We start from the raw sequence: 65,000 nt of genomic DNA, 5'->3' as shown, positions 1-65,000 counted from the left end.
AACTGCGCCTTAATATATCAGCAGTAACAAAGAGATGTCACTATGTCCTGGCCAAAAGAAGGCCTGGTATGCACCACCACCAATTCCCAGGGATCCCTGGACTGAGGAAAAAGATCCAACCAGCAAATCCCAAGGAATGGGGACTGCAAACTGATGCCAAACAAAATGGAGAACTATAGCCGCCACCAACAGTTCCAAGCATGGAAACTGAGGGCTGATTCCAAACAGATGGGCAAGTGCAGACTACACTGCCAGCAGTGCCCAATGTGGAATCCAGGGAACAAAATTAGGGGCTAGGGTTTCCCACTCAAAAATATACTGGCAATAACCAAGAGATGTTACTGTGTCCTGGGAATTTCCATCTGAAAGGCTAGGGGTTTGGCCTCAGGGAGAATCCTCTACCAGACAAACTGACCTGCCCTGTAAAGGAAAGCCAATTAGATTGCGAGCACAAACTCAATCAAAGAGAATGGAGCTCAAACCAAGAGGAGCTTACCAACAACCTTCAGGAATGGCAAGAAAGACAGTGAACTCAAAGGAGTTGTGGGCACTACACCTGTTTCTCCTTGTCCCAAATGTTATCAGAAATTTGCTTCAGATCCCATCACTGCCACCAATATATTTATGTTTTTCTTTTTAAAAAGATAAGCATTTAATCATAAAATCATCCTGTTAGCAAGAGGAATCATAAGAGTGGATTTTAAAAAAGTGCACATACCTATTTTGATACAGAACATTTCTGGAGGGATACATATGAAACTGTTAGCGGCCACCTCTGAATGCCACCAATGTATTAAAAAACAAAATTTAACTGAGTAAATGTGAAGATTTACTTTGAAGTTTGAATAAATTGGCTTTATTAAACGATTCATGAATCAGGCAGCATCTCATCTGATAGAAAGGGAGATACTCCAACGGGTTACACAACATGGAAGGCTTTTTGTTTTTTGGCCACGCCACATGGCATGTGGAAATCTTAGTTCCCCGACCAGGGATCGAACCCATGCCCCGTGCATTGGAAGAGCAGAGTCTTAGCCCCTGGACCACCAGGAAAGTCCCAGAAGGATTTCAAAGTAAAGAGGGTGGGACAAGGAAAGAAAGTCATCATCAAGGGAAAAAATGAAAGTTCACTGGAGGAAAGTGAAACTTCAGGTGACAATGGCTTCTCATTGGCTAAACTGCGGAATTCTCTATTAGCTATTTCTATGTTCTATTTCTTGTTGCTGGCCAGGAAGGAAGTCTTGCCTCCTCCAGCTGGGGTAGTAAAGTGGTCGCACTTCCTGTTTGGGGTCAGTGAATGACCTCTTCCTCTTGGGGTAATTGATGATGAGTGACACGGCATGAGAGCTCCCTCTACGGGCCTTCCAGACTCCAATTCTAGTTGAGGTTTCCTTTTGTTAACATTCACAGCATGTTTTATTGGCAGGAGGATTCCCAATGAGGGAGAAAAGGCCACAAGACTCACCATAAAGAAGGCTCAGAAATTCCTGGGTGGGTCCAAGGGAGGCACAAGGTGGCTGTGGGGTCAGCTGGTGGCCACAATGATCACGTGGTTCCATCTGATGGGTTTGCAGCTCGATGTGGAATAGTGAATAAAAGGGTCAGTTCATCCTATCAGAGAAACATGAAACTGAGATAAGCTTCCCACTGCTAGAAGCATCATGAGCCTTCAGAAAAGAACAGAGAACATGGCTAAAGGGTTTGGGAACAACAGAGCCATATCTCCTCAGAGTGGGACTCCCCAGGCTCTCCAGGTCTCAGTCCCCAACTCTCCCTCAGGGACAAAGCCTCCCCACCCCTGTCCTAGTCAGCTCACTGATCCCTAGAGGTCCTGCCTACCCCTGAGGACTTAGATTTCCATGGAGACAGGTTGGTTGAGACCTAGTGATACAGTTGACCAGCCTGATACGCAACAGTTCCCACCACCCTGGGGCAGTTGGGCTCAGGGACACGTGGCTCTGGACCCCATGTGGAGGGTGTCCTTGCACGTCAGCTGTGCCCCAGAAGAGCCAGTAACGCCTGTAGCTGTCCAACTGATTCTCAGGGTATTTTCCTGGGAGAGCCCTTGGTCATCTGACCTCCTATCCAGGAAGCCCCGTGACTTTCTGACTGCTGCCTGTCACGCCAAGAACACACCTGTGAAGGTTCTGCTCTGCATGGCCATCTGTCCACCAGGCCCCCCCTTCTAGGGACCCAGATGCTAGGACCACCCAAATGCTGAAGGAGTGTCCACCTGCCTAAGGTACAGACACCCCTGTATCCATCTGCATGATTTCTACTGGGAATCTACAACATTTATGGGGATTCTTTGGCCCTAAAGAACAGACCAACCTGATAGGAGCAATGCAATGATTCACAATTACCAGGGTCAATGCACATATACAGGGGCCCATAGCCCCAGGTGCCCCACTCACAATTCACATGGGTGTCCCATACGTATCCACCGATGCCCAAATATTCTTGCTTCATACATACATACATCCAAACACGCACATCAGTGGTCTGCTGGGAAGCGCTAAAAAACTCTCCGAGAAAGGTGGGAAAGACTTCACTTATGCTATCTACATGGTATAAATATTCCCAGCATGACCAATTTCAAGCTACCCACCTGACATCACTGAACACAGAGCTGGGAAGAGGTATGCACCATTGACTATCCCAAGATAGTATGAACCAGTTCCAGCACATCCCATACCTTTTCCTATGAATTTGTGCACACAATCCACTTACACCCCAAGTAGACCCCTCAACTCCCACCACAGATATACAACCAAAAGGATACCACATATACATATGTGTTTGTACATATACATACATATATATATATATCCTGAACACACACGTACATTTCTACCCTCACCCTGAATAGATACACAAACAGACCACCTCTTACTATCTAAATTTTTACAGACGAAACCTTACTCACCCTGAATATTCACATTCCACTCTCACAACTATATATACACGCACAACATGGGCCTGAAAACAAACACGTGCAACCAATATGCCATCCAGATGTACACACTGAGTACCTAAACACACAGGCTCACCAAGTACACAACTGTCTCACGTGCAACCCAAAAAAGACCCACATGCAGTCCCACAGCCCTAAAATACATATACTTCAGGATTCCTGCACACACACATAACCTACACCGTCTACTGGTTTCCAAACACACAAACTAAACTCTCACATCCCCCAGAATACATACCCCAGAAGCCCCAGGAACTCAAAAACACACACAGCCACAAATAACCTATACTTATCAAATACAGCTGACCCTTGAACAACTTGGGGGTTAGGGCGCCAACCCTCCATGCAGTGGTTCTGCATCCATGGATCGTGTAGTAGTCCTGTAGTATTTACTGGGAAAAAAATCCACTATAAGTGGACCCGTGTGGTTCAAACGTGTGTAGTTCAAGGGTCAACGGTACATATAAGTCCACCTCACTAATACTGAGAACACACATACAAGCAACACCACTCAATTCTTCAGGCATTACATTTTGAAATAGATACATAGAGGACTCTAAGCCTCCTGATATACTCACAAATCACAAATACACACACCCACAAACTACTCATGAGTATACACCCCAAATGCTCAGACACACTCAAAACAGAAAAACACCAACAACCTCTGCAGTCTTACTAATATACATACACAATTCTCACACACGTATGGACACACACATGCAAATATTCCCAAGCCCTGAACATACAGATCCCCTCCCAAACACTATACATTATGCTACCTCTCCAGAACACAAGCTCCCCGCCACTACCCCAACATATAAACTGTGTATGTGTGTGTGGGTGTTCATATATATATATTTCTACCCTCACCCTGAATATATAGACAGACCACCTCTTACTCCTACCAAACACATGTATAAACACCCTAGCATTCTCCAAAGATATACACTTTGAATACTCCTAACAACTCCATACCTTATGAACAAACTTTGATAATGCATGAACCTGATGATGGACACACACACAGATTAGAATACACAAGTAAGATACATGGAAGTGTCTCCAGCAAACCATTTATGAAACAACTTCCATATATCAAATTATCCCTAGCTATTAGGAGCCAGCTCACACATATGCAAGTACTCACAAATACCCGTATCACATATTTCTAATACATAGAAATGCAATTGTCCAACTTCCCTGTAGAAACATAGAACCCCACCTCTTTATCAGATACACATATACTCACTTCCCAAAATACATAAGCTTCAGAGGCTCCTACCGAAAATTACAAATGCACAGCCTCAGCAAATATTCCTCCAAGTGGCCATGCCCCTTGAATACACACACAAACTCATTTAACACATAACTCTCCACAAGTTCCAAATAGAACCACAATTACCCAGTACACTACAAATATGCAATAATATCACCCTATATGCCCTTTGTTCCAAATACACATACAGTACCACACTACTGGCATATACATAACCCCACATTCCCAACCTCTCACACAGAACTAACTCTGCCATCTTGCAGAATACAGAATCATACAAACACAACATACCTACATATACAACATCCACCAGTCCCATAAAATAGCCACAGACTTGCCCTCTACACATCCAAATATACATAGACAGCTCCTGAAAATGCACACACACAAACACCCCATAACCATACAACATGCCCTGAATACACAAATGATCATCCTACATTCCCCAAATATACAAAATAAACAGACTGGACACCCAAAGTAATATACACCACAACTTTTCCTGACATTGCCCTTATGCACATGCAGATAATCCTTCCAAATCCACCATTAGACACACATAAATCCCCAAATTCATGGGTGAAAAAAACACATGTAAACATATTCCCCAAACACCTAATTACAAACACCTAACCACCAACTCCTTGAGTATGCCTGCGTCACATCTCAACACCCTCCAAGTACAACACTCACTCTTACACGCTCTCACAAAAACACAGGCACGACCTCCCTTCAGACACAAACATCCACAGACAAAACCAACCCACACATTTGACTACATATCAGATTCCCACCAACCAATTAAATATGTACAGACCCCATCTATGCTTGCAAATCAATCATGATGTGACATCAGACTACAAATACATGTTTATTACCACATTCAGCAAAGTTGCTCCCATCACTGACAAAAGAATGCAGTTTGAACATAAGTGGTGATTGATGTTTTTATGATAAGAAGGAAGACACTATTGAAACCATGAGTGTGTTCCTTCGCTCTTCACTCATTTTCCAATCACCTGAGCTACACCTTTGGAACCAGATGAGGGTTTTCAACTCGCAAGAACGTCCCTATAGGTTTTGTACTCTTCAGAACGCGCAGCCTAGAACGGCACCTGTTTAATAGCTCACACACACTATTTCCCCCCCACTGTAGGCCTCGCAATCACTGAACCCTTCATGCAGCCGGCTCTCCAGTGGGGCCAATAACCCTGGGGTAAACCCCTCAAGGGAATCGAGCTCTATGGGGGCGTGAATCCACATTGTGGGGAGTCTCCTTACACGGACAAGGGCACAGACAACCCACAGGGTGAACAACAGCGCAGAGCGGTGACACCTGAGGGGTCAAAAGTCCCCGTACCCTTTACCTCAGGGTTCCTGGAATTGACTCTCGAGGCCGCCATGACAGGCCCCTCCCCCGCCGGACGGCCCTTGGGGCCCCACCCTCCGCGCTCGCGCATGCGCTCCTGTCTTCCGGAGCCGACTGCCCCAACAGACGCCAGGAGCAGTTGGAGGACGGCGGTCCGCGTGCCCAAGAGCCCCGCCCTAGTGAGCGTGCGCAGGCGTGCAGGCGCGGGGCGCGCGGGGACCTGCTCTGGCAGCTCTCTGCCAGAGAGGAGAGAGGTGGAGTGTCGGGCACGCTGCGGAGCGTCTCTGGCGACGCTCCTCGCCGGGAACTTTCGTGATGGTCTCTTCTTAAAACCAGCTCTTGTGAGATGTGCACTCGTGATTTTTCTATTGCACGTGTGAAACCCATGCACTTAGCTACAAAGTGTTCTGGAGAGCTCTGCTCTAAGCACAGTAGCCTCCAATTGGGGCAAGTGCTTTCATGCCCTTTGGACTGCAGTTCCTTGGTTCTTGTTTATGCCTTTCAAAAAACAGTAGGTCCTTTTTCCTAGCAAGCCTGAAGTTTCCGTTAAAGAACAATTCTAGCAAAGAATTCAGACCTGGGAAACACTCTTAAGCTACTGTCTCCTGACTCCGTTCCTAAAGTTTTTCCAAACGCATTTACTCTACTAGAATATTTTTTCTCAGTGTATTTAATACATGGAGGTTTTTCAATAAATGTTGATTCACAGGTGTTTCCTTTGTACGGTTTTTTTTTTTTTTAAATAACTTTGAGAGAGAGTGGACAATCTGGGCCAATTTCAACACAGCAGGTAGTATGGGAACAATTTTACTTTCCCTCCCTCCTTTTTTTGTAATATCTTGCAGACTTTCAGTTGGCATTAAAAATAACAACAACAACAACAAAAATAGTAGCGGGATCAACTTACTGACCTGACTTTGTAATACTTCCCAAAGAAACTTCAATCATCAGATCCTCTTTCTGGTCAATTGCAAGATTAGAGCATTTCTCACTCAACAGGATGCCTCTGAAGACCCCTCACGTCTAACAGCACTAAGCGCCTCCAAGTGCACAGACTTGAAAACTCCACAAGACACAAACATGGTATCTCTTCGTTTTTTTAATGTTTCGTGATTGAGTGGAAGATGAACTGTCTTCTGAGGCTTGTGATGCATGTCCAGAGTTGTTTTTTCTCAGTAGTCAATGCCTGCCCGCAGCCTCTGTGCAGGAATAGTCAGAGATCATGATCCAAAGGAATTTTAGATACTCCCTTCTGTGACTGCTCTTCCCAAATTACATTTGGGCTAATTTGATTATCTCTGTCCCTGGGGTGTGGGATTTTGAAGTATTACAAAAGTGATTGCAGAATTGGGACTGGCTAATTTTTGCACACTGCAATTTTTGTATCAGTGGCCTTGAGAAGAGTCCTTCAAATACTGTATCAGAATTATGAGTGAGAATCTTGTAAATAATTGGTTGAATGACTGAACAAAGGGAGGAAGCAACAAGGAAGCCTGCCTTTCTCGAGTGCCTGGGTACAATATTTTGCCTCACCATCCCTCTAGTATGAAGTTATTGGGTGAAAATCATATGCGTTTTCCTTCATTGTAAAAGCTCCAGTACTGAGCGATATTCCCAAACTGTTTATTTTTTTCAGCCCCCGACAGGAGTTTCTTTAGATGTAAAGTTCACCATGATGTTGCTTGAAATATTCTCACCTTATCTTCTCATCTTCTTCTGAGTCAGTTTTTCCTGACAAGGGGCAAGGAACTTCTTAAGCACCAACAGGAGTCTTTTTCACACTGTGGAACAGTCCTTCTAAACCTCTGTTTCCTTCCCCAACACCCCACAATCAGTTGGAGTTCTACTGCAGCTACAGCAGTGAGAGAATCTCGTCTCCCAAGAGATTTGGTTGCCATCCTCTGAGGTTTTCAGCCTTCATCTCCCTTGACAAGTTTCCTAACAGTCCTCTCTTCTCACGACACAAAACACGAATACTCTTTCATATCATTTTGATAGTGGTAAACTGACTGACATGGATTCTCAATATGAAAATCATAATCAAACAAGTTTTGTAAAAGGAATGCTACCATGATTCCCATGCAGATGGGGCCATATGCAATGATGAGCCTAGATTGTAAAGAGCAAGTGTATGTAATGCAGACAGGAAATGAACAAACTTGTAAGCAGGGCTTGCAGGCTAGGATTTCGATGGAAGTGGGCTTGTCTGGGGATTGGACACTGGTGGATAAACTCTTGGCACTGTGTCAAGGTGCACATCCATCTCATGGGTAGTGGACTTTTAACACCTAGAAAAACCAGGGCTCTAGGATGTTTAGTCCCTTTAACATAAGGAAAGAGAAGAAGATTTTCTGCCTTCTTGTTCCTTACTTCTGTCCTTACCGCTACTAAGCCAAGATGTTCAGTGCTATATGATGACTCTTCCAAATCCATTTCATCCAAAGAGCCTGCAGATTTTGTGGATGTTTACAGTTGTGTTTTCTGTTGGAACCAAGGGGCACACTTGAGTCTCGTCACTCCAAGTTCTCTTTGTCATAAGGATGAGTAACTGAGAATAGCTTAGTATGTTCTGAATTTTTGGTAGTGTTGCCAGATAAAGTACAGATTTCGAGTTAAATGTAAATTTCAGATAAACAGGGAAAGAATTTGCAGTAAAACTATGTCCAAAATGTTGCATGGGACAAAGTTGTACTAAAAATGAATTCATTGTTTATGTGAAATTCAAAAGTCAAATTCAGTTAGGCATTTGTTACTTTTCTTTACTAGATCGAGCCACCCTATTCTTTCAGGTGCTTTGAATTTTAAGAGACTAGAAATTCTTGTTCTAGGAATCTAGTGCAGAAACAGAGGAGCCACGATACCCGTACAAAGACAATCATTGGAAATATCCTCAGATATATTGGAACATATATGAATTTTCAACTAGAAAAAAAATGAAGGCATTTTAAAAACTGAAAACAGATTGCCTTCGCTTTTAGTTGCATGACGTATCTCTGGGAAGATTTTAGTGAAAGAGATAACACTGGTTTCCTCCGGGAAAGAGGATTGGGTTGACAGGGGAAAGAGGTGGGAGGAGGACTCGCCACTGCATATTCCATTTTGCACAATTTAATTTTGAACCATGAGAAGGTGTGGCTCGCTTAAAATATTATACTAAAATCATTTAAAAGGTACAAAACTAAATCTTTTACAACCATGGAATACTATGAGAAAGACATTTAGTGAATTCTGGTCTTGGACATGGGGGCTGCATGATGGTTTTTTCATGGACGGGGGCTTTCCAGCACAAAGGAACATTAGTAAGGCTGGTCCTGCTGGATGTTGGTTGGAGCACAAGGACCACTCCCTTAGGAGTGATGTACATACAGCAGTCAAAGACACTGGATCTGCTGAGACAATCCTAATTGCAAATACTCAGTTCCATGTGGCCATAAATACCCAAGTGTTTATCAGACTAACAGTTCTGAATTTTGTTCAGGAAGTCTAGTCTCTGTTGAAGTAAGTCAAGAGCCAGGTAGGAAGCAGAGTGTGTTGAGGGACACAAAACTAGGTTGATGGAAAAAGAAGTGAAAGGAAGGGACCGTCAAGTCCAACCTCGGTGCCGTGAATCAAGAAAACAGTCTATAAACTGCGTAAAGAGGCCCACGCCAATTGTGTTGCCACTGTGTGAGGTGGAAGGAACTTCCGGTTCTTGCCTACCTGCCAGAGCCCTCGTGGAATGTCTCCCCACCCCCACCCTACCCAGACCCACGTGCCCTCTGCCCCTCCCCCACTGCAGAACGTTTCAGCCACATTCTACTTTTATGATTCAAACCTGGCCCTCCTTCACTTGGATCCTGAGCGTCTGCTGAAGCAGGTCACTCTCTGGGTCCTGGTCTTGACTTTTCTCATGGAGGCTACCAGGCAGCAGTAGTCCGTGCCCAAGCCTGCAGGATGGCTTCAGAAGGAGGTAAGCCTATAGGCTGGGGGTGTGTTCTCAGAGACCCTGCCATCCCTCCCATCCTTCGGGTTCACACGTGACACTTCACGGTGGGCACACAGTTGGACTGAAGTAGAGGGAGAAGAGAGCCCTGGACACACAAGGACATTTCACCTGGGAGACTGGGGAGCCTGAAGAAACCTGAGACTGCACTGGGGAGGAGGGGTCATTGGAGGTGGATCAAGAGGAATCGCCCTGGCTATGGAGAAAGGATGGCAGCAGGCAGGTTGATTCTTTCTAGAAGGGAGACCAGCCACTTTGAAACGTGTGTGTAAGGATGTGTGTGATGTCCTGGTGGTGACACAGGGAGGGTCATGAGGAAAGCCTAGACCTGTCTTGTGTTCCTGAGGCGCCTGAAGCTTGCCTCACCGTATCTTTCTACGGGATTTGAACAGGAGCATACTGTGTCTCAGGGGGCCGTGGGGAGAGATGGTCTTGGTGAGAAAACTATTCAGTGGGGCTGTGTGTGGCCACGCCTGCAGTGAAGTGTCCTCTCCGAGAGCTAGGCCGGAGGTTACTCGAACTGCCGCAGCCCACACCTCGTCCACTCCTCCCAGCCCAGAGCTCACTTCTCAGTTCAGGCAACTGTTGCTTTGGATTCCACAGGGGATGGGCAACCGTGTAACTTCAGCCAAGAGAGGGCTCAGGTTCCTGAGTTGCTCTGAATTGTTCTTCCTTTTGTGGAATCGCAGTACTTCAGACCTACTTCATCTCGTCCAGTATCTCATGGTGGGCCCTCAGGCTGCCTTGAGAGGAAGAGTTTGTTCATATTTCCTGTCACTCCTTCATGGACAGGGGACAGATGTGGAGTGGGGTTGTTTCGGGTGGAATGTCTGTGAAGGCTGCTTCCTCTTTTAAAGGGGGAAGGAGTGTAGCCCAGGGGCAGGAAGACGATCTTCTGTGTTATTATTAAACGTCCTATGACACCTGTTCCGGTTAATTAGGTGCACCGTGGTGTGTACCTTGTTCTCCTGAACAGGGATGTGATCCAGACAACTTGATCGCCATGGCAACTGGCTTATGCCTGCTTCTCAGATTGCCTTTCCGTTATTGGGAGCTGGAGGGGGAAGGACCACAGGCGGTCTGTACTCCCATGACCAATGTAACATGACAATTCCCTGGCCCTTGTTTAATCCTCTGCAGCCATCACTGGCTGTGAAATGACAGAATCTAAGGGACACGTGCCTACTTCTCACACACCACTCCCCCCACCCCCGCCTCCTAGGAACAGAACTCCTGAGTGATGACAGTGACTCTGGGCACTGGGGAGGGGGTGGCAGGACCTGGCCCATGTTACGTGTCTGCTGTGGGTTGTTCTGAGATGCAGGTGCATTCTGGGCCAGTGTTCTGGGTTTGTATCGGGATTCCATTAGAGAGATATTTTCCAGCATTTTGTTTTGTTTTGTGAGGCTAGGAAAGAAAGAGGGGATTTCTACTGAGCATCAGGAAAAGGAGGACTGAGGAGGAGGTGGGGCCCTAATAGTTTACACAATACCTGTCCACAAAGGGCCTTTGGGTGCCTAGAACTTACTTTGGAGAAGGTCCCTACCTGCTAGTACGCCGGCTGAGGGGCATTTCTCACAGAGCAGATGTCCACACAGTTCCAGGTCTTGGGAGACAGCCTGTGAGGCTTAGGTGCCAGGGGGTGCCTTAGGGAGGCTCTCCAAGTCAGTGCTTGCTGAGGCGATTTCTTCTCGGCAGACAGGGGTCAGGGACCTTGGTGGATGGGCGCGGGGTCAGCAGTGGAATAATTCTCAACTGGAGGTCAGGGCATGAAAATCACTGGAAGACATTTGCACGCTGCACAGTTTCCCTTGTCCAAGTGTCCCTCCCCTGTGGAGATTTACACTCTGATGCCACAGAAAGCCTCAGTGCCACGTGCCCATTCTCCTCCTGCATTCACTCCTTTCCTTTGCCTCCACAGCATCTGCAGTGCTGGGAACGGATATGACCATGAGCCCCGGGGCCTCCTTGTCTACTTTCACGGCAGTGCCCTTCCCTCCACCCATTCCTGGCGCCCAGCACCGGCCACCCTGGCAGCAGCACCTGCCACGTGCCATCACGCCAGCATTCCCTCCTGGCAGCAGCCTGCTGTTGCCAGCTTTCCCCAGGACGCCTTTGGTGGCTAATGGTGGCCGTGGCCCCAGTGCCCCTGGGGCTTGCAACCTCACTGTACAAGTCAGGTCACAAGGGAGGACAGTGGAGGTCCCCCAGACTCAGACCTTTGTCGTTACTCAGGCCCCCCTCAACTGGAGCGCGGCAGGGGCCCTCAGCAGGAGTGCTTCATGTCCTGCACCCGTATTCGTAGCAACCCCTGTGATGGGGACCGTGGTGACTGCTTCAGCTGTTGGAGTTAGTCAGGCTGGCAAGGGAGGCCGGACCCCAGGCTTTCCTCCTCAAGCTCCACCACCAGCTGCCCAGCTGGCCCCTCTCATTCGCCCAGTGAACTCTGGGCCATGGCCACATGGCACTTCCAGGGAGGGCCGCCTGGCCACCAACCAGTCCAACGCCTCGCAGGATGGCTCCTCCAACCCCCAGAGAGAGTACAGTAACTTCCGACGTTGGCAGCACGTCAAGCCCCTGGCCCGGAGACACTTTTGCCTGAGTCCTGATGCAGAAGCTTTTTCCTGCTTTCTCATGTGAGTGAACGCTCAGGGGGTCCTGAGCTTATGGGAGCTTTTAGATAAAGAGGAACTGGGGATGGACTCGCACGTTAGGTTTCTAGGGATACTGGAAGGAAGGTGTGAGGGCGATGTCCATGCTATGAGAAGGCACACTGTCGGTCACATGGGTGGGCCTGCCAGTCCGTGACATCAGGACTGACATGTGCCCTATCTCAACTGGCCCCACCACCCTGTGAGTCTGGCCAGCTTGCTCTTCCATGATGCTCATGGTAATATGGACTGAAGACTTGCAGTCAGAGAGGGTCGTGGTGTAAGGTGAGGAGCCGAGGAGAGGATGCCGCACTCTCCTGTGGTGCCGTGTCCTTCATACAGGACTTGAGCGTACATGGCCAGGGGAGGTCACTTCAGAGGAGGGGGAGGAGCGCGGGGCCCAGGAGAGCGCTTTATGCATGCCTCCACTTCGTTGTGGAGAATTCCACTAGGAACAGGGTGATGGTAGAGCTCTCCTAAGGGCGTGGGCTCTCTCCCACTAGAGTTGTGAGCCTGGCAGGCATTTCCATCCTAAACTTCCGGTCCCTCGTAAAAAGGGGACAATTACACTTCACTCAGAGGACTGTGCAGAAGACGCCTTGGACTAATCTATGAAGTGTGAGCAGATTGCTTGGCACTTGCCATGCCTCATTGATGATAGTGATTTTTATTATGAAAATGCAGCCTTGAGGAGGAAAAGAGCTCCCCAAGGCACAATGTGCCAGCTCTAGCCTGGGAGTGGATGGCCATCCTTGAGTGAGTGTGAGGCGGTGACAGCAGTGGCCGGGAAGGCTTGTCTTTGCCCTCCCAGACGCCCGCCTCTCACCCTCCTGTTGCTCAGTCATTCTGGGTTGAGTGATGTGTGGTCCACATGGGCGGGTGGGGTCAGGCAGGTGGGGGCTGGGCTGGGCCCGGAGACTGACCCCGAGGGCTTACAGCCCAGTGCTTCGATCCGTGGCCCGCCTGAATCCCACCATGCTGCTGGAGGAGGGACTGTGGAGGGCCGTGCAGGAATGGCGGCGCCTGAGCAAGTTTGACCGGAAGATCTACTACGAGACGGCGCAAAAGTGAGTCAGCGTCCTGGGCCCAGGGGCTGCGTGGAGGGTGAGGCGAGTGGGTGAGGGCAGGGTCTGGCCGTGGGGGTGCGCATCAGAGAGGACAGAGGAGAAGGGCTGTCACCCAGCACAGGGTCCCCGCAGCCCAGGGGCCCTACTGTCCCCCAGAAACCCCTCCCTCACCTTGACAGTTTGAGACTTCTGTCCTTCCTCCACCAGGAGCTCTGCCCTCCCCTGATTTTGACCTACCCTTACCTTGACATGAAGGTCTCAGGACGGGGCAGGGTGAAGCTGTGAGTCCAGTAGGGGTCCCACTCCGGCCATATGGGCTGGGCCGGGGAAAGAGCTCCACCCGCCAGCCTGCTGCTTCCTTAGTGGTGGGTGGCTGGCGGCCACTAACATAGATTTGGGACCACCTCTCCTCATGAAGAGTGCCCTGAGTGGGTACCCTGGCATCCCTGAAGAGGCTGGGGAAGCCAGCTGTCGTCAGCCCAAGGGTCTCCGGCCCTTCCAGTGTTTGCTGCATGGTAATCCCCTTGGTTTAAGAAACAAAACCAAACAAACGAGCGCCTCTCAGAGGAAGGGAAGGCCTCTCCTCTAAGCTCAGCATCCACATTGTCCAGCCTCTCCTGGGCCCTGTCTCCAGGTCTATGTTGCAGGACTCTCAGTCCCAGCCCAGGGTCCTGGATTCGGGCAAGGACCCCTGTGGGGAGCACATGCCTGTTCCAGCCTCTGGCTGGCAGCCCTGCATGTGGTCCTGGATGGGGACGGGGGCATGAGGAGGGTGCCCCCTGGGTCAGCCATGTGTCCCGTTGACCTGGTTCAATTCAGCGACCTGGGTCTATGCTGTTGAATGCCCTGCAGTGCTGGTGAGGCAGGAAGGGTCCCAGATCTTGTTATCACTTCCAGGAGCAGCTCTCTCCTGTGGACAGCACCTCACAGGGCCTTGACGGCCCCAAGGCACATCCTCTCCCAGTGCCTCATTCTTGGCTGCCTTTGTTGGGCTCCAGAACCCAGGCGTTTTTCTCAGGGTGGCCTGTGCCTCCGTCACCCCCCAGGTTCATGGAATGTGCAGCCGAGGAGGAGATGCACATTCAGAATTTGCAGTGGATGCAGTGCGCGCAGGACCCACCGAAGCTGGATCCTCGGGGGCCCCCGGCCCCGAAAGTGGGCCTTCAGCCAGGCACCCAGGTTCCCACTGGAGCTGAAGGCACAGGTAACAGGGGCCTAGGGTTGGCCACCGTCCCCATGTGGATCCTTTTCTTTCAAGACAGGGGCATTGGTCTTTCAACCAAAACAGCCACCGAGGCGGGGGGTGGGGGGGGGGTCTCAGCCGCCGTTTTTCACTAGGGGGTATTGACTTGGTCAGTTTTGTAACTCCTCTCACACCTCCCTTTCAAAGGACCCCACACTAAGTCTGCCTAAGAAGTGGGCTTGATGGGGAGACCCCTAGAAAATTGGAGGTTCCCCACTTCCTTACTTGTGACTCTCTTAGATGACCCCCTAACCTCCCCTCTCCAACTGTGCATGAGGCTTCAGATGGTCCTGACCCCTCCCACACCCACATCAACGTCCCCCAAACAATGCCCTCACCAACGTGCGCTCGGTGGTCAGGAGGTGGACCGGGAGTCCCTCACCTTCCTTCCCTTCCTCCTGCTCTGCCTCAGCCTGTGCTCCCAGGATGTCCGGCCCCAGGGCCCAGACCTCGCACCCGAAGCCACACAGATCCCAGCGGAACCCGGAGCCCAAGGCGCCCAAGGAGATTCCCCCTGAGGCTGTGAGGGAGGATGTGGACAGGATGGAGGCGCTGGTGGGGTCCGTCCACTCAGCCCCAGGCAACTCAGATGCAGAATGTGGAAAGGCCGGAAATGAGCTGAAGCAGGAAGAGGACGACACCTACTTGGACCCGTGTCTCTTGAGCTACACTGACGAGCTGCGTTCCCGGGAACACTCTGTCACCAAGGTAGGCTGGGCCTGGAGCCTGGGGTCTACAAGATGCCAGGGCATGGAACTCTCAGCACCCAAGATCTGGGTTCTGCTCAGGCCGATGGGACTTAAGCTCAGCTCCTTGTTCCTGAGCCTGGTGTTAGGGGAGGTTTACGCAGATGTATGTGTGTATATGTTTGTGTCTGTGTGTATGCCTTTGTGTGTCTGTGTATGTGCATCTGTATATGTGCTCTTTTCTGTGTGACTGTGTATGTGCATGTGTGTGTGTGTGTGTGTGCTGACCATCCCCGCCTTGTGGAGGAGAGTGGGGGTGGGTCTCTGCTTTTCACTTTCCCTCCTGGTCTTCTTGTGTCACAGGCCACTCCTGGCCAAGGATGCTCACAGCCTCTTCTTTCTGTCCGAGGTGGAGGCAGTCATTCACCCTCGATTCCCGGCAGAATTGTTTTCCCCAGACCCACAGCTGGATGTCTCGGCCCTTGCTGAGGAGTCGAAGCAGGAGGAAGGACTCACCCCTGAAGAAGTGAGCCAGGGGAGGGAGAGGGACACTTAGGGAGCCAGGGGACCCCAGGGGAGGGGGGACCCCAGGTGATCCAGGGGACAGGGGAAACCAGGTGGCCCAGGGGAGCCAGAGGAGGGAGGGATCGCAGGTAGAACAGGGGAGACAAGGGACACCCAGGAAGACCAGGGCACGGAGGGACCCCAGTGAGCAGGGGAGAGGTAGGGCCCCAGAGCAGGAGGCCCACATGGCTCTGTCCATCCCTTCCCTGCCTCGGAGGCCTGGCATGGGGAAGGGCCCTCTCTGGGGTGGGTGCAGCGCAGGGTGATAGGAAGGGGAGGATGGGGAGCCGGGAGCGCAGGGAAGGACACACAGCTGGGAATAAGGTGCAGGAGGATGGCAGGAATGCCACCGTGTCTGGATTTGGAGTCTAGTCCTGGGGTCACCCGTCCCCTCCTCCCCCCCAGGGCCATTGTCCCACTGCCCAGTGCTCCTCCTCTCACACGTGCGCGTGGAGCCGTCACTGTCCTCCTCCCTCCTACCAGCTGGTGCAGAAACGACTCCTGGCCTTGAAAAAGGACGAGGGTGGGCCGGCAGCCCCGAGCCACAGTGCACCCGGAATGGGCTCAAGTCCATCTGAGTCCCACGCCGGCCAAGGTGCCCAGAGGCACGACCAAGACCGCCATCGAGGGGTCAGTGATGAAGCCTGCCCACCAGAGATTGATGTTGAGGCTCTTCATAGGCCCATCCGAGCAGACACTGGCCCGGTCGTGCTCAGAGTCTTTGTTCCCTCTCGAGGACGTCAGGCTGGCAAGGGAGGCTGGACCCCAGGCTTTCCTCCTCAAGCTCCACCACCAGCTGCCCAGCTGGCCCCTCTCATTCGCCCAGTGAACTCTGGGCCATGGCCACATGGCACTTCCAGGGAGGGCCACCTGGCCACCAACCAGTCCAACACCTCGCAGGATGGCTCCTCTAACCCCCAGAGAGAGTACAGTAACTTCCGACGTTGGCAGCACATCAAGCCCCTGGCCCGGAGACACTTTCACCTGAGTCCTGATGCAGAAGCTTTTTCCTGCTTTCTCATGTGAGTGAACGCTCAGGGGGTCCTGAGCTTATGGGAGCTTTTAGATAAAGAGGAACTGGGGATGGACTCGCACGTTAGGTTTCTAGGGATACTGGAAGGAAGGTGTGAGGGCGATGTCCATGCTATGAGAAGGCACACTGTCGGTCACATGGGTGGGCCTGCCAGTCCGTGACATCATGACTGACATGTGCCCTATCTCAACTGGCCCCACCACCGTGTGAGTCTGGCCAGCTTGCTCTTCCATGATGCTCATGGTAATATGGACTGAAGACTTGCAGTCAGAGAGGGTCGTGGTGTAAGGTGAGGAGCCGAGGAGAGGATGCCGCACTCTCCTGTGGTGCCGTGTCCTTCATACAGGACTTGAGCGTACATGGCCAGGGGAGGTCACTTCAGAGGAGGGGGAGGAGCGCGGGGCCCAGGAGAGCGCTTTATGCGTGCCTCCACTTCGTTGTGGAGAATTCCACTAGGAACAGGGTGATGGTAGAGCTCTCCTAAGGGCGTGGGCTCTCTCCCACTAGAGTTGTGAGCCTGGCAGGCATTTCCATCCTAAACTTCCGGTCCCTCGTAAAAAGGGGACAATTACACTTCACTCAGAGGACTGTGCAGAAGACGCCTTGGACTAATCTATGAAGTGTGAGCAGATTGCTTGGCACTTGCCATGCCTCATTGATGATAGTGATTTTTATTATGAAAATGCAGCCTTGAGGAGGAAAAGAGCTCCCCAAGGCACAATGTGCCAGCTCTAGCCTGGGAGTGGATGGTCATCCTTGAGTGAGTGTGAGGCGGTGACAGCAGTGGCCGGGAAGGCTTGTCTTTGCCCTCCCAGACGCCCGCCTCTCACCCTCCTGTTGCTCAGTCATTCTGGGTTGAGTGATGTGTGGTCCACATGGGCGGGTGGGGTCAGGCAGGTGGGGGCTGGGCTGGGCCCGGAGACTGACCCCGAGGGCTTACAGCCCAGTGCTTCGATCCGTGGCCCGCCTGAATCCCACCATGCTGCTGGAGGAGGGACTGTGGAGGGCCGTGCAGGAATGGCGGCGCTTGAGCAACCTTGACCGGAAGATCTACTACGAGACGGCGCAAAAGTGAGTCAGCGTCCTGGGCCCAGGGGCTGCGTGGAGGGTGAGGCGAGTGGGTGAGGGCAGGGTCTGGCCGTGGGGGTGCGCATCAGAGAGGACAGAGGAGAAGGGCTGTCACCCAGCACAGGGGCCCCGCAGCCCAGGGGCCCTACTGTCCCCCAGAAACCCCTCCCTCACCTTGAGAGATTGAGACTTCTGTCCTTCCTCCACCAGGAGCTCTGCCCTCCCCTGATTTTGACCTACCCTTACCTTGACATGAAGGTCTCAGGACGGGGCAGGGTGAAGCTGTGAGTCCAGTAGGGGTCCCACTCCGGCCATATGGGCTGGGCCGGGGAAAGAGCTCCACCTGCCAGCCTGCTGCTTCCTTAGTGGTGGGTGGCTGGCGGCCACTAACATAGATTTGGGACCACCTCTCCTCATGAAGAGTGCCCTGAGTGGGTACCCTGGCATCCCTGAAGAGGCTGGGGAAGCCAGCTGTCGTCAGCCCAAGGGTCTCCGGCCCTTCCAGTGTTTGCTCCATGGTAATCCCCTTGGTTTAAGAAACAAAACCAAACAAACGAGCGCCTCTCAGAGGAAGGGAAGGCCTCTCCTCTAAGCTCAGCATCCACATCGTCCAGCCTCTCCTGGGCCCTGTCTCCAGGTCTATGTTGCAGGACTCTCAGTCCCAGCCCAGGGTCCTGGATTCGGGCAAGGACCCCTGTGGGGAGCACATGCCTGTTCCAGCCTCTGGCTGGCAGCCCTGCATGTGGTCCTGGATGGGGACGGGGGCATGAGGAGGGTGCCCCCTGGGTCAGCCATGTGTCCCGTTGACCTGGTTCAATTCAGCGACCTGGGTCTATGCTGTTGAATGCCCTGCAGTGCTGGTGAGGCAGGAAGGGTCCCAGATCTTGTTATCACTTCCAGGAGCAGCTCTCTCCTGTGGACAGCACCTCACAGGGCCTTGACGGCCCCAAGGCACATCCTCTCCCAGTGCCTCATTCTTGGCTGCCTTTGTTGGGCTCCAGAACCCAGGCGTTTTTCTCAGGGTGGCCTGTGCCTCCGTCACCCCCCAGGTTCATGGAATTTGCAGCCGAGGAGGATATGCACATTCAGAATTTGCAGTGGATGCAGTGCGCGCAGGACCCACCGAAGCTGGATCCTCGGGGGCCCCCGGCCCCGAAAGTGGGCCTTCAGCCAGGCACCCAGGTTCCCACTGGAGCTGAAGGCACAGGTAACAGGGGCCTAGGGTTGGCCACCGTCCCCATGTGGATCCTTTTCTTTCAAGACAGGGGCATTGGTCTTTCAACCAAAACAGCCACCGAGGCGGGGGGTGGGGGGGGGTCTCAGCTGCCGTTTTTCACTAGGGGGTATTGACTTGGTCAGTTTTGTAACTCCTCTCACACCTCCCTTTCAAAGGACCCCACACTAAGTCTGCCTAAGAAGTGGGCTTGATGGGGAGACCCCTAGAAAATTGGAGGTTCCCCACTTCCTTACTTGTGACTCTCTTAGATGACCCCCTAACCTCCCCTCTCCAACTGTGCATGAGGCTTCAGATGGTCCTGACCCCTCCCACACCCACATCAACGTCCCCCAAACAATGCCCTCACCAACGTGCGCTCGGTGGTCAGGAGGTGGACCGGGAGTCCCTCACCTTCCTTCCCTTCCTCCTGCTCTGCCTCAGCCTGTGCTCCCAGGATGTCCGGCCCCAGGGCCCAGACCTCGCACCCGAAGCCACACAGATCCCAGCGGAACCCGGAGCCCAAGGCGCCCAAGGAGATTCCCCCTGAGGCTGTGAGGGAGGATGTGGACAGGATGGAGGCGCTGGTGGGGCCCGTCCACTCAGCCCCAAGCAAGTCACATGCAGAATGTGGAAAGGCCGGAAATGAGCTGAAGCAGGAAGAGGACGACACCTACTTGGACCCGTGTCTCTTGAGCTACACTGACGAGCTGCGTTCCCGGGAACACTCTGTCACCAAGGTAGGCTGGGCCTGGAGCCTGGGGTCTACAAGATGCCAGGGCATGGAACTCTCAGCACCCAAGATCTGGGTTCTGCTCAGGCCGATGGGACTTAAGCTCAGCTCCTTGTTCCTGAGCCTGGTGTTAGGGGAGGTTTACGCAGATGTATGTGTGTATATGTTTGTGTCTGTGTGTATGCCTTTGTGTGTCTGTGTATGTGCATCTGTATATGTGCTCTTTTCTGTGTGACTGTGTATGTGCATGTGTGTGTGTGTGTGTGTGTGTGCTGACCATCCCCGCCTTGTGGAGGAGAGTGGGGGTGGGTCTCTGCTTTTCACTTTCCCTCCTGGTCTTCTTGTGTCACAGGCCACTCCTGGCCAAGGATGCTCACAGCCTCTTCTTTCTGTCCGAGGTGGAGGCAGTCATTCACCCTCGATTCCCGGCAGAATTGTTTTCCCCAGACCCACAGCTGGATGTCTCGGCCCTTGCTGAGGAGTCGAAGCAGGAGGAAGGACTCACCCCTGAAGAAGTGAGCCAGGGGAGGGAGAGGGACACTTAGGGAGCCAGGGGACTCCAGGGGAGGGGGGACCCCAGGTGATCCAGGGGACAGGGGAAACCAGGTGGCCCAGGGGAGCCCGAGGAGGGAGGGATCGCAGGTAGAACAGGGGAGACAAGGGACACCCAGGAAGACCAGGGCACGGAGGGACCCCAGTGAGCAGGGGAGAGGTAGGGCCCCAGAGCAGGAGGCCCACATGGCTCTGTCCATCCCTTCCCTGCCTCGGAGGCCTGGCATGGGGAAGGGCCCTCTCTGGGGTGGGTGCAGCGCAGGGTGATAGGAAGGAGAGGATGGGGAGCCGGGAGCGCAGGGAAGGACACACAGCTGGGAATAAGGTGCAGGAGGATGGCAGGAATGCCACCGTGTCTGGATTTGGAGTCTAGTCCTGGGGTCACCCGTCCCCTCCTCCCCCCCAGGGCCATTGTCCCACTGCCCAGTGCTCCTCCTCTCACACGTGCGCGTGGAGCCGTCACTGTCCTCCTCCCTCCTACCAGCTGGTGCAGAAACGACTCCTGGCCTTGAAAGAGGACGAGGGTGGGCCGGCAGCCCCGAGCCACAGTGCACCCGGAATGGGCTCAAGTCCATCTGAGTCCCACGCCGGCCAAGGTGCCCAGAGGCACGACCAGGACCGCCGTCGAGGGGTCAGTGATGAAGCCTGCCCACCAGAGATTGATGTTGAGGCTCTTCATAGGCCCATCCGAGCAGACACTGGCCCGTTCGGGCCCAAAGTCTTTGTTCCCTCTCGAGGACGTCAGGAGGTCTCTCCATCCCGGGCTGGGCGGCCCTCCCCTCCCCAGGGTAAAAGGCGCACTGGCCCTCGACTGGGACCCAGGGATGCGTCTGTTCTCAGAGTGGCGCCTCCTGTTCGGGAGGCCCGAAGGCCCAGGGACGCGGCCGGTAAGGACAAGGAGGAGCGCCCCAGCCTGGCCTCCCTCTTGGCCTCTCCGCAGGGCCTGCCGCCTTGCCGGCTGTCCCAGAGTCGTGCCCCTGCCTCAGGCCTGGCCTCCCCTGGAGGTTGGGGGGCCCAGAGTGCTCCCCAGGCCCCCTCCCCTCAGAGAAGGGGCCTCAGTCCAGCTCCACCAGCCGCTCCCAAGTCGAAGAAGCGGGCTCTGTGTGGGCGCCCTGCCGCTGCTGAGAAGCTGCCCATCCCCGGGGCTGCCCACGGGGTCTCTGCGAGGCCAGCCTTGGCTCTGGGGCTGGCTCGCCCCTCACAGCCGAGAAAGAGAAAGCGTGACCCGTTTGTCACAGGGAAGAGGAGGAACAGGAAGAGGAAGCGCTGCAGCTAGTAGGGAACAGCCGGGCCGGCCCTCCAGGGCGAGCCCCCCAGGGCGGCCCCCACGGGAGCCTAGGGGCTCCTCCTCACCCCAGTGCTGATCCTGGAGGATGTGGGGGGAAGGGAGGGAGGGCAGGACCACCAGGGCGGGGAGGGGGAGTGGGATTGTGGGGGGTTAGGGAGGTGGGGGAGGTGGGTGTGGGCAGGACCTTTGGAGTGATGTATGAAAATGGTCAATAAAGATAGTTTTGGTGGGAAATGCTCTCAGGCCACTGTCATCTTGTTCGTGTGGAGCTGCTCCACAGAGAGCGATCCTGAGAGGAAGGAAGGGTGAGGGAGGTCACAGGAGCTATGGATCTACAGGTGACCAAACCTTTCCTCCACATAGACAAGGACTCCTCAGGCTGCCCCTGGGAACGCACAGCTCTCACTTTCCCCAGGGACCCCCTCATCATCCCCTTCTCTAAAGCCTGCTTGGCTAGGGGCCTTCTGGGGCATCTGTAGTATCTTCTGCATCCCTGAACCGTCTGGGGAGGGAGAGCTGCTTTTGTGCCTCTCAGCCCTCTGGACACTAACCAGTTTCTAGGACGGAGCCTGGAGACGGCCCTTGTCTTTATGGAGCTTCTCTCTGCTTCCCTGAAGTGGCCAGGCGATGGCGCTGGGGTGACCCTCCGCTCATCCAGGGTTTCCTGTGTGGGTGGCCTGACCAGACAGGAAAAGTCTTGGCCATGGGGACAGGACTGTCTGCCTCGTCATAGCAGGAGCGTTCTCTAGTCCCACTGGGATTATTGCAATGTGGAGCGTGGTTGAGGCAGCTACCTCTTAATCCCAATGAGGATGCAACAAGGGGAATGGGCGCGGGGAAGTTCATGGGGCACCTGTTACAGGTGTGTATAAGGGTAGTGACAGTGGGGCCCCTTTGTGGGACTTGTGGGATTTCTGTGCAGCAGCATCTCGTTCAGCTGAGGGAGGAGGACCCATCTGGCTGTGGCTGTGGGGACTGGCCTTAGGGGCCTAGGGGTGTGCAACGACACCCCAGAACTACTGTCCCTTCCCTTTCCACCCATGGCTGGACATGTGTGTGTATTGGTATCAAGACTGATTTGTATTCCCATAGAAAACAGTTCCTCCTGACAAACTATGACCGTGTTTCACAAGAACAGCTTGCTCACAGGGGCAGCAGGGGTGGGGAGAGGTGTCTGTGGCCCCAGATCTGGGTGGGAGCTGGGATCCATGCTGAGGAGTGTAGAGGCCTCAGTCACCGTCCTGTGGTTGCCGGCAGAGACTGAATCATCAGAGCAGGGGAAATGACCCGCTCATAAGGGTGAGACGAGCAAACAATGAGGGGCAGGGAGCAGACCCCTGCTGTCTCCCTGAACTGCCCCCCCTCGCAGCCTGCTTAGCCCCCGTCACGGCCTGTGCTGGCCCACCTCTGAAGCCCCTTCCTCCTAATGCACTCAGATGCTCTGATCCTTTGTGGACCCGCCCTGGGCCTCACCCCCCCTTCCCTGCTGGCCAAGGCCTCTTCTCCCGGTTCTGAGTTCTGATTCCTTCCCCAGGACCCAGGCGGGGGTTGGGACACCAGAGACTCCCTAATTCTCCCTCCTCCTCCCTGAGATCTTGACAATCACCTTTGTATGTTTCTATGATTTTAACTACTGTAGATACTTCATGTGAGTGGCTATGATATGTCCTTTGATGAGTGGCTTATTTCACTTAGCATAATGTCTTAGAGGTTTATCCATGTTGTAGCATGAGACATGGTTTCCTTTTATTTCAAGGAAGGAAATATTTCCTTGTGTTTTTAGACCCCCATTATCCCTTCATCTGTTGATGGACATTTGGGCTTCTTCACGTCTTGGGTATTTTGGATAATGCTACGACGAATGTGGGTGTGCAAAGATCTCTTTGAGATCCTGCTTTGAATTCTTTTGGATACATACCCAGAAGTGGGACTGCTGGATCACATGGTAGTTATATTTGTAATTTTTTGAGGAAACTTCATATTGTTTTCCGTAAGGGTTGTCCCATTTTACACCTCTCACCAACAATGAGAAAGATAGCTACCATCAAGAACTTGGTATATATCCATCTTATAAAAATGTTTATGCTTTTAGCAGAGCTGTAGATAATCAAAATTATGTATAATAACAATATTTTTGGTTATATATGGTGTCATGTAAATCATATTGCCTTTGGCTTCTTCTTTCAACATTCTTACTTTAAGAAAAATGGATATATTAGATGTTCTTTAATTTTTTAATTATTTATAATTTTGCATTGTATGCATACATTAAAAATATTTTATCAGTTCCCTTGTTGGTGAACTTTTAGAAATTATAATGTGACAGGGTAATCAGTTCCAGAGGAAAAGTTTTTCCTTTCAGAACTTTGAGTATTTATTCCATCGAATATGACTTTTGTTACTGTTTTTTTCAAATTATGCCATCAATACACCCTTTCATGGTGGGTGATCAGTTTCCTTGCTGATTGTTTTTTGTAAGACTGTCTGTTGTCTTTTGTGTTCTCCAGTTTCTTGACGTGTGATTAGTTTCAGGTTAAAAAAATGTATCCTCCATGTGATCTATTTTGCTTCATTAACTGATAATCCACATTCTTCATCTCATCTAGAACATAATATTATCTTTTTCATATGTTACTTCTACTCATTCTCTCCTGTCTCTACTTCTAGAACCCTGGATATATGTATATTAGACCATCTTATATATTCTCTGTGTCTTCATCAGCTTGGACGGCTATAACAAAATGCCCTAGACCTGGTGGCTTGAAAAACAGACGGTACTTTCTTAACACCTCTGAAGGTTGGAAGTCCAAGATCAAGGTGCCATATTTAGTTCCTGGTGAGAGCTCTCTTCCTACTTTTCAGATGGTTGTCTTCTTACCGCGTCCTCACGTGGCAGAGAGAAAGAGGGATCTCTCTTGTGTCTTTTCTTTTAAGGGCACTAAACCCATTATGAAAGCTCCATTCCCATGCCCTAATTACCTCCCAAAGGCCCTATCCCCAAATACATTGAAGGGTAGGGCTTCAACATAAGAATTGGTGGGGGGGATATACGTCCATAGCATTCTGCCCCTGGGACCCAAAATTCGTGTCCTTATTGTATGCAAAATACATTCATTCTATCCCAACAGCCTCAAAAGCCTTAACTCATTCCAACATCAACTGTAAAATTTAAAGTCCAAAGTCTGATCTAAACACCATCTAAATCACATATGGGTGAGACAGGAGGTACTATTCATCCTGAGGCAAAATTCCTCTGTAGCTGTAAATCTGTGACCCAAACAAGTTAAGTGTTTCCAAATACCATGTTGGGACTGGCATAGAATAGACATCCCTACTCCAAAAGGAAGAAATAGCAAAGAAGGAAGGGGTGACAGTTTCCAAGCTAGTCCAAAGCCTAGCAAGGCCAGTCCCATTAGATCTTAAGGTACGAGAATAACATTCTTTAGTTTGATGCTTTGCCCTCCAGGCCCACTGGGGTGGCAACATCATCCCCACAGCTCGGTGGGGCAGCCCCACTCCTTCAGCTTGGTGGGGTGCCACCCACACTGCAGCTCTCTGTAGGGCCTCCACCTACACCATGACTCTCTGTGAGAGCGACAATCTCACACTTTGAAACTGAGACCCCTGGGCCTGTGGTGGGATTGACAGACCCGATGACCTCGGAATCACCTTTGGGGTCCTTCTTCCCTTTTCTTCAAGAGGAGTACACATGCACAGCCAAATTGCTCTAGTCTCCCATTCTGTAGAATCCAAGAATTCTGACAGCCTTCCTCATTCTGCCTGGCTTTCTCTGTCCCCTTTCGTTCAAACTGGCAGTGTCCCTTCTCTACTCCTGGCCTCTGCTGAGATGACTAATTAAATTAATATCACACCTATGATCTCTTCTTCAAAGGGTTGCTCAGCTGCACCCTTAGAGTTTCTTCAGAACAAGCTTTCTCACTTTCAAATATGGATAGGCTGAGAAGTTTCCAAATCTCTAAGTTCTGATTTCTTTTTGCTTAACAATTTGGTCTTCAATTTCTCTCTCTCCTGATGTGTTTTACTAGGAGCGGTGATGAGGAACCAAGCTACTTCTTCCAAACTTTGTTCAGAGATCTCCTCAGATGAATATTCAATTTCATCACTTACAAGGTCTACCTTCCCAAAAACGCTAGAACACAGTTCAGTCAAGTTCTTTGCCACTTTATAATAAGAATTGCCTCTCCTCCAATTTCTAATAATGTCTTCCTCATTTCTGTTGGAGACCTCACCAGAATAGCATCTAACGTCCATATTTCTATCTGTTCATGATTATTTCTGTATTCTCTACAAAGATGGAGACTTTCTCTCCAGTGTGCCTCTTTGCTTTCTGAGCCATCACCAGAATCACTTTTAATAGGTATAGGCTGAAAGGACTTTATGGCGATTTCAGCTCTTTTTTAGCATGCACTTCAAATCTCTTTCAGCCTTTACCTACTATCCAATTCCAAGGCCACTTCCACATATTTAGGTATTTGTTACTTCTTGGTACTAAAATATGTCTTAGCTCAAAAGGCTATAACAAACTACCACAGCCTGGGTGGCTTAAACAAAAGACGTATATTTCTCACAGTTCTGGAGGCTGCAAAGTCCAAAATCAAGCCACCAGCAGACTCTAGGTCCATACATTTCTCATTCATAATTTCTGACCGTTTCTTTTCTGTGCTACATTTTAGCTAATTTTTCACATCTATCATCCATGTCATCCACTTCCTCTTTGTCAGTATCTGATCTAACTTTTTCCCACTCCCTTTGATATACAGATGTGTGATGTTTGTATGTTGAATTTCATCATCCACTATAAAATATTCAATTTCAATGGTCAAGATTTACTAACATCAATCATTTTTACTGTTGAAGACAGAACATTCTTAACTGGAACTGGCACTGTTAATACAAGTGTATGATAGTGAATACAAGCCCAACTAGTACAGTTTGGTGCTACTCCTTGATTTGGGTTAAGGTGCCAGCACTTCTGCCACCTTTGCTTTTGCACCATCAGTACCTATGTCAACACAATTGTTCCAGAGTAAATCATGAGATTAAAAAAGTTTCACCAACAGTTTGAATATTACAGCATCATGTTGTTTGTGATCAAGCGTGAAGATCGTCAATATTATCTAGTGCTAGTACTAGACAAATTCAAGGAAAACGGCAAACCCAGTCACTTTTTGTTTCCTTTTCCATGTGAAAAGCTGTAAGCAACATGTTTTTGCCCTTTAAAGGGCTCATATGTCTCTGTTTAAAATATTCCATTCCTCTCTCTCTTTTTTCAAATTCATTAATTTATTTATTTGTTTTTAGCTGCGTTGGGTCTTCATTGCTGTGCGCAGGCTTTCTCTAGTCGCGGTGAGCAGGCTTCTCATTGCGGTGGCTTCTCTTGTTGCGGAGCGCGGGCTCTAGGCGCGCGGGCGTCAGTAGTCGTGGCACACGGGCTCAGTAGTCGTAGATCGTGGGCTCTAGAGCGCAGGCTCAGTAATTGTGGAGCACGGGCTTAGTTGCTCGGCGGCATGTGGGATCTTCCCAGACCAGGGACCAAACCCATGTCCCCTGCATTGGCAGGCGGATTCCCAACCACTGCGCCACCAGGGAAGTCCCAAGTCCTCTCTCTTTAAACAGAAAGTGATTGGACTTAAAGCAGTGCTTAAAGTTTACCGGTACTAGAATCCTTGTTCAAAATTGCTCTGTGGCATAAGCCACAATGCAGTGAATTGTAGACACCTCCAAATCCCAGGGAGGCCCCTGAGTGCTCTCTCAGGAGGAAACTGAGGTCAGGTGTATCTGATGGCCTGTGTGCTCTCTGTGCTCCTGGTGATATGTGGGGGCTTTCAGGTGAGTGCAGCGGGTAGACTCATGGACTCTTATTCTTGGCTGGGGGAGACAGCACTGTCGGGTTTATGTTTCCACATTTGCCTCCTTTTGTGTTGCCTTTCTCCCAGTTGCATTTAGCCTGATGAGAGGGAAGGAGGAGATGTCGGTAGCTGGGCAGGTGGTTCTCCAGGAGCAAGTGTCAGGGACGGTTGTGTGGGCAAGATCCCTAGGCCCCGTCCTGGCAATCTTGCTGTGCACTGAGCAGTCCAGATGAATCGGCTCCTTGACCAGAAGTCCAGGAAACTTTTGGCAATCTGGGCAAAATTTGGGATCTGAGGATGGGCTCAGAAATTTCAGCAAGGATTTGGCGGTATCTTACCCTCGGGCTGTTTAAGAGCCCCTGGTTTTGAATGGCATGAAGCACCAGAGAGCCTTTGATCACATTCTATACAGCTGTCCTGTGTGTGGCCCTCCAGCAGCAAACCTCCTCTGCTGTGACCTCAGGGCAGGCCCTGCCCCCCCCCGCCCCGAGGCTCCTGCCCTGGGAAGCATGAGGGTGTAGCGCAGGCTGACTGTCAGTGCTGGGCTCCTGGCTTGCCTGCCTCACAGGATGGAGCATCTGTTCACCTTGTGCTGGTGCCCTTCCCAGAACCAATGGGCTCACAGCCCAGACATTTATGCTGAGCCTGGGGGCAGCTGTGCCCTGAGAAGCCATGTCTTGTCACTTGGCCCCGGGAGCACCTCCTCAACGGACCACGCTTATCATACGGGCCTCCTGCTCTTGTGCCCTCTTGTTTTGTTCTGAGGCAGGTGGCTGTGATGGCCAGTACTGTGGGGTCTTGTGATCTCAGAGCGGACACTGGAGGCTGACTGACCCCACAGAGGTGGACAAGGATGTGGGCTCAGGCGATGGGTCCTTTCTTGGGTTTCTGCCTCTCCTCCCTGACTCCTGACCCTTGCTCTCAAAAGCTCACCTTTCTGTTGTAGTTGCCTCCCCAGGGGGCAGTGACGGGCTTTGCCCCGCTGAACTATACCCTCGGGGTAGGTGGCCACAGCCTGGCTTGTCACACACTGGGGAAATCCTACACTGGGGAAGTCAGGATTGTGCCTTGCTGGGCTTGGAACCCAGGTAGAAAGGTAGATGGTGTGGGTCTGAGGGACTGATGCCCCAGCCCCAGGGCAGGTGACTTCTCCTGGGAGAGGTTGCCCATGGCCCCCTTTGGCCCCTCGACCCTGCAGAGGTGCTCATACACGCCCCCTGCAGGCCACAGCCTCTGTGCATAGGATCTGCCCCAGTATCACATGAGAAGCCGGGGCCAGGAGCCTCGCTCTCTCTGAGAGCAGCTGGTCATCCCACGCTGAGGGGCGTCTTCTCGGACACAGGGCACATAGCTGACCTGCAACTGACATATGGACTCTTCCCTGGGCTTTACCCCTGAATTTACCTCCACGCTGGTCATCCCACACTGAGGGGCGACTTCTCGGACACAGGGCACAGAGCTGACGTGTAACTGACATATGGACTCTTCCTTGGGCTTTACCCCTGAATTTACCTCCATTCTTGTTTCCTGTCTCACGGCCCCTGCCTTTTCCCCCAGACACCGGAGATCTCCAGGCTTGGGTGGAGTATGGCATGTTGTCAAGCTCAGTGGTGTCCACCTCACCAGCCCACTGGAATCAAGCCCCCGGGAGCCTTTGAGAGAGCAAGACCAAGGACTTTAAGAAGACTACGGTTAATGTTAAGGAGCATAGATTGTAAGATGAGGAATTTCACTAGTGTTCTTCAATCCGTAAGAAGAATGAAATAGAAATTGCAGAATTGAAACTTGCACAGACATCAAGAAATAATAGTTTACAGGCCTCAAGAAGTAATAGTTTAACAAATGACACATTCACAGAATCAAGGAGATGAGCACCATCCACAGGGTGTGCAAAGGAGGTGCCTAATCCCAGGAGCAGCGTGGCCACGGCTCGTCTGAGAGCGTGGCATGTGCTGGGCAAGCTTTTGTATGTAATATTCACCAAAGGGAACCTTGGCCAGTGATACCAGGGAAAGGCTATCATGGTGAAGGCCCACTCATCTCCACCACCCTCAACTTGAATCCAAGTATTGGTGAAGAAACAGACTTGACAGAGACTTTGGCCACCTGGCCTGGGTTCTTCCTACAAAACGTCATGTTTCTCCAAGAACAGGGCAAGGAGTCACAATTGTCCAAATCACAGACTGCATATCTTAACGGTACAGCTATTACAAATTTGCACCTTTGTTTGAAGGGAATTGTTAAGTGGTGGGTAGGGAGTGATGTGTTCCAGGGAGGATTTGGGCCCTCTGGCTTGCAGGTGACCCTCTTATCAGACAGGGCAATTCTGCCAATAACTCATCACTGCCTTCATTCCTCAGGTGGTAGGGATACAAAGGGATTAAAAGGGGTGCGGGCAGGAAACAGCCCTCACTGACAGCACAGAGCCATCACCTACTGTCTCCTCAACTCCTCTGCCCATATAGCCACTGAGGGTGCCATCTTCTTGCTTTCACAGCAGCTGTTGATAGCACACCATCATCCAAGGAGTTCTTGAGCACCAACTTTGCACTACTCAGCAGCAAAATGGAGAAATCAAGGATGGTCCATGGAAATAGCTAAGGGTCTTGTTTTAGGGCAAACGAGCTTATTCTGCAATATGTGCTTCTTAGTTAATTGGGGTTCAAATGTCCTTTCTTGGATGAAATGATGTTGATAATGTTTGAAAAATAAAAGGTAGGCCACCCCATGAGAAACTATGCTTTTATCTGAGTGGGGTTGGGGAGCAAGAGGGAGTAATGAAAATTTGGGTTGTTGAAGTAGTGACAGGGCAGGGCTGACTTGTTCAAGGCTGCCTCCCTGCAGGAAGAAGGCCAGCCTTCCTCAAGACTTCATGGACACTCCCCATAGCCAGGGCTTACGGCTGTCATAGCTGGTGACTCAGCCATGGGCCTACTGAGCAATACAGCTGCAACCGCAGCTTGGCTCAGCCCTGACCAGCAGGAGAGAGGCTGGGCCTCCCTCAGCCTGAGTGCTCGTTCCATGGAGAGGGATGGACCTGGGTCCTGTGTGTCCCAGTGCTGGTCCTAGTTCCTGCCCACACGGGACCTGGGCTTCCCTGATTCTGCAATATAAACACCAGAGCCCAAAGTTTGAGTCCCTCTCCTGGACCCTGGATCCCTACTGGATCCCTGTGCGCTGGCCCAGAGAAGAGTGTGCAGTGGGGACCCACAAACTCCCCACTCACTATTCCTGTGACTGTGAACTTCCCCTGATAAACATGGCTCCAGCAGCCAGGGTTACATATTTTTAGGGAACTCTCTTATGGTTACAAGTGCAAAAGACTGGGAACTACTATGGAAAACTAATATTTGAAAACTTCACTCCAGTGATATTTGAAGAACCTCTATAAAGTAACTAAACAAACATAATTGCATTTTATTCCACTGTGTCCAAAGTCTAAGCTTTAAATTGTATAAAAATGAGAACGAGAAGTAGAATGCCTCCAAACATTTGGAAATTAAGATGCACACTTCTAAATAATCCATGGTTAAAGAGGAATTTCAAGGAAGATTTTTAAGTTAAGTAAAACTGAGTGAAAATGAAAATACAACACATAAAATGTGGAAGGATCCAGATAAAACATTATTAAGAGGGAAACGAATGGCACTAAATGCTTAGAATAGAAAAGAGGGAAGGTCTCAGATCAATAATCTAAGCTTTCACCCATGGAAATGGGAAAAAAATTGCACAATAAAATCAACGCATGAAGAAGGAAGCAAATAACAATACACTCTGATCAAATGGAGTCTATTCTCGGAACACAAGCTTGGTTTACTATTCAAAAATCATCAGCGTAATTTGCCATATTAATAGATTGAAGAAGAAAATCTACATGGCCCCATCAATTAATGAAGAAAAAGCATTTGATGAACTTCAACACACATTCATGTCAGAAACTCTCAGAAATCTAGGAATAGAAGGGCTCTACTTCAACCCAGTAAAGAATACCTACAAAAAACCGACAGTGAACATCATACTTCATGGTGAGAGAATGAATGTTTTCCTCCTAAATTCAAAAGAAGGCCAGAATGTCCTCTTTCATCTCTCCTTTTCAACTTAGTACTGTAGGTACTAGCCAGTGCAGCATGGCAAGAAAAAGAAAGAAAGACACACAGATTAGAAAAGAAGAAATATTACTGTCCATACTCATGGATAGCATGACTGTCTGCATAGAAAATCCCAAGAAATCTCTAAGAAGCAATTAATAATTGGCAATTTCTTTAACAAAGTCTAACAAGCTCAACACAAAAACATTAGTCATATTCCCAAATATTAACAATGAACAACTGGAAACCAAAACTAAAAACACGATGCCATACACAATGCTTCCAAAACATGAGATATTTGATTATAAATATTTTAATAGAGGATCTGTATGATACAACCAAACAAGACCTAAATCAATGGAGAGACATATCGCATTCATGGATTGGAAGACTCAACATAATAAAAGGTCAACTTCCAACAGAATTTTTTTGTCAACATGGACAAGCTTATTCTAAAATGTATGAACAAAAGGTAAAGGCAAAGGAACCAGAATAAGTAAAACAATTTTGAGAAAGCAGAATATAGTTAGAGGATATTAAGACCTACTGTAAAGCTATAAGTAAGACAGTGTGGTATTGGTGGAAGGATAGATACATAGTTCAATGAATAGGATAGAGAATACAGAAATAGACACATGCCAATACAACAAACTTTTTTTTTTTTTTTACGTAAGTTAAAAAGCAATATGAAAAGCAAAATCTCTAGTCCTTATAATAACCCTAAAAGGAACACAAATCTGTTAAATGACTAAGCAAGACCATACAGTTAGTGGCAGCACCAGAATCAGAACACAGGTCTACCTACTCTTGCTATGACTGAGCCTCTTCCTCTACATCTCCTAAATGTCACTCTGAGTTGAAGAGGGGAAAGAAATGGGAGGCCACCGTGATGCCACATCCCTGTGCTTTAACCAGTATGTTTTCTTTATATACTGGACCATTTTTTCAGATTTTATTTGAAGCAAGTTTTGGCTTGCTTCAGTATGTATTTCATTTTCTATTTATTACCCTCTTTCATTCATGGCAGACAGGCTCTAGAGGTCCTGAGAATGTCTGAAACAAAGAATGCTATAAAACACCTTAGTAACTCTCGAAAATGCTAAGTGGACCCTGAATCAAAACGTCAAGTTTCAGAGAACTTACAGCCACTAACGATCTGCAAAACAAACAAATAAACAAACAAACAACCCCACACCCTAGCAACTCTCAACCTTGGATCAAACTACAATATGTTGGAAGAGGTATTACTGAAAAGAGCTTGAAAGGGCAGCCTAAAAGGCAGAGGGTACAGAACATGGGCCATGTCCCTGTAAAGGGGACATGGTTCATAATATTGTGAATCAAGCGGCTGGTTCACAATACTGGTTATCATGTTCAAAACTGTCAATCAAAGAGAGGTGCATTATTATATATTTGCTTGTTGCTATTGCTTTTCTGATTAGAAGATACAGAGTCACTTTAGGTAACTTCCATTTAATTTAATATTTGTCTTCATTTTATATCCAGGTCGCATTTTCTACATGAAAATATAATCATGCTGACTGCCCCCACCCCCTACACCCTCAGAGAAAAAAAGTGAAGAACTTTACACAACTTGAAAGAAAGATGGAATGCACAGAGAAGTTGCTATTGCACCCAAGTAACAAAGAACACAGAGAGACCAAACAGTAGACAAGTCAGAAGTGCATAGAAGACAGCTCAGGGCTCGCAGCAGGAAGGAGGAGGAATTAAAAGACTAAAGCTTTTAAATGCTATCACTTGTGCCACAAGATTACCCTGAAAAGGCAGATGATAGGTCAGAAAGCAGGACCAAACAGGGGATTTTCCAAAGGCTGCTATCTAACAGAGTTTAAAATATCCATAGATTATATATATAAAAAAAATTCCATACACAGAAGAGCTTTCTCTTCCCCACCTTGCCTCTAGCATCCGGTCAACACTTTAGAAACTTAAAACCACTGTTAGCATGTCCGAATGTAGAACCGATATAGGTTTTTTCTTTCTTAAAAAATTGTATCCCAACTCTTTCCAACCAAGAATTCTATTAATTATTTTCATTATGATTCCTCTGCATGGAAACCCAGTAAGGGATCATCAAGACAGGGCATCTCACTACTATCAGATCAATGCCAGTTGGGCAAAAGCTGCATGATTCTGTGTTACTCAGAGGGAGGGAGAACGGTAAGACACAGGAGTTGAAACTTATCCGCACCACAGAGGAAAAGGAAACTCCTTTTCTAATCTATTCATTAAACAGGAAACAGCAGGTGGACAGGAAAAGCCGTCTGCCTAGAGCAGACCCAGAGTCACACCGAAATCTAAAAACAAGTGCTCAGGAAAGCGTCTCGGCTCGGAGAGGAAGCGTCTTTCAGACCCTATCTTGTCCCTAGTTTGGAGATCAAAGCATTGTAACTTCAGATAGTGATACTCTGGAGGGGGTGGACAGGGAAGGTCTGAGAGACCCAAATAATGAGGACACTAGGCAGCTAACTACACCACTACGTACAAATACACACATCAGTACGAAAAGTTCACCTCCAACCCTCAGCTACTTTAAACAAAGCATTGCAGGTCCAGGTTTTCTGAACAGGGGATATTTTAAAGTCTGTTAGCAGTTTAAAACATTGCAACACTGGCACAATATGTTACCTATTCTTTGTTTTTAATTACAGGGTAACACAGTAAACTCCAACACAAAGGTGGGGATGGGCGAGTGCAAAAGGAATAAAGAAAACAGAACCAGTATTTCACAAGAGCATCGAGCCAGCGATGAAGTAGCAGCTAATGCTTTGCAGACTCTCGAGGGTAGAGTTCGCTCAAGGTGCTCTGAGGGATTCTCTTCAGCATTTCTTTTGGGAAGATTCGGAGCAGTTGCCAGCCAATGTCCAAAGTCTCACAGACAGTGCGGTTTTCGTAAGGACCTTACAAAAAATTGAGACTAGATGAATAAAGGCCAAGTACTTCCAACTTATCAGCCTTCTTCAAAATTTATTGTTATGGGTCTAGCACTGTGAGCATGAAGTATAAAAAAGAGACACAAAGCAGTCAGATCTCCCAGGACTGGATGTGACCAAATGTGGAAATGAGGGTCTAGACAGTAAGTACCCCTGGGAATCAGAGAAAAGGGAGAAAGTCCGCAGGTGAGACCTTGGGCGCGTGCGTGCGTGCATGCGTGTGTGTGTGTGTGTGTGTGTGTGTGTGTTTAACAATGGGTGGGATCTAAAAACACCCCACTGAATAATGGAAACTAGACCCAGAGTTTTGTCCAGAGAGTAGTGAGAAAAGCAGTTTCCCAGCAACACAGGCTGACCTGAAGGAGGCTAGTACAGATACTTAGAAGGCCTTAAATGCCAATTAAGCACCTGAATAGGTCCATGTGAAAGTTTTCAAACTTGCTATTGCTATTATTATTTTTAATAGGTGAGTTCAGTAGATAGCACTCAGTATGAAACATAAATGTACTAGTAGGTGGAATGATTTGGAGCAGTTGAATTTCTATCACCTAATAGGTGAATGTTATTGACACGTCTTCAAGTGTAATTTCAGCTGTACCCAGGCTGTGTCAGAGAGATAGAATGCTTGTCCCTTTGTACTGAAGGGCTTAGTATTTGAGGAGAATAAGTAGGAAAAGGGCCAGCTTTTTGTTTCCTAAGCCAAATGCTGATTCTGTGCACAAGACTCTTTGTAGGTATCTTCAAAGATATAAATGTTGGGCTTCCCTGGTGGTGCAGTGGTTGAGAATCTGCCTGCCAATGCAGGGGACACGGGTTCGAGCCCTGGTCTGGGAAGATCCCACATGCCGCGGAGCAACTAGGCCCGTGAGCCACAATTGCTGAGCCTGTGCTCCGCAACAAGAGAGGCCGCGATAGTGAGAGGCCTGCGCACTGCGATGAAGAGTGGCCCCCACTTGCCCCAACTAGAGAAAGCCTTCGCACAGAAACGAAGACCCAACACAGCCATAAATAAATAAATAAATAAATTAATTCATTCATTAAAAAAAAGAAGGTATTAGTTATTTAAAAAAAAAGATATAAATGTTAATACTTAATCAAACAAATTGGGGTCGTGATTTTAAAATTCTCACAAATGACACCCCAGGAGTTAACAAAGTCGTTCATTTTATATGCCGTTTCAGTCCGTTGCTGTCTGTGGGTGAGTATATTTTTAAAGTATTCAAGGCAGAGAGAACTATATCACATTCCTAATTTAGTGTCCTTATTTGGTGTGCAATAAAACTTGGGCTTTTTCATGATATTTGTTTCAATTCAATAAGTGACTGAATATGTAGTGATGAATAGGATTGCCAAGATCCTTTCCCTGAGGGAGTTTCCAAACTCAAAATGACAACAGAAGTATACATGGGATTCCAAAGTGATAAGGACAATGATAGAGGTAGTGGGAGCACAGAGGAGGGAAATCTAAACCCGATAATGCAGCATGGGTGGAAGCTGGGGTGGGGAGTGAGGAAGATTTTCCACAAGCAGGATATTTCTATCTGCATTGTGTATCTGCTAGAGCTTAATTTGGAGCCTTTTCTTATTTCTATACTTTTTGTTCTAAACTTTATTCTCTTTTTGACGAAATTTTTTAGTTAATTGTTTTCAGTATTTTGTCTGTTCTAGGGAATTGTCAGTAAATTTGATTGAGTAAAAATACTTATATCTGTGTTCCAGGACTGTGGAGGTATGACTCTCTAGTTGGTTTTGTGTACACTTACATGTAGGATCCAGCTCACATCTTTCTAAATTGTTCATGAGAATATGAAGTAGAATAGAAACAAAGTCTTTATCTTTATAATGACTTTGGTATAATAGTTTTATAGGATTTTGTACTTAATAAGGTCTTCTTATTATATTGAGGTATAAGACCCTTTATCTTAAGACTGACTTACTCTAAGACCTTTAGACCTTCTAGCCTGAGAATTAAACTCTTTATTTTTAATACTGTTTATAATCACATACATTTTCTATAGGTTATTCTTCATGCTTTTCTTTGGACTTTTAAAGAACATTCTTTATGCAAAACTTGTAATTTTGATGTTACTTCCTCCTATATATCTCAGTATACCCTTAGTATTTTCTGGGGACTATTTCCTGAGACTTTGTAATATCATTATAGTATAAAGTTCCCCTCCATAAAAGGCAGGTTTACCTAAGTATACCTACAAAATGTAAATGATGTGTTTAAACCTTTAATGAATTTATAGAAATGTATCATTTTTATAGATATTAAATGAATTCTTGCTGAAACATTTTAACACATTGCTTTTTTGTTGTTTGTTAATAACTGGAACATGTATATGGTAAACTCATACTTACTATTGATCTATATAATTATAGATCTGTGTGAGCTACCCTGAGTTTGACATCTTACTCTTTTAGTTTATTTCAAGTATCTCTTTTTTTATTAATTTTCATGTCTTTCATAGATCACCATTTTCTTCCATCACCATCTTTAGCAGCTGATTCTCTTTTGGAGCCTTTTTTCCCTGCAGAGAAACAAAGTTGTATTTTTTCAGCTGCTTTTGTGATTTGTGAGCATTACTCAACTGCAAGAGAAACAACAAAAGAGCAGTGATGATAAGTGACATTGATCTTGCATACTACCATGTGGCAGGCATAATTCAAATCCCTGCCTCAGTGAACTTACAAGTTACACTGTATATAATGGACCTTTGGTGTCAGTTCTTGAGTATTAGAAACCATGATGTCAGACCCTAATGTGCCGGGGTTTATTGCGTAATACACAGCATATGAACAAAAATCATATGAATGATCAAGCTTACTTTAAGAAGATCAACATGCTGTCATATATAGTTGGGTGAACTCTTAACAATTGGCTTTGCTTTCTTCCATTGCTTCTTATAGCCAAATATTGTTCAGCTTCGTGACAGACTTTGTAGAGCACAAGGAGATCCAGCACCAGGGCAACAGGAGTCACCTAAAGTTCCTTATGAGAGGCAGCAGCTGCCCAAGGGCAGGCCTGGACCAGTTGCTGGCCACACACAGATGCCAAGAGTTCCAGCTCAACAATATTATCCCCATGTGAGTGATATGGTCCAGATTAAAGTAGGAACATTTATGTATTTCAAATTGGTGGTTTTAGTGTCTTGAGTAAGAGACCAGTGATAAAACTAGACAATGTATTATTTTAATGGTTATAGTTTTTCTTTTCTTGAAAGTAGCATTTATGATGTTTTTAAAAATTATCCCTTTAATCTAGTCAAATAATTTACAAACTAGGTAAAATTAACTTAAGCTCTCTGGGGAGATTTCTTCTTATTTCTCCGTCACTCAAGCTTAAATTACACATGTACATCTGTTCTTGAAATTTAATTTGATTCATCTAACAAACTAAGTAAAGTAGTGGGAACAATTTTGTGGGTAATTTGGTCAATTTTTTAAAGTGTTTTTAGAAAATAGTCTCTTTTTAAGTATTATTTTCTGAATCATTAGTGTGGTTTTACTATGTCTTCTGTATCAGCACAATAAAGAGTATCCGGAATACAAACATTTTTTTGGACAACTTTATATTAGAGAAAAGTGAGTGACCAAAGGTATATGAAGTTGTAGGTCATGGGGAATGTAAAGATGATTAAATAATTTTTATTAATAAACTAATTTATTTATTAAATTAAAATTACCAAATGGTTAGTGGCATAAAATGTGACCTCTTATTGTCTTTTACTATTTCATGTAGAAACTTATATTTCCAGACCAGCAGATAACCTTCATGTTCTTAAATAAAAAGTATATTTCCGTAAGTAATAAATGGTCTTGATTGATAACAAAGTTAGTAGGTACTCTGCTCATTTTATTTTTGAGATGAAACCACCTCGATGGCAGTCTCTCTTTTTTATTTATTTATTTATTGATTGATTTTTGGCTGCGTTGGGTCTTTGCCGCTGCGTGCAGGCTCTCTCCAGTTGCGGCGAGCCGGGGCCATTCCTCGCTGCGGTGCCTGGGCTTCTCACTGTGGTGGCCTCTCCCAGCGCGGAGCAGGGGCTCCAGGCACGGGGGCTCAGCAGCCGTGGCGCACAGGCACAGCCGCTCCGCGGCACGCGGGATCCTTCCGGACCAGGGCTTGAACCCGTGTCCCCTGCACTGGCAGGCAGATTCCCAACCACTGCGCCACCAGGGAAGTCCCTCTGCCCATTTTAAAATAGAACAAATTGCTGATAGAATTGATGGGGTCATTTTTACATTTTGTAGCAAAACTAAGCATAAAACCATGAAAAAAAAATTCATGCTCTTTTGTCTGTCATGCTTTTGATTGCTCTTTAATCAGGATAGATTACATTTGAATATAATTATGACTGTACTACTCTCTGTTTTGTTTTTTCGTTCATTTGACAAATATGAATTTAAGGGCCTGTCTTTATTCTCCCTGTTGAGGGTATATTGATAAACAAAACTAAATTCTCCACTCTTGTTGCTAGACTTAGAAAGTCTATGGCATAGATAGGGCAAATCAGGTGATGGCTGGGAAACTGAGAGGTGGAGAAGTCTAGCGACTAACCAGAGTTTTAAGACATAGAGCTTGAATTTGTCAGCATGGCTAGTTAATGGTTAACAGGATTGGAACTCCTAAGCTAAGCACCTTGAGTTTGACCTCACTGTGTCAGGGCACTGAAGTAAGGTGTTCTCTGCATTGGGAGAAGAGAATATTTACTCCTTATGTCCTTGGGTTTAATCTATCTTTCTGGGAAAATGTAAAAACCATGAAGGACTTTTATTATACCGTGACTTAGCAGTCTCATACTTTAAGAAAAGGAAAACAAATTCAGTCATAAATTATGCAGTGATTTTCTTGGTTAAAGCTTATGATATGTTGAATGAGGACAGTGGATTGTGGTTTTAAAGGCATGTTTATAGGCAGGAGTAAAGGGATTTCTGAAAGAGAAGCCAACTGAGTAGGAGTTCTCCTCCTACTATGACCAGCACATCTTTGCTATTAATTGTTTATATGATAGAGTTTCTTCTACAAAGATTTACTTGACAAAAGATATTCTGATGGCTTAAAAAAATGTTTTTGAAAACCTCTGGACTCCAGGGTAAGCAACATGGCGTAGCGTGGCAGACACTGGCCTGGGAATCAGGAGACCTAGAATCAGTCGTAGCTCCATCAACAACAGGTTGTATGGACTTCAGCCAGCCCCTTCAGTTCTCTGGGCCTTGGTTTTCTCAGTGGTAAAGGGTGGGGATCAGATTGGATGATCTTTAATATGCTCTGATTGTATGATTCTAAGCCTCATACGGAACTAACATAATTTTTGTGGCTCTAATGAAATCCGGAAAAGGGAGCTTATAGCAATATGTTTACAGATCTAATAGTAGCATGAATACAATTAGTGCTTCAAAAATCACTTTTTCACTCAATTACCTTTTTTTTTTTTTTTCCCCTGGAATGTCTTCTTTCCTTCCCTAGTTACAGAACTTACCTTTTCCCACTTACTCTTGACACTTGAACGGCATTGTTCTTTCTGCTTTGATTTAGTTTTCATATTGATTTTCCTACTGCCTTCCTTCCCCTGTTCTGTTGTGAAAGGTGCTTTTTTCTTTTGGAATCCCTTGAAAGGGATTACCTGAAAGCAGTTGCCTGGCTAACGTATGCTATCTTGCTGCTCTTATTTTTTGCTTTGCATCTGGCTATTAATGCCTGTTGGGTTTTTTGTTTCTTCTTTTAACATTTTCATGTTTTATGTTCTGTGATTGGTATTTCTTTGTTCAATTCAGGTTAGAATTGCCCCCACTGTCACTACCTGGAGTAACAAAACTCCTACCGCCCTTCCCAGCCATCCACCTGCAGCCTCTCCCTCTGATACACAGGTATATCCTTCATTATTCCTCTTTGAGCAGAATTCTGCTCACCTAAATATATAGTTATATATTCTCTACCCACCTCCCTTAAGTTCTCCTCCCCCCATCTATCTATCTGCTTATTGCATTTTAGTGCTTTTAGGATGCAAGAAGCAGTTTTTAGCACAATTAATTTATTTTCTTATCACTCTCCTCTTCTTTTGCAGTTTTAAATTGACTTGAACTAGAAAATAATTTCCATAGAATGAGATAACTTTGGTTTTCTGTTGCTGTCTGAATAAATGTGTAACTAATTAAAATCTCTGCTCCTTCTCCCTGGTGTAGCTTCTCAGCCAGTCCAGCAGTATTCCTTCGGAACACGGGGGTCAGCAGCGTATCGACCTCAGCAGCCTGTTGCGCCCCCTGCTTCAAACGCTTACCCTAACACCCCGTACATATCTTCCGCTTCGTCCTATTCTGGGCAGTCTCAGCTGTACACAGCACAGCACCAGGCCTCTCCACCTACGTCCAGCCCCACTGCCTCGTTCCCTCCTTCCCCTCGCTCTGGAGCGTCCTTCCAGCACGGCGGACCAGGAGCTCCACCGTCATCTTCAGCGTATGCGCTGCCTCCTGGAGCAACAGGTACACTGCCTGCTGCCGGCGAGCTGCCTGCATCCCAAAGAACAGGTCTGCGCTTGAAAGGGACTTGGTTTGGCTCCCTCTTTTATTTTTTCGTGATCACGTGGGTGCATGGAGGGGAATTACTTCTAACTATAAACTGGGCAAGGTGAGGTATTGATTTAATTGTATAACAAATTCTAAAACTATTTCTAAAAGTGTGATTTTCCCATAGTGAACTTTAGTTGCTAAATGAGAAAAGCTTTAGAGCTTTAAAAGGGTAAGAGTATATAATCTGCCATTGAATTTAAAATAAGCGGTAAGAAATTAGTTGGCCAGATAAGTGGTGGTTGGAACTAGATTTAATTGACACTAATTTCTTTGCCAGAGTAAAACGATGCTCTGTGTTCTTCCTAGATTTTCAGTTTTTAAAATTATTTGTGCCTTAAATTCATTCATAGAGATTAAATAATACAGGGTTTAATGAGGCTGTACAAATTTTGTAATTATGTTTGTTTGTAAAGGTGAGCAAGGATCTTGACGTGTATTGAAAGGAAAAAAGTGAAAGAATGCAACTCTGACAGAATCTCTAAGACAGCAGAAAGTATACAGTAGTGCAGGGATTCTCTCCATTAGGACAATTCTACCCTCACAAACATTTTGGAAATTTCTAGGCATTTTTGTTGTTGACAGTGTAGTTCTGCCTGAAATTTTCTAATTAAAAGCATAATTTAAAATTATTTTTATAGTAAATACACATTTTATAGATTCTTTTTATCTTTCATGTTACAATTAAAGCATTATATTAATTTTTTATGAGTAGGTAATATTATCTGATTTTCATGTTAGGATTGTAAAAGGGGCCTCAGAAGTACGTATTACAAAAAGAGATCAATGAATCGGGGCAAGAACCACTAACATAGCAAAGAATTCAGACTTTGGAATCAGACTTCCTGTGTTTGTATCACAGCTTCACTCCTTTCTAGTTATGTGACCTTGAATAAGTACTTAACTTTAAGCCTCAGTTTCCTCATAATAGTAATAGTATGTACGCATAAGCTTAGGAAGAGATTGAAAGCATTTGGGGACGGTGACTGCAAAGTTAGCCGTGATGACACCTCGCCCAGAATTAGAGCTCTGGGCCTTTTCCTTTTGTCCCTGGTTTAATGTATACTTGTTACTAAGGGTATTTGAAAATAGTTTCCTTTTCAGATTATAATTGATGGTTTTAAACTAGAGGGGCAAAACAGAAGTGAGTCTTGCTTTCTACTACTGAAGTTGTTCCTGGAAGTCCAGTATATGTTTTTCTCTTTTTAACTGCTAAGCAGTAGCTTTAATAACTGAAAACACTGGTCATATAATAGGATTTATTGAGGAAGTATTTTTTTTCTTGGAAGTCTTATGGATCCAGAATTATACACATATCTCCTTCTCTCTTCTTTGATATATAATATTAAAGTCCAAAGTACCAAAAATCATACACACAATATGTATCAGCCTTTACTGCACAAATACAATTTGTATAATTTTCAATACAGATATTTCAATAGGTTGATATTTAGAGAGGAGTGTTCATTCAATTGTAGAGTTCAAAAAATTACCTTTTAAAACCTGGATGAGCGAAAACAGTATATATTCTGAATAGTTGGGTAATAGCTTGAGTGAAAGATGGATTCAAGTAAATCCCCACATAGGAAAGTGGTGCAGGGAAGTAGGAAAGTGAATGATCATTTATTGAACATACATTGGACATGTACCAGCACTGCCGTATATTTTCTTATTTCTCATAACCATGAGAAATAGGAATAATTATTTTTTTAAAAATTGCCATGAGGAAGCTTGAGTTTCCTAGGGTTGTGTATAATGTTTTCATGATTGCATGGTGATAGACTCCAAGTTGAGATACAACTGAGATACCCAGGTCTCTCAGTCTTCAGAGCCCATGTTCATTCTTCTTTACCAGATAGTCTAGTCCTGATGAAAGCAGTAGAAATAGCTATCAGTGTTGGAATTACAGAAACATTTAGCATCACTATTTTAAGCATTTGTTACTTCATCATCTAAGTTAAATATTTGCATGGGTATTTTTTTCCTCCTTAAGCTAAAGGGCATTTGGCCTTATAATAAAGTCTTTGCTTATGTACAAAGTAACAATGTTCTAACCTGGCTGAGAAGCACAGTAACTAATAGGAAGACGAAGCCATACATTTTGCAATACTCAGCATGCACTAAGCTAGCTGCTTTGTTACCTCTTGCATGTTAGTAGTCCCTGTATTTTAATTAACAGTTAGAGCTTTACCTTATTTTATTTTTTGATTTCCTAAAAAGTTTGCTTAGGTTATACAGATAACTGTGACTAAAAGTTTTATCTTTGTTCTAATATGTCTTAGATTATTATATCATGGTTTTCTACGGGACTTGGAAATTCCACTTGTCCGGTGGATTCTTCTTGATAGACACTAGGATTTTCAAGCCCTGTAACTATTAGTGAACCACAAAATTATGTGCGCACTGCTCAGAGAAACTCATGTTGCAATCATCAAAACATTCATTCAGTAAATTCTTAATGAGAACCTGCTCAGTCTATAATCAGAATTATTCTAGGCACAGGTAGGAAGGCAGAAAAGTACAGTACATTTCTATTTCTAGTGAACAGCACATAGCTTTGTTGTAAGTTGGAACATAAAATTTGTATTTGGGCCAACTTTTGGAAGACATTAAATGTCAGGGCAAGAAATTTATACTTCATACAGTAAGAAGAAAATTTCTAGTGGAGGAGTTTGAACTCCTGAGAGGCATGGTCAAAGTGGTACTTTAGGGAGGTTAACCTGGAGGTGGTTCTGCAAAACAGATTGTGGGCAGCATGGCAGAATCAGAGGCAAGGAAAACAGGCTGTCTCCGAGTTCAAGGTATAAAGTGCTAACAGCCTAAGTTAGTATAGTGCGACATGTTTCAGTGGTGGCAGCACAAAAAGCAGGAAGTTTTCCTAGCTTTACTGTGCAGGATAAGTAAGATACTGCTTGTACCCCCCCCCCCACCTTTTTTTTTGTCCCTGGTTTAATGTATACTTGTTACTAAGGGAGAGCACTTTCAAATGTGAAGGCCCAAGAAGTTTACTTATCAAAATTTTCTGATAAAATGTGAAGCTCTCATGAAGCTGTTTTTGAGTAAACAGTATTAAAAAATGGAAAATTTAATTTGGGTATATATATATATATGTATATATATATAGTCTTGTGCTCCTTCACATAGAAGAGTCTTGAAGGGGCATAATATTGAATATTTTCGTGAAACAGTGTGCTGAAAAAAAATTTTTTTTAAATTTTCATAAACATTCCGTAGTCAAATTATAAGTACTTGGTTTTTAACCCTTTAAACAAAGGAAAGGAGCATGATAGCCTTCTTTATTTTTCTTTGGATACATCTGTTTTATCTCGTGTCATTGGAAAATGACCTTAAGGATTCATTCTCTCTAAATTTAAATTTTTAACTTTGTGGTGCCTTTTAAAAAATGTGACGTGCGAGGCTAACGGGGAAGGGGGAGGTGTATGATTAACAAGGATGCTCTGTCCTCTCCGTCTCAAATGATCTTTTAGCCAAAAGTCTCCGTACCATTGGCACTAATATTTTTCTGTGAATCCGCTGAGAGTATCTTAGCCAGTGCCTACATCCTACCATTATGCAAGAACACCTTGAGAAGGTTCCCATTGAGAAGTGAGATTCAAGTAAGGATGGTAGCAACTCCACTTCTGTATGTGAGACCAAGCGCTTCTCTCTTCCTTCCCTAAAGACCATGTGGAGGACTAATCCCTACACTAAGGTGGATAAGGGTCTCCAGAATCCAGTGACATGCCATATTCAGTTTTTAAGTTAATTTTCCCTTGATTTTTATTAATTTTTTACTGTAGGATTTTGAAAGGCCTCAAATAGTATAGAGAATAAAATTAAAATTATCTGTAATTCTGCCACCCATATATAACCACTAATAATTTAGGTGTATTTATTCCCTTCGTACACATATATGCACACATATATGTATGTATGCATATATTAAAGTTCTTTTAATGTAGAATATACATAACATAAAATTTACCATTTTAATCATTTTTAAGTGACATCAAGTGCATTTACATTATTGTACAGTCATCACCACTAACTACAGAACTTTTTTGTCATCCCATACTGAAATTATGTAGCCATTAAAAACCCCCTGTTTTCCCCAGTCCCTGGTAACCACCGTTCTACTTTGTCTCTATGTATGTATTCTAGGTACCTCATATAAGTAGTCATGCAGTTTTTTCTTCTTGTAACTGGCTGTTGCACTGTCTTTAAGATTCATCCATATTATAGCATGTAATCAGAATTTCGTTTTTAAAGCTGAGTGATATTCCACTCTATGTATATACCACATTTTGTTTATCCATTAACTTACACATGGGCATTTTGGCTGCCGTGAATAATGCTGCTATGAATGTGAGTATACAAATATCTGTTCAAGTCCCTGGTTTCAGTTCTTTTGGGTATATACCCAGAAATGGAATTACTGGATCAAATAGTAATTCAGTGTTTAATTTTTTGAGGTGGTGGCCCTATTTTACATTTTCACCAGCAATGCGTAAGGGTCCAATTTCTCCACATCCACACCAACACTTGTTTCCTGTTTTTTTGTTTTTGTTTTTAATTCTTGCCATTCTAATGGGTGTGAAGATAGTAGTATCTTATTGTATGCATGCATTTTTAAAGAATTGAGATCATAACTCCCACATACACTCATAATTTACATCTTACTACTTTCCTTAATATTACACCATGAACCATTTTCCAATGTTCTTTAAAGTCATTGTCATGTTTAAAAAGAGAGTAAGAAAGAGATTTATGCCCATTTTTAAGGTTTTTTGAAAAGGTAAAAAAGATTATCTTCCCTTACTAGTTTTATGAGAGAATTATGTCCAAGATTAGACTGTGCTATCTTTTTTTAAACATATTGACCAAGAGTATCATTTTGCACATCCATAATGAACCCCCATAATACTGTCTCCTGTAGATATTCACATTCTTCATTCAGTTTGCTTTACCTAGTGTTGCTATTAAAGTGTGTCTCCATAAAGTAGAGGTTAATTTAATTGTTTTGTTTCGTTTTGTTTTATGGCTGTGTTGGGTCTTCGTTTCTGTGCGAGGGCTTTCTCTAGTTGCGGCAAGTGGGGGCCACTCTTCATCGGGGTGCGAGGGCCTCTCACCATCGCGGCCTCTCTTGTTGCGGAGCACAGGCTCCAGACATGCAGGCTCAGCAATTGTGGCTCACAGGCCTAGTTGCTCCGCGGCATGTGGGACCTTCCCAGACCAGGGCTCGAACCCGTGTCCCCTGCATTGGCAGGCAGATTCTCAACCACTGTGCCACCAGGGAAGCCCTAATTGTGTTTTTAAAAAGTCATATTTAAACAATTTAAAGATATAAAAGCAAAAGTATTGAGGGGTTAGAATCATAGCTAAGATAAAACTGTTAAATTGATCAGAGATTTGAACAAGGATTTTCTGGGCTGAAATAAAACATATTGCTAAATATATTGCATGGTTTGAGGTTAGGAGGGGCCAGTTAGGCATATGTTTTGGTGGGAACTTTGATTATTGTACTGTCGTTATTTTCAATTCAACAGGCAGCCCACCCTCAAGTTATGAGGGATAGCCAACTGGCTATATGTTCCTGTTGAAAATCTTTTTGTTTCTTATTTCATTCAGTTTTACTCGTAACTTTCGATTTAATTTGATTTCATTATAACTTTGGTGTCATTCTACCAAAGGGTCATATGAAATTGTTCCACATACTTTTTTGTGCTGCTGATAGTTGGTGAAATCAGGATACCCACTCAGGCTTTAATATCCAAGGCTAAGATCACTGCCACGAGAGGTTAGAGGAAAAACTGGTCTCACCTTCTGCTCCCACGTTTCACAGGGCTAGAGAGGAGGCATGTTGTTGAGACTGCTCCCTGAAAAAAACGATCAAGGCCAGGGTACCTCCAGTACTTCTTTTAGGTTTTTCACACCGTCGACTCCCCCCTACCCTGCCCCAATACCAAAATCCAAGGATGCTCAAGTCCTTTATATAATGTGGTGTCGTATTTGCATATAACCTATGCACATATACTTTTATGTCTAGATTGCTAGTAATACCCAATACAGTGTAAATGCTGTGTAAATACTTGCAGCAAATTCAAGTTTTGCTTTTGGGAACTCTTTGGAGTTTTTTCCTTCCTGAATGTTTTTGATCTTCAGTTGGTTGAATCTGCAGATGTAGAACCTGGGGATGGACTGTATATTGACCCCCTCAGCCCAGAAGCTGAAGTCTGGCGCTAGAGAGTACATCACTAGTTTCAAGTCAGGTCTGTCCTCTGTCATAACACACACACAGTGACTCCCAGGGATTTATTAACTGTAGTGCTGTGAGGTCATATCTTGCATGGGAAGTTAAATTGTAAAGTCATCATTTAAGACAAAAATAAGAAATCACTTAAGAGTCAGTTATCCGTGATCACCGCTTTCTTCAGTTAAGCCCTCACGAAGAAGTTGCCTGTGGTCAGAAGCCATATTGCATGAGAAACATCTATCCTTAGCGCCATACAGAGAAATTCCAAACTGTGGCATTAGTTCTCCCACCTCACAGTTTCTCTGGGGCATGTGCTTCTTGAGTAGAGCTCAAACTGAATTGAACTCACTAGTTAATGCTATATACTCTCGATTCCTCTCTCCCCAAGTTCAACTATCATAACTCCCACATACTTACGGGATTCCCGTAAGTTGTATGTGCATATGATGTATCCCGTAAGTTGAATTCCCGTAAGTTGTAGGTACATATGATGTATCTACACTGCATGCTTTTGATTGGAGACTGGGCCTGGACCAATCCTGAACATCCGACAATTTTGGAATTGCTGTATTAGTTCTCAGCCTTCTTTCCTCTTGTCCACTGCCAGAAACTTCAGTTCTTTTAAGAGAAGTAGTGATTTCTGGAAGATTTGTGCTAAACAGTCTGCAAATCTGTATATTCTTATAGAGAAGACCATATGAGATGGTTACATATTTACTGGGCCTGTTCCCATTTATGCTCATATTCATGTTGTGACCCCAGAAATTACAGTTCCTCCAGAATGCAGATCCTTGGGGCCTCCCAAATCCAGCAGTAAAGTAGCACCTCCTTGTTAAGATCGTCTAAAATGCTTATTATCTTTAACAATGTAGTGTTAAAGTCTGCACGACAATGCAGAAATCCTCCCATTTCTCTTTAAAACCCTACTACTTAAAGAGGATTTAGACCAGCAGCATTGGCATTGCCTGGGAGCTGGCTGAAGCAATAGAATCTCAGGCCCTACGCTATACCTAGTGAATTAGAATCTGCATTTTTGCAAGATCTTCAACTGATTTGGATTCACAGCTTTAAAAAATACTAAAATGGACACAGTTATAATATGTTAGGAAGTGCTCTCATGAATGAATTAGCTTTGCCCACAAACTGATTACTTTCTTAATTAGATAGAAGCCATTTCACGTGACTTGATTAAAAAGTAAGTTTTATTCCCTTATAAAATTAGTTTGTTCTTTCTTGGGGTTGATGGAGGGAGGAGAAACAATTATAAAATGAGTAGAGTTTACAGTTTGCAGGGCAGAAATAGAGACACAGATGTAGAGAACAAACGTATGGACACCAAGGGGGGAAAGTGGTGGGGGGGAGGTGGTGGTGTGATGAACTGGGAGATTGGGATTGACATGTATACACTAATATGTATAAAATGGATAGTTAATAAGAACCTGCTGTATAAAAAAATAAATAAAATTCAAAAATTCAAAAAAAAAATGAGTAGAGTTTAGAATATCTTTGATGATAATACTGTTTAAGTGACTTTTACATTTTGTCTACAGAAAATCAGTCTATGCAAGACCAGGCGTCTATGTTGGAAGGTGAATTAGTTACAAAATATATCTTTGGAAATCTTTGAATCACTGACTATAATTAATGAATGGATATTCACAATTATGCATGTGAACTTTAAAGCCGATAATACCCTAAATCTGATCAGTTCTTAATGGAATCAAATCTTAGAACTGACTGAATTAACATAGTGACACAAATGATCTTGAATCATAAAAGTTGTCTATTTTATATAGACTGAAAGACAAGGCTATACCAAGATTGTCTTAGATATAAGAAAGATTAGAAGGTGATGGGAGAGGTTTGAATGATTAGTCTGTGTATAATGAGAACTTTAAGAATTTGTTAAGCAAATAGCAGCATGTGGTTTAATATTTTGTGATTAGCTCTTGAATGTTTTGAGGCTCATTTGGCGTTCTGTCTCCTAGTCACCTTGTAGAAAATTAATTCTACTTTTAAAATCAAGGCAAATGAGTGCATGCTGGTTAGGAGAAGATCGTGTTTTTACAAAATTTCTATGACATTATGTTCTTTGGTTTGCTAAGCAATTTTGTTGTGATTTAATATCGTAGATATCAATAAAACAAGCAAAAGTAAAATACTGAAAGAATGTTTATTGAAAGAAGAAGAATTTTTTGCTTTTACATATACACATACACAAAACTTAATAAGATGTAAAATGATTATATTTTGATTTAGTAATTATCTTATCTCTGGCATGTTTTATTCCATTTTTCTTTAAAGATACAGGCATTCAATAAAGATGTTTTAAAAAATTTTTTTTAAAGATACAGGCATTAAGTACCTTAATGAGTTCTGCTACTCATATTCATTTCTCACTTTGAGATGACAGGTTTTGGGAGATTTGAGGGGGGAGGAAATTTCCTAAAGGTGACAGTAGTTTAATTTTATATTTGCTGCCAGCGTGGAAATTTTTTTTTGGGGGGGGGAGGGGTGTATTAAAAAAAAAATCTTACCACAGATATTTGAATGCCTTTTTCTACTTTATAGGTTGTTCTTAACGCAAAGGTGATAAAAACATACTGGTGTTGCGTAGTTGGGCTCTGTTTTTTAACAGTGTTTCTACCATGTGGATGATTTGGGTATGCTGAATTGCTCTCTGGGGAAATAGAAGATTGCCACTTTTATTCTTTTTTTGTGTGTTGAATATATCAGAAGCCTTTTTTTTTTTTAGCAGACTCAGGGGATTTATTTTTTCTTTCTTAGGAGAGAATTGTTTGAAGGTTATATACCAATATAGACATAAAAACTTCACTATCCTTAAATTTAGTACAACTCTTTCACTTTAAAAGGAAATAATGTCAAGATATGCTGCTTTCTAAGCCAAGGCCCTGTGATTATTAGAGGTAATGAGTTTGAGAGTCCAGGGCTACATAGTGATCCCAGCAGCTCAGCTGGTAAAACTTCTGTGACAGTTATCTCAGGGTGAAAGTAAAATTTGAAGATATTATATGATGGATACAATTTAGTTTTCTTCTTTTCAGGATTCTAAAGGAAAATGCCCTCTATTATCTGTTATAGGTTCTCAGAATGGTTGGAATGATCCTCCAGCTTTGAACAGAGTACCCAAGAAGAAGAAGGTACTAGAAAAAGATGTCTATTCAGTTGCCTACAGGTGTCCTGTCAATCATGTAGCCACCTGAAGCACACCACACTTCACTGTTCCTTTAAAGGCAAAGCTGACTGACTAATATACTTAATATGTGTATTTCAACTTACATCTTCTAATCCATGAAGGGAAGGAAGGAAAGTACAAAATAGTATGGTGGTATGAATTAAACCCTTTTTAAAAAGCAAGATGTAAATTCCCAGCAGATCTTTTTCAAAGAGTAGGAAACAAAATTTCATGCTTCTCAAATGGTTTTTTTTTTAGGAGTTACTTTGGTTTTGGGTTCTAACAGTAATCATGAATTTGTAATTATATTTTGGACTATTTTTGTCTATCACATACAATATGAAAAGAAATAGCCTTGTAGCTGAGCATCATTTAGATGTTAATAACTGTTGAGAGCTGTTAGAGCATAACTTAAGATTCTTCTTTCCTTCTTTTACCCCAAGCCTTTTTATTTTTTTTTACTCCTAGTGATTTCTGTCCCCCAAGTATAGTAATGAGAGGCCAGAATGTAAAATTGGGAGATACTAAATGATGAAAGCCCCCCCAAAATTAGGTCAATGATAATCAGAAATTTAATCTACTGCTTTGAGTGTGATTGATCACTAAGTAGGTATCACTTAATGATCTGGGAAAAAGGTATTACATCTGATCACGTGACACACACAAACACATATTTGGCATATCTGATCCCAGTATGGCTAGATATAATTCTCCAGACTTTGACATCCTCTTTCAAAAACACCATGGTTTTGGCCCGTTATGGGATAAGTGTGGAAGGTAAAGGGGAAACAAAGGTCCAGGTTTGAGCTCCCAGCCCTCTTAGCTAGATTACCTTTACTTTTATGTTTTTCTCTAGAATTCTGCATAAAATTTCATTTTAAAAAGTATTCTACTGTTATTAAAAAAAATTTTTTAACCATGGAATAGTCTAACTCCCTTACTTATTTTTTTAAATTTTTTTATTGAAGTGTAGTTGATTTACAGTGTTGTGTTAATTACTGCTGAACAGCAAAGTGATTCAGTTATACATGTATGTGTGTATACATTCTTTTTTAAATATGTTCTTTTCCATTATGGTTTATCATAGGATATAGAATATAATTCTCTGTGCTGTACAGTAGGACCTTGTTGTTTATCCATTCTATATATAAAGGCTTACATCTGCTAACCCCACCCTCCCATTCCAACTCTCCCCCAACCCCCTTGGCAACCACCAGTCTGTTCTCTATGTCCCTGATTCTATTTCTGTTTCATAGATAGGTTCATCTGTGTCATATTTTAGATTCCACATATAAGGGATACCATATGGTATTTGTCTTTCTCTTTCTGACTTACTTCACTTAGTGTGATAATCTCTAGGTCCATCCACGTTGCTACAAATGGCTAACTCCCTTATTTAAAGCTGAGGAGATGTTGTCATCATACCGTTTTCTCCTTACTCTTGGTGCCTTTTATTTCTTTTAAAAGATGCCTGAGAACTTTACGCCTCCTGTTCCCATCACATCACCAATCATGAACCCCTTGGGTGACCCCCAGTCACAGATGCTGCAGCAACAGCCTTCAGCTCCAGCACCAATATCAAGCCAAGCTTCCTTCCCGCAGCCACACCTTCCAGGTGGCCAGCCCTTCCACGGCATACAGCAACCCCTCAGTCAATCAGGCATGCCTCCGTCTTTTTCAAAGCCCAATATTGAAGGTGCCCCTGGGGCTCCTATTGGAAATACCATGCAGGTAACAGTAAATCTGTGGAAGTGGGAGATGGCTCTATTTCGGTATGTTTTCTTAACGTTTTAACTTTTATGGTTATACCTTTATTATTACCTCAATTTGATTTCAATTTAGACAACTTAAAAATAATACCTTTTTTTTTTAAGATTGTTCATGTATGTATATTATTTTTCAATGACGAGGCCATATACAAACTTTCTAGAAGGAGCTTATGTATTTACTAGTCTACGTTAACAGTAACTTGGCAATTACAGTATTTCATCTGATCTAATCAGTAGGCACAATTTAAGAGCAGTTGAATCCATATTTGCATCCAAGGTTGCTAAGCAGAAGCTGTTTCCAAAGGTTTTTTCCTTTAAAATAGAAAATAAAAATGTAATGAGTTATATATTTTCTTGTGTATGTGTAAGAGCTAATAATATAGCCATATCTTTAGATGGAGATATAGATTTGTGCTTGCTTTTCACATACAAACAGCTAGTTGGCAGGGCTCTAGATGATGAAAAATCTATCATATTTCCATATAACTGACTTAGACATACAAAGAGAAACATTTTGATCTATTCATGAAAAGTAAAGTCACAGCTCAACATAAGATGAAATCAATTCCTGCCCAAGTATAAAACTAGCTCTTCTGTCTGTTACTGTCTTTGACTCTCTGAAGTCAAATTTGTAAAGATTATATCTCTACCACAAGACTATGTTTTGCTGTTAAGAGATTTCTGCCTAAGGAACTTCTAAACATTAACAGTTGCATTATGAAAACAAGTGTTCTGATGGAGATGGGAGGACCTTCTTCTTTCCACGAGAATATATAAAATTACAAAGACGCACTGTTAATTTTGTATAATTACACGTCTGTGGTGTTTGTGAAGCCGTCCACTTTTGTTTAGAGCTGGGTGCTCAAGCTGCGCTCATCTGGGCCAGAACCCCAGTTACCGCTGAAAGGGAGAGCTGCACGGAGGCGTGTGTTCAGCCAGGCCCTAGTGTCCAGCTTCCTCTCCACCTGGATGTCTCTGAGGCACCTCACACTTATATCCAGAATCTAACTCATCGTCTTCCTCCCAAACCTAGTCGTCTTTTGGTGTGTCCTGTTTCAGCGAATGGCACCATAACCCTTCCTATTTAATCCAGCCAAAAACCTGGGCATCATCTTTATATTCTTTTTCCTTTAACCTGTTTTTCAGAGCTATCCCCGAGTCTTGTTGATATTACTTTAAAATCTCTCTCAAATCCCTTCTCTACATTTCCAGTCTAGTCCATGCTACCTTCGTCTCCAGTCTTAAGCAGTGCAGGAGCCTCTAGTTGGTCTGCCAGCATCGACTTTGACTCATCTCTTATCTGGTCTTATCTCCTCATTGCTTAAAACGTTACAGCTTCCCATTGTTCCCAGGATAAAGACCAAAGTATTTCACATTGTCTGGAATCGCTCAGCTCACACTCCTCCTTGCTCGCTCTCTCTGCTCCAGCTACAGTGACCCCCTTTCAGTCCCTTGTATCATGATCCTGACTGTGTACACGTTCTTCTGTCTGGAATGCATTTCCTCCCCCATTTAACTGGTTAACTCCTACTTACCCTTCTGATATAACTTCCTTCAAGAGCCTTCCCCTCAGTTAAATCCCAATTATATTGTCTGTTGGTTCCAGTGATGTTAACTTAATCACAGTTGCTATTTTACATACATTTATGACATTTTAAAACTTTCTCTTCCATCAGCCTGTAAACTCCCTGTGGGATGAGATCATTTCCGTATTGGCTCACCAATACCTAGCCAATGCCTAATACAGAATTGCCTAATGTTTTCTATGAATGAACTAATCAGTCAAAACTTTAAACACTTACACATTCCTTCTTTGTTTTCCCATCTGTACATTCAGTAAGATCATGGTCTCTTCTATCCTCACCGTTGGTGTAATCTTGCAGTTTGATAATAGCCCAGCTAACACCCTCCAAGAGTAAACCAAAGAATAGAAGAACGTCAGGATAAACAAAAATGAGCCAACAAGCAAAGCAAGCAGCCACTCCAACCAGCCAACTTTGTAAGTGCCTTGTTCTTTTCATTTCCTACTGGCACAGGTCTCCTTCCCATCAGTTATATGAAATAGTGATCAATGTATGTTCCATAATTAATCAGATACTTTATATCCATCCTATTTTTGAAAATAGAAGCTGTAGAAAGAGTACCTGTATCTTCTACTGAATATCTGATTTTTATGTTTGCTTATCCCAAGTGATTTCACATGTTAATTTTTCATTTGATTTTGAAGAGCCTACCTACAAGGTCCTTGGTTTCTCTTTATCACAGATTCAGGGCTTTGTGTATAGGTAACTTCTGGTCATTTCTAGTCATTTTATGGTATTATTTATTCCAGCATGTGCAGTCTTTGCCAACAGAAAAAATTACCAAGAAACCGATTCCAGATGAACACCTCATTCTAAAGACCACATTTGAGGATCTTATTCAGCGCTGCCTCTCTTCAGCCACAGATCCTGTATGTATTTTTTATTTTGCTTAATTAAAAGAATCCCTTATGGAGCGCTTCTATAATGATTGCTTAAAGTCTTACAAGATGTATTTTGAGAGTTTATGCAAAAGTAGTAAAGCTAGCACTTATATATAGTTTGCTGTACATATAAAAACACATTCAACTGCTTTTTACATATAACTTTAATCCTTAAAACAACCTCATGGTAGGTAGGTTTGTCATATTTATTTACAGAGGAGGAAATTAAGGCAAAAAGCAGTTACGTAATAATTAAGGCAGAGCCAGCATTCGAACCTAGTCTGGCTCCAGAATTCATGCTTTCCACCACTATGCGGCACTGAGTCTCATCGGCAAACCTTATGCCTAGCACAAAAATACAACAGAACGGTGAAACTCAGATTTGGGGTTTCTTTCTGAGCTTACATCAAAGCTTTTAAAAGTAGATAGACAATCTTTAACTTTGCTAAGACCTTAAAAATAGTTCAGTGCTTTAGATATTGGAGTCATATTCATAGTCAAAGTAACTGATTTTACTCAGTTTATTAGAGGATGACTGTATTGGCAACAACAAAAATTCCACAAAGCCAGTTTTGTTTTAGATGAAATTTCACTTTCTGCCAACAAACATTGAATATGTTTATTTAGTCACTGGCCAGTTGTCTGCTTGAAAAACAGCTTCTGGAATTTGTTGTTTCATCAAACATTGAGTATTAATATGTGCAGCCTTCTGCCAGTCTTTTGGAAAGCAATTCTCTGCACTGAAAGTGTCAGGAAAGCAGAGGCAGGGGAAAGGTAACATAAACCTTAGCGCCTGGCATTCTGGGAGCGATGGAAAGACGAAGCTAGGAACAGAGAACAGGTGAAGCTGTTAAACAGGTAAGTGTACAGTGTCTCCTAGGCAGACAGGTCCTCATCATACAAATTGGAGGAATCCTAATAAAAATGTGGGAAAGCTCCAGTCTTCCTTCAGGCATGAGTTAATGTAAATAGAGGTTGGGAGGACACCTCGTACATGGCCTAGCTTAGGAAATTTGTGTTGAGCTTCCCCTCCTCCAGGTCACCCTATCACCTTCCTTCTGGTGACCCAGCACCCCTGGGCAGAAGAGAAAGACAAACTGTTCCTGTCACTAGTTGGGGAGGAAGTTCAAATACCGCCCAGGACTCCTGCTGGTAGCTACGTGGGATTAACTTTGAACCCTCCACAAAAGTCCATCTTAATCAATACTTGACATCATTTTTATAGTATGGCTTTATTCTTATTTCCACTTCAGTTATGTCCAAACAGCACAACGTAATTGTGCAGCACAGCTTAGTTTGTAAGGTTATCCTCGATGGCGTCACCTCTTCCGCACTCCTCTTCTGACACACTGACATTCCCTCCTCAGACATACCAAGCACGTGTCAGCATCAGAGACTTTGTACCTGTGGCTCCTTCTGCCTGGAACTCTTCCCCACAGAGCTGCATAGCTCTTGCTCACTTGTTCCTGGTGTCTGCTCAGATGTCCCATTAGCCGTCAGGACTTTTTTACCACGTCATACTGCCAACACTGCTGACCCCCTTACCCTGTTAACTTTTCTTCATGGCACTCATCACCATCTGACATACAATATATTGTTTATTTAGTATCCTTTCCCCACCCAATAGAATATGAGATCCATGAGACACAACACTGTCCCAGCATGGCGTGTAGTAGTCACTCAGTAAATATTGAAAAGCAGTGTCACTTTTAAGGCTGTTGCATAATGTAGATATGAAGTTAATCACAGTATAATTTTAAACCTTTACTTTTAGGATAGTTTTCTCTCACTATACTCACAGTACTAGGATGAGGGTAGGAGGACTCCTTAATTTAAGAACTCATTTTAACACTTCCCTCTTAATAATCTTAAGCCACCAAAAGATAATTTTCTCCTTTTTTTGGTGTTTTAAAGGCCCAGAATAAGACAGGATTAAATGTACCAAATGTGACTGAGCGTATAAGTAGTACTTTGAGATTCCACAGTTCACCTGTATGTTTGCCTTCTAGCGCCCATCATGTTCATTTTATTTAATTTACAGTAACTGTTAGACCTTCCTTTCTGTAGTACACTGACCCCTTGCTGCCTCCAGGTGGCCCTTCGCGTTGCCTGTGCACACAGTGTAGATGGGCACTCACTCACCTCACGTGAGCCGCAGTCCCCGTGAAATCAGCCAGTGCTCCACTTTGCACCCTAGGAGGAAGGCTCTCACTTTCTTGCCCTCCCTGCCTTAATAGATACTGATCTCTGTTCTAATAATCTGTTCAAGTTCCTCGGTCTTAGCTATCTCCATTTCTTTATAAAATGAAGCTGTCCAACATCATGACTGTAAGGTTTAGTGAAATGACGTAAGGCAAGTTCTTGGGATAAAAGTTATTGTTCATACATAACATACCTGTTTTTTCTCTCCTGCAGCAAACCAAGAGGAAGCTAGATGATGCCAGCAAACGTTTGGAGTTTCTGTATGATAAACTTAGGGAACAGACAGTAAGTTTGTGGGGAAAAGAAGGATTTATGATAATCATTTATTCCTGGTTGCTAGTAAAATAAGTGTCTCATCAGCACTTGCATGTAATATATAGTATGCTTGGGGGCAAAATGATCGTGACAGTTCATAGAGTGGACTTCTCTCTGTCTAAATCTTTCATTTCAGTCACCGGGGAAAAGGGGATAGGGCAGTGTGTGTGTGTGTGTGTGTGTGTGTGTGTGTGTGTGTGTGTGTGAGAGAGAGGGAGAGAGAGAGATTAAGAGGGAGAGAGAATTTTTAACCTTTTTTATGACAAAGAGCAGATATACAAACTGGCTTGTACTGGTCCTACGGTAACTGGACTTCTATTCATTTTTATATGTCCCGTGAATTAAGAAATCAGAGAGTGGGCAGATACTCTGTTTTCCAGAGACCAAATCTGTAATCTCTTTCGTAGTCTAAGACTCTGATCCTTTTCTTTTAGAATAGCTATTACACAAAGGCAAAGCCAAAGGTAGCCACAAATTGAGCAGATCAATGTGTATAACTATGAAGATGATCGGCAGTAAGGAGTAAATGCCCTGTGTGTTCTGTTCTCTTGTCCCTCCCAACCTCTCCATTCCTTTCTAGAATTGTTGTGTTTTATTAATGAAAGCACTAGTAGAGAAAAAAAGAATTGGGACTTTTTCACATTTTTGCATTTTAGCATTTCTCTTCCCCATTCCCCATATCAATGCCATCAGCTAAAAATAACCATTTGTCTCCTGAGAACCAAACCAGAGAAAGTTGATATAACAGTGGAAGTGGTGTGGCCCATGGACTGATCCAAAATAAAGTCTTCTCTGGAAAGTATGGACATGCATGCCAAGTAATGACATGGGGGGGAAAAAAACTAGAGGTCTTATGATTTTCAGAGATGACAGGATTATGAAAAGCAGTTAAGAACTGGCAAATTGAGTACATGATGAGGACTGTTGCCCTCCTAATGGCAGTGGACCAGAAGTGCAAGGTTTTTATTGTCCACAAGGTTTTAGAGTAAATTGGGCCCCTACTTCGAGATGTCATGATTAAGAATCGTGAAACTCCTTCATGTACATAGGAAAACTTTTAAAAAGTGTGAGACAGTTATCTAAAATAATTTAGTCATTTAAAATATTTAAGTTATCTAAAATAAAATAATAAGAAAGCTCTTAAGTGGAGAGAGACATTAACATTCCAACTTGGGGAAGGAAATCTGGCTTTTCTGTAAGAAAATACCTGGCTTACCATACATGTATAATTCGTAAATAATTCCTTACATAATCATTTTGTCATGGTTCGCTTTTATAACTTAAGTGTTGGTTGTTCCGACAATCTTTCTAGAAATGCTCACCAGTTTATACATTTTTGAAATAATGTTTATTTCAAGCTCCTCTTAAATATCAGGGTTTAATGTTTATAGAGGGTCTCATGGAAAATTCTTCCTTAATTTAATTCTCTCTCTCAATTCCACCTTTACTTCAGCTTTCACCAACAATCATCAATGGTTTACACATCGCAAGGAGCATTGAGACTCGAAACTACTCAGAAGGATTGACCATCCATACCCACATAGTCAGCACCAGCAACTTCAGTGAGACCTCTGCTTTCATGCCAGTTCTCAAAGTGGTTCTCACCCAGGCCAATAAGCTGGGCGTCTAAAGGATGGCTTCACTCTCAGCCACTATTGTCGTTTTTCCAAAGAAACATGTTTTAAAAAACGATAAGATGTGGACCAGTCCTCCTTAGCATGTTTCCATAGCAGCCACTCAAGAACATTTACATTGTTTCTGCAGATATACTCACCTTAGACCTGCTCAAAACCCTGGTGCTTTCTTTTGTTGTAATCTTTTATTGCCTGTGATGATTTTCCTATTCTGCAAATAATGTATTTCCTGGATTACACATAGTATGCTTTCCTGAAGTATTCTGATAAAATATGGTTTTTGAAACCTCAGGTTTACTTTTTGGAGAAGGAGCCTTTGGTTATGTGTAAAGCAGAGCTGCAACTAAATTTCTTTCATGTCCTCCCTACTTCCTCCATGTCAATCAGATTAAAGTGTGTAATCCTATTTATGTGTATGTAGTCTTTTTTTTAAACGGCTACTCACAGTTTAGTTTAATCTCTATTTTTTGTGGCTTTGGCTTCACTTTGGTCCTGAACAAATAACTAAATCTAGAGGCTGCTTCATAGATTTTAGCAAATATTAATGAAAAGTGGGATCACTAGTTTTAAGTATCTATAGGAAAAGATTGAGCATTTTCATTCTGTAGGATGCATTGAACTTTTTTCTATTAATGTTTTCAATATTCTGTTTGAGTTTTAAGATTGAATTGTCTCCATTTTATATTTAGAAACTTATTCATCCATTTTTAAAAAGTTACCTATTTCTCTGAGGTATTTAAGTTCAGAAAGAAAGCTTTAACTTCTGTCAGCCTCCTGAATTGACATATTTTCAGACAGTATTTTCGTCAAATGATTTTATTGTAATCTGTCTGAAGAACAGTGTGGTAAACAAAAGATAATGGTCCCCATAGAATCTTGAGGAGAATTAGATACTAATAATTTTCGTTGTTTAAGCAATTTTACCTAAGTGAGTTGGAAAAGCAGAAGATAAAAAGTGTGACTACTGTGAAGACAGGTGCTGTTTCAAGGACTAAGTGCAGCTCATCAGGCATTTTGCAGCCTAAGTGACATAGTTTGCAAGACCCTCTTAATTTCCTTTGCTGGGATTCCCTGCTCACCAAATAAAACCCCTCTTTTAAAAGTAAAAATAGGGACTTCCCTGGTGGCGAAGGGGTTAAGAATCCACCTGCCAATGCAGGGGACACAGGTTTGAGCCGTGGTCCGCGAAGATCCCACATGCTGCGGAGCAACTAAGCTTGTGTGCCACAATTACTGAGCCTGCGCTCTAGAGCCCGCGAGCTACAACTACTGAACCCACGTGCCACAACTACTGAAGCCCGCGCGCCTAGAGCCTGTGCTCCACAACAAGAGAAGCCACCACAATGAGAAGCCCGCGCACTGCAACAAAGAGTAACCCCCACTGGACTCAACTAGAGAAAGCCCACGCACAGCAACGAAGACCCAATGCAGCCAAAAAAAAAAAAAAAGACATTAAAAAATAAAAATAGTTTTATAACTGAAAAAGGAGAACCTTAATAACATGAATGAGCATTGGAGCCTCATGAGTGGGGTGATATATCAGCTCCCTGGGAGTTTGGTGGTCTGAGTCAGTCCTATGACTCACTGAAGAGGCGACTTGACCTTCTGGACCTGACCCTCGACTGTGGTGTCAGCCCAAGACCCCATCTGAACAGCAGGCTGGCCTCTAGTAATTTTTTTGAGGTATTGCCCTTATAGTTAGGATTTGTGTTATGGCTGCATGATTACCTTGACATGACAATGGCATAACTGGCAGCGTTTTACAAAAAAAATTCCAAAAGATGAGAAACAGGAATAGGTGGCAGTGGAGCCCTGACCAACCCCAAAGATTTTACAAGTATGAGTATAAACAAACGATTTGCCACTGACATCTGAGCAGCTGTTACAAGTGGATGGAGGTAAGAAGACTTGAACCCAAAATAGAGTTTAGTCTTGCAGTATGAAGATAACAGGAGATTATGGGAAGAGAGCAGTTTGTTTTCCTGAAGAAAAGCGAACAAGGAAAGGGGTGCGAGGGAAACTGGTAGGTGGGGCTGGGCGTTGGCTGGGAGACATAGCAGGTCCCTGGGACGTGCTTTCTCATACTTCACCTGCTCCTCTCCTCCACTCTGCGTATGACCTTTTGGGCTGGATGGGATGGATGTACCTTAGGCCCCGTCTGAGAAGCTTTATGTGTGTGGGATGCACGGCTGATGGAGATGGTGGTTCATTCTAATAGTGTGGCAGCAGGAGAAAGTTGGAAACAACTGCTCTGCATCTGACTGTTGAGAGTCCAACAAGCCTATATATTCCTTTGGATTCAGAGAATTCCCATGTATGCTGGAGGATGGAAAGATGCAGTAGGATTCCTGGCAAGCAGATGTACTCTATTTAACACCTGCCTGAAAGATAAAGGGAGGGATGGTGATCGGTTAACACTTTTCTGATAACCGCTTGTCTCCTGAACCAGATTTGTGTTCACCTAAGAACGACTGCAAGGCCATCTGTTGACTGCTCAGCCATGGTGGAGACTTCATTTGGAATGGACATCTACAAATGCACACATACATATATACGTATGCACCCCTCTTTGTCGTTCAACTGCTGCGGTGGCAGCATTCCCAAATGTCACCCCTGACAAATCTATCAGGGTGTTCATCAGATGCTGAAGAAGTCACAGGCAGGTAGCATCTCCAATTATTCAGTGAAGAAGGACTGCCTATGCGCAGAAGCTCTTAACTGTTTCCCCTAACAGATAAATGCTCCAAATCTTTTAACCAAACTAAATTACAAAGAAAAAGTGATCAAATTAGTTTTATAGTTCCACTTTTCCTGGCACACTGGTTTTACATACATTTCTGTAGCATCTGCTCTGCTCAGGGCTTTGGTGACCATACCATTCACTCAGGCTCAGGTTGAGTAGTGCCCCTACGAGCTGATTGGGGTCAGACTGCACCACTCCTAAATTTCCAGCTGTTTGCTTTCTCTCCCCTCTGGGAGATACGGAATGTGTGGGTTTTAGGGTGTTGGGACAGACCTTGAAAAACCTAATAAAATCAAACAAAAGGAAATAGACTTTGGTTTAACCGTGGTGCATGTTTTTTACACTCTGGTTTAATGTTTCCAGAGACCTGCTAAAGTATTTACTTAGCAAACAATGTTAGTCACCTAGAATAACTTTGTATAAACATCATTACTCAGTAATGTCTGAGATCCTTTTTTTAGTGGAGCTGCACACCCTGTTGATTTTTTTTAGTCCATTTCTTTTTTTTAAAAAAGATGTATTTATTTTTGGCTGCGTTGGGTCTTCGTTGCTGCGCGCGGGCTTTCTCTAGTTGCGCCGAGCAGGGGCTGCTCTTCGTTGTGGTGCGTGGGCTTCTCATTGTGGTGGCTTCTCGTTGCAGAGCACCGGCTCTAGGCGCGCGGGCTTCAGTAGTTGTGGCACGCGGGCTCAGTAGTTGTGGCTCAGTGGTTGTGGTGCATGGGCTTAGTTGCTCTGTGGCATGTGGGATCTTCGTGGACCACGGCTCAAACCCATGTCTTCTGCATTGGCAGGTGGATTCTTTTTTTTTTTTTTTAATAGATCTTTATTGGAGTATAATTGCTTCACAATACTGTGTTAGTTTCTGTTGCACAACAAAGTGAATCAGCCATATGCATACACATGTCCCCATATCCGCTCCCTCTTGAGCCTCCGTCCCATCCTCCCTATCCCACCCCTCTAGGTCATCGCAAAGCACTGAGCCAATCTCCCTGTGCTATGCTGCTGCTTCCCACCAGCCAACTGTTTTACATTTGGTAGTGTATATATGTCGATGCTACTCTCACTTCACCCCAGCTTCACCCTCCCACCCCATGTCAAGTCCATTCTTTATGTCTGCCTTTGTACTCCTGCCCTGCAACTAGGTTCATCAGTACCTTATTTTTTTTTAGATTCCATATATATGTGTTACCATACAGTATTTGTTTTTCTCTTTCTGACTTCACTCTGTATGACAGACTCTAGGTCCACCCACCTCACTACAAATAACTCAATTTTGTTTCTTTTTATGGCTGAGTAATATTCCATTGTATACATGTGCCACATCTTCTTTATCCATTCATCTGTCGATGGACACTTAGGTTGTTTCCATGTCCTGGCTATTGTAAATAGTGCTGCAGTGAACATTGGGGTACATGTCTCTTTTTGAATTATGGTTTTCTCAGGGTATATGCTCAGTAGTGGGATTGTTGGGTCGTATGGCAGTTCTATTTTTAGTTTTTTAAGGACCCTCCATACTGTTCTCCATAGTGGCTGTATCAATTTACGTTCCCACCAACAGTGCAAGAGGGTTCCCTTTTCTCCACACCCCCTCCAACATTTTTTGTTTCTAGATTTTTTGATAGTTATCAATCTATCAATCTAGATAGTTATTATCTAGATTTTGATAATGGCCATTCTGACCAGTGTGAGGTGATACCTCATTGTAGCTTTGATTTGCATTTTTCTAATAATTAGTGATGTTGAGCATCTTTTCATGTGCCTCTTGTCCATCTGTATGTCTTCCTTGGAGAAATGTCTATTTAGGTCTTCCACCCATTTTTTAACTGGATTGTTTGGGTTTTTTTGATATTGAGCTCCATGATCTGTTTGTATATTTTGGAAATTAATCCTGTCTGTTGTTTCATTTGCAAATATTTTCTCCCATTCTGAGGGTTGTCTTTTCGTCTTGTTTATGGTTTCCTTTGCTGTGCAAAAGTTCTTAAGTTTAATTAAGTCAACTATACTCCAATGTAAAATAAAAATTAAAAAAAAAAAAGAATATCTACGTGTAAAAAAAAAGCTACTAGAGAGCCCGCTCTATCCCAGTTGCTATAATTACATCTTCACGAGGGACAGTGAAGCAGAGCACCGATCTGAGAGTCAAAGAGCTGGGTTCTAGTGTCTTCTCTGCCACTTACTGTTGGTCAAACCACCCCATTTCCTTTTGCCTCCATTTCTCACCTGTAAAATGAGGGGGTAGGACTAGATGATCTCTAATTTCACTTACAGCTCTGGAAGTCTATGACCCATCTACCTGTCCCACAGTGTCTTTGTATGTTACCTACAAGTCTTCAGAAGGAACCAAAGACAATTTTGGGATAGTACCAAAGCTTTGAAGAAAGATAACAGAAACAACTCAAGCTTATTTATATTTGGATACCTTTTTTCCTCTCGAAGAGTTGATTGATTTTTCTGAAGAACAATCAATGCAGTGCTTTCCTTGGTTGGAAATGAATAGGCGGGCATTTAAGAAATAAGTTTCTAATTTGAGGACTTGGGACAGATATATTTGCTTGGCCTTGAGGTCCTTAAGTAGTGAGTCCCCCTCAGCAATGATAAATATTTCCATGAAATTAACCTTTCTACACACCCGTTCCCCACATCAAGAATACGCTAGGCCTTCCCTGGTGGTGCAGTGGTTAAGAATCCGCCTGCCAATGCAGGGGACATGGGTTCGAGCCCTGGTCCGGGAAGATCTCACATGCCGTGGAGCAACTAAGCCCACACGCCACAACTACTGAGCCCATGCACCTAGAGCCCGTGCTCTGCAACAAGAGAAGCCAGTGCAATGAGAAGCCCGTGCACCACTATTAAGAGAAGCCCCTGCTTGCCGCAACTAGAGAAAGCCCATGCACATCAACGAAGACCCAACGCAGCCAAAAATAAATTAATTAATTTAAAAAAAAGAATATGCTATATTTGATTACACAGGACACTCAACAATGAATGAGTTTTCCCTCTGGTGCTGCAAACCTGGGTCACTCTTTTGACATTCCTGAACTCTATTGACAAATGCCCTCTCCAAGCTAGAGAACCACAGGGCCTTTGCTGTAAGAGCAGCCCGTGGTAACGGACACAGCAAGAAGAGAAAGAGGTCATTGAAACAGAAACAATGACAGCAGCTAATGCTGAGAAGTAAATAAGAGCTTCTCTGTTCATCTGCCCTTGGAAACCAAAATAACTATCCTAAAAGAAAGGTGG

At 44.6% G+C, this 65,000-nt stretch overlaps 1 protein-coding gene across 1 annotated transcript; it reads left to right on the top strand.

Moving 5' to 3' along the window:
• Positions 1 to 41,026: 41,026 nt before the first annotated feature.
• Positions 41,027 to 59,013, top strand: LOC309654214 (protein transport protein Sec31A-like; the record flags this gene model as incomplete). Its single annotated transcript, XM_082478807.1, has 6 exons — positions 41,027 to 41,100; positions 50,540 to 50,598; positions 52,101 to 52,364; positions 54,735 to 54,854; positions 57,282 to 57,353; positions 58,837 to 59,013. The coding sequence occupies exons 3-6, from the start codon at positions 52,101 to 52,103 to the stop codon at positions 59,011 to 59,013; spliced, it is 633 nt and encodes a 210-aa protein (XP_082334933.1). The 5' UTR covers positions 41,027 to 41,100; positions 50,540 to 50,598.
• Positions 59,014 to 65,000: the final 5,987 nt, after the last annotated feature.

This window comes from Balaenoptera physalus (assembly GCF_965194825.1).
Source record: "Balaenoptera physalus genome assembly, contig: HAP1_SCAFFOLD_2294, whole genome shotgun sequence".
NCBI classification, from domain to species: Eukaryota; Metazoa; Chordata; class Mammalia; order Artiodactyla; family Balaenopteridae; genus Balaenoptera; species Balaenoptera physalus.
This window is presented reverse-complemented; position numbering and strand designations above follow the sequence as displayed.